The sequence below is a fragment of the Betta splendens genome, chromosome 1 (genome assembly GCF_900634795.4).
Source record: "Betta splendens chromosome 1, fBetSpl5.4, whole genome shotgun sequence".
Taxonomy (NCBI): domain Eukaryota; kingdom Metazoa; phylum Chordata; class Actinopteri; order Anabantiformes; family Osphronemidae; genus Betta; species Betta splendens.
Genome location: NC_040881.3, coordinates 375,109 through 442,672, shown reverse-complemented (window position 1 = coordinate 442,672; position 67,564 = coordinate 375,109). Strand labels below are relative to the sequence as shown.

Here is a 67,564-nt window from a genome sequence, read left to right as displayed (position 1 = left end):
GAGGACGGATCTACTTAACGTTTAAGCTGCTTGATTCAGAGGCTTTGCTTTTTTACCAACTCAGCCTCCGTCACCTTGCAAGGCTCAAAAACATTTTTAGTCACAGAAGCAAGTTTTTGGGAAACTGTAAAATTTGTTGCTGTGAAACATGAAAAGTGTGTGACTTTGCTGCTGTGTTGCTCTGATCTGCTTGTGATTTAACAGCATCAGGGAGCTCGACCACAAAGAGCTAAAGGATACGTCCATCAGGTGGACCATTGTCATGCACGTGTCTAAACTGAAGCCGTTGGTTTTGATGTCGGTTCCTGTAGAAAAATTCACAGAATGTAAAACCTGCAGGGGATCCTGTTCAGGTCAAAAGAGCTGCATCCTCAGACAAACTCACGCTTAGCGATGATTCGGTTCATGATGGTCTTCAGCTCCGTGGCAGAGATCTCCATGTCCTAAAACACAGCGAGAGCGATCCAATCAGAGCCACGGATTCACTGTCTATTCACCTGGACCCGCTGGTCTGGGTCCATATGGACCTGAACATCATCGGGCTGAAAAAGAAAATGACAAACTTACATCTCCGGCGAGTTTCATGAAGAGGCTTCTGAATCCTGAGTCCACCTCTGAGTCGGACACGTCCTCCTGAACAGTCAAGAGATTGAAGTCTGAGTTCAAACCACAGGACACAAGTTCAACCGGCTTGAAAAACACGCAATGTCTGTAGTAAACTTTACTGTGAAATGTGCAGCAAACACTGCAGGAGGAAATCTGCAACCGGATCAAACCATGAGCGTCAGTGACTACGGCAGAGCCTCAGTAAAGGCATTAGTGCTGATCCGTTTGGTGCCGACGCCCTCAGTCAGACACGCCCTAACTGCTGCAGCTCATAAACCCCCGTGACCTGTCTGTACAGAACAACAGGTGTGCTGTCCCAGTAATAAACAACACAGCAGGAACCAACCGGTTCACTCTTCCTCAAACGCAAACCTGACTAAAACACAGGCAATGTGGCCTCGGTAGAGGTTCGGACCGAGCATCCTGCTTAGCCTCTGTTGACCCGGTTCGTCCTTAATAACACACCTCACAGCTGCAGTACTTACGTCAGCGAGTTCAGCGTGAACTGGGTCCTCACAGTGTCTGACAGGGAACAGAATCAAACACACTGATTAGTCACATACACAGAACCACAGCAAACCTGGACCGGGCCGTCACGTACTGGGTCTCCTGCTGCTTCTCAGAGAACACCCGGATGCAGAAGTCTCCGTTGATGTCGGGTTCGAAGGTGGAGGGGACGATCATGTACTCCCCGGGGGACAGTTTGAAGCGGTTGCTGACCTCACGCAAGTTGATGAAGGTTTCGGACCGGGCCTTCTGAGCGTGTGTCAAGAAGAAGTCCCTCGGAAGATGCACGTCCCTCTGCCCGTGGAACTGAGGGGTGGGAGCAGGAGCAATTATGACCTCATTGCCTCCTCCTCACGCATGTGTTTGACCTTTGACCTGCTGCCACAGGTCGAGTGCTCACCTGCGACGGAAGCTGTAACAAAGAGAGAAGACAAATGTTACTGTGAGAAGTGAATTAGAGGATGAAACCATGTGAGACGCTCCGTTTGAGCTCCTCACCTCATAGATGGCGAACCCGATTGTGTTCATGTCCTCGCCCTGCTTGCGCAGCTTCCTGCGATTCTTCTGGATCAGGCCAACCACGAAGCTGCAGCCGGTCTGGCCGTCATGGTGCTCATCGTCCTCCTCGTCCAGCTTGATCACGAACTGAGGATTCATGTGGAAGGTGTCTGCACAGAAACACAGCTCTGCTCTCAAGGTTCCCGGAGAGACCGGAGCTAGACACACACACACACACACACACACACACGCATGCACACACTCACACACACACACACACACACACACACACACACACACACACACACACACACACACACACACACACACACACACACACACACACACACACACACACACATGCACACACTCACACACACACACACACACACACACACACTCACACACGCATGCACACACTCACACTCACACACACACACACGCACACACACACACACACACACACGCATGCACACACTCACACACACACACACACACACACACACACACACACACACACACACACACGCATGCACACACTCACACACACACACACACACACACACACACACACACACACACACACACACGCATGCACACACACTCACACACACACACACACACACACACACACACACACTCACACACGCATGCACACACTCACACTCACACACACACACACGCACACATACACGCATGCACACACACACACGTGCGCACACACACACGCATACACACACATGTACACACACGCACACACACACAAACACACACATGCACGCATACATGCACGCACGTACGCACACACAATTGCACACACACGCATGCACACACACACACGCACACACACACACGCGCGCACACACACACGCATACACACACATGTACACACACGCACACACACACAAACACACACATGCACGCATACATGCACGCACGTACGCACACACAATTGCACACACACGCATGCATGCACGCACACACACACACACACACGCGCTTGCACACACACACACGCGCGCACCTGCACACACACGTACGCACACACGCACAAACAGCCTTGCGGTGCTATATAAGTGGGGCCCCACCATTGACATAATGCCTCCTTAGCCCCTCACTCTAACCATCACAAAAAACGCAGACGTCTTACCTTTGCCCTAATCACAACCAAACCTCAATTCTAACCTGAGCCCTAAAATCACATCTCGACCCTCAAAAAGGCCTTTAGAGTTGTGGGGCCCAGCCAAAGGGCCCCACAAGTGACCAGTACTAACAGGCGTTGTTCCTGCAGCCTCCTGCTGTGGACCCTTTCCTCCAGGTGCCGTCAAACTTGGTGACGCACCAGGGATGGCACGTCTCGTCCTCGATGGCGTCAGGGGTCAGAGTGCACACCTCCACACGGGAGTAGTTACGGCAGAAGTCAGTGAAGGACATCCTGCAACGTAGGACAGAGAAGCGTGAGCCTCATCTAGCAGCACCATGCTAAGGATCCAGCCAGCGGAGGTACCAGAACTCTCCGTCATCCGCGCTCTGATGGGGGCTCTCTCCCTGGACGTAGTTCCACTCGGACGACCTGATGGAGAAAGTTCAGATCAAACCTAAGAACCCTGGACCAAACCGGGACCGGCGTCTGCTGCCAGCTCACCCATCGCTCCAGGCCCCCGTCCACTCCACCTGACCCCAGGGGTTCCTCATCCTCACCAGCTTCTCGGGTCGGCCCCGGTAGTTCACCTACAACAAAACGCAGGCGTTGGCGTTGGCGTTGGCTTGGCCCGTCTGTGACATGGGCCTTCATTCACGTCTCGTGTTGCCGGTACCTCTGTGGCGCCCGTCAGCGAGTAGGCGTGGCCTTTGACCAGCTTCTGATGCGTGATGGCCTCCGAGTCGGCGGCGCTGGTGATCTGCACACAGACGGATTGGCGCTGTTTAGAAACACTGCATGGACTCAAAGCAGACCTGGCGCCGCTGCGGACTCACGTCGATGGAGCAGCCCAGCAGCGCTCCGGCGTCTAGCGCCTTCTTGATGATGTAGTAGAGGTTGGACGGCGGCCGCTGAAGGTCGTAGCTCTCTGTGATGCCGCCGGTGAAATCTTCGAAGCCTTCACTGGTGGAGCCGCCGGACAGCGCCTCATAGGAGCCGTTCAGCCTGCGGTGCACAGACAACACAGCATGAGCCCACGGCGCCCCGATCCGATCCGATCCGATCCGCGTGACAGGCCCGTCTTACTTGGCGTAGGCCTTCTCCATCAGCGAGCTCCAGAACTCCCTCCCCTCGGCCGAGTGGACGAACAGCAGCTTCCCGTCCTTCACCGGCAGCCGGTCGTCGATCACCACGTCCACCCACTCCCCGAACTGCCAGAACTGCAGGGAAGAGGTGAGGTGGAGCGTGGACCGGATGATCATGATCAACTCATCACGTTCAACCGTGAACTTATCAGAACCGATGTCTGGAACCAGTAGCGGGCTGTCAGCTCCGTACGTATCTCTGTTACCAGGTCACCCGATCGTTCTGGAGTCAGAGCTGATACTGTGTGGAGAACCCCCCTCCCCCGTCCTACCTGGAAGTGGAAGAGGCCGCAGTAGTTGCTACTGAAGCTCTGGTTGGTGGGAACCACTCTGGCCATCACATATTCGTTCAGGGTCAAGGAGGCGATGGCCGCCAGCAGCCAGCAGTCACCTGGAGACACAGAACCAGCAGCAGGATGAAGCATCCCAGTAAACACACAGATTCCGTTGGTTCTGACACTGAGCAGAAGCCGCACAAAGTTCATCTGAACCGGGCCTTTGACACCAGCTGACTCTGAAGCAGGTGGGCTTTCCCTGCTGATCACCTTGGTCCAGCTGCTGACTGACTGAACACACCTGAGCAGCCGGACTGTGGCCCGAGGTCCAGAACGGCTCCATGTCCAATTTAATATGGACATCACATATACATTGGACAACCAGATGTTTTGCTTAAGTGTATTAGCACATGTCCAAAATCTCAACACCAGTCCATAGTTTGAAAAGAACACAAAACGATTAATGATTAATTAACTATACATTAAGAACAGTGTAAACAGTATGAAACATTTTATACATTAAGAGGATTGTGTCAACAAATCTGTCCTGACTCCAACACCCTGTTCTAATCCTTTCTTAAAGATTTGAGGTCAGGGGGGAGAAGGTTCCACAGTCTAGGTCCTTTAGGAGCAACTGGATGGCAGATCAGCCTCTCCCTGCTTATTTAATGCGACACAGATGGGTCCAGGTAAGCAGGAGGTCTCACTCTGGACTGAAGAAGCTCCAACCAACAAACTGTTGGAACATGCAACAGAAACTTGTTTGTTACACAACAACAGGCCGCTGTGGTTGGAAGCAGGCACGACACGCCGTGACTCACCCACCACAGCACCGGCGGGTGTGTCCTGATTGGCTGAGGGCTCAGACTGCGACTACACCCCCTCTGATGATCCGGTCCCAGACTCACCCTCTAACAATAGCTGGCAGGCCTGCTACTACAGCTTCAGCATGGGACCAGAACCCACCATCTGATCTAATCCTTACTGGACTTTTGCACATGTTAAAGCAGCAGCGGTTCTGCAGAACACGTGCGATTCTCTGGATTTGTCCCATAAGCCTGAGATCAAAACCCAGACTTCACAGCCTGAGACAGAGCCTGTGTTTCCTCCACACGGCAAACCTCACGATGTGTTCAGGGACCCATCTACTGGTGTGTGCACAGGCAGCAGTCCTGTGATGCATTCAAGGCCCATCAGGAAACACTCACCCAGAGCTCCCTGGCAGATGTCGGTTCTGGTAGCCCCCCCAATAATAAACTCAGGGTTGGAAACCAGCTCCTGTGGACGACAAAGAGCAAAGAGCAGACATTGCTTTCACTGACTACCACACAACCTGCCCCTTGTCTGGAGCCGCGGTTCAGTGCAGTACTATACATACAGTATGCTACTACAAAGCTGTGCACACAGCATTCATTACCACCTGTACTACATGAACCAGAGTTCCAGCTGCAGTACTGAGCGTGGAGTGAGTCACCTGTGTGCTAGAGTAAAAGTACACACCAGTACCACTATAGTGCCAGTACTTTACTGTGGCTGAGCTGCACATAACAGCTGCTGTTTCTTGCATTAGGTTCGCAGTACTTCGTGTACTCGTACTCGCTTTACCCAGTCTGGTTTGTGTCAGGGAGGGGCCGCTCAGGTATGAGTCCCCTCAGGTGATCTGCCACCACAAGCACAGACACCCCTCCCTCCCCTCCGGCCCAGTCCAGAACCGGGACCGGCCCAGGTCCTTACCGTGGGCCTCTTCCACACGACTCCCCGGGTCTTGGGGGAGTTCCGACCAAGCTCCTTGAAGCCCAGAGACTCGGGCTCGGCGGGGAAGGTCGGGTCGCAGAAGAGCCGTCCGGCGGAGCAGCACTGAGCCCGCAGAGAGTCGAAGTCCTGGTTCAGGTACGGAAGCGCGTTGGCGTTGGAGCCGAAACCCGCAGCCAGGGCCCGCTTCTTGGCCAGAGTGGACGCAACCCCAGACATTGTTCGGCGCACGACGAAGATCCGCAGAGACGAGAAAAGAAGTGACGAGTCAGACGCTCCTGAACTGGTTTCTTTCTAGACCTCCGCCCTGCAGAGGAGGAGCCAGGTCCGTTCATCTGGGCCTGGAACCAGGAAACGGGAGCGAAGTCCCGGTTCATAGAGTCCCTGGTTTGGGCTAAACTGGGGCTCGGCATGTGGACCAACAGACTTAGATCATTTTGTCACATTTGCGCTTCGGTTCGGCGTAACTATCACGAAAAACTTTTCCTGTGACGTCATAGCGCGTTTGCGCGTCTATGAGGTGTGAGTCCTTGGAACTGGTTCTACTGGATTGGGAACCAGAGGAGGAGAGCAAAGCTGTCAGTCATCCGCCCGCAGGTGCTGGATCAAAACAAAGCTTCTCCGAGTCTTTGAAAAAAGACCAACAACGGGTCGGACCGGCTCCAAAGTACTTAAAGTGCACATCTATGATCCTGCTGAACCCGAATGTCACCTGGTCTGAACCAGCAGGGGGCGACAGAGGAGGCGCTTCACCTGTACACGCACATCTGTGGAACATTTGTGCAAACCGGTACAAGATTTATTTTTATTACTGTGCAATAACCCCTCCAAGACCTCATACTCACTCTACCTGTGCTGTACTGCGTTGCACTTTACCAACACGAAGTGTCACAAGGTGTTCTTTTAACTGTTTTCGCTTCATGCTTTTGCCCTGTACTTGCTGGTGCCGCTGTAGGACTATAAAAAGCTTATCTTATCTTATCTTATCTTATCTTATCTTATCTTATCTTATCTTATCTTATCTTATCTTATCTTATCTTATCTTATCTTATCCAAACTAAGGTCAGTCAGTGAACAGCTGGAAAAGACAACTGACACCTGATCAAGCTAATCCGCAGAGAGCGAGTTAGAAAACCAGCAGGGACACCAGTATGGGATGCCGGATGTAAAAGAAACATGTATAACTAGTTTTTTCACATTTAGCTAAATGTGACAAAGTCTAAACGTAAATGTTAAATAGAAATAGAAATATTAAATGTAAAAATAAATGTTCAATGTTAAATATAAATTTAAATGTTAAATGTAAACATAAATATTATATCTAAATGTAAATGTAAAATGTATAGTATATAGTAAGTATAAATGTTAAAGCTAAATATAAATATTAGATTAGATTAGAATGAATTTATTAGTCCCACAATGGGGAAATTCCGCCAGCAGCCAGCTTGACCAGCGCTAGTCCAACAGTGTACAAAACAAGTTGCAGTACAAGCAGAGGTTGGACTTCCTGAGACAGCTCAGGAAGTTCAACCTGCCCCAGGAGCTGCTGACCACCTTCTACACGGCCATCGTCCAGTCTGTCCTCTGCACCTCCATCACTGTGTGGTCTGGTTCAGCCACCAGGCAGGACAGACACAGACTGCAGAGGGAGGTCCGGTCAGCAGAGAAGATCATCAGGACTGAGCTTCCTTCTATTGAGCATCTGTACCGGTCCAGACTCAGGAAACGGGCTCTCAGCATCACCGCTGACCCCACACACAAACTGTTTAAGCTCCTCCCCTCTGGCAGGCGTCACAGAGCCATGGCCACCAGAACCAGCAGAACCAGCAGAACCAGCAGACACAGAGTCAGAGACAGAGTCAGACCAGATGCATTTCCTTGTTTGTCTTGTGCAAACCTGGCAAATAAAAAACAATTCTGATTCTGATTCTGATATTCAGTTTTACACTTGGTGAACATTTAACATTTATATTTAACATTTAACAGGCTATATTATTTATATATAATATTTAGATTTATATTTAACATTTAGATTTACATTTAACATTTAAATTATATTTATAGTATGGTATGCCAGCAGAACCACTGGACTCTTACTACCTGAGTGTGCATCTGAACGATAAACTGGACTGGACTCATAACACAGATGCACTGCACACGAAGCATGAGAGCAGATTCTACCTGGTGAAGAGACTGAGTCTTTTCAGATTCAATTCAATTCAGATTCAAAAAACTTCCCAGAGGGAAATTATTCTGCTCACTTTGATCGCTGTCACAGATGGAGGTACACACAGGAAGGTAGGGAGATTAAAAATAAAAATGCTACCACATCTACACACACTCACATCTAGTCTAATTGCTATTGTCTAATTACATCTAAATACTAGCTTTAGTTTTATTATATATGTGATTGCATGGATGAAGATCAACCCTCACAGACAGAGCAGGAGTTGTACAGGCTGATGGCATCGGTAGGAAGGTTCTCCGCTGGCGTTCTGTGGAGAACCTAATACTGATCAGCTGTGGCTGAAGGTGCTCCTCTGTCCAGACACACACTGTGTGGGGGTGGAGGTGTTGTCTATAGTGAGGAGTTGGACCAGCATCCTCCTCTCAGCTACAGCATGTAGGGGGTCCAGCTCCACCCCAGAACAGAACCAGCACTCCTGATCACTTAGTCCAGTCTGTTACTGTCTGCTACATTCATGCTGCTGCCCCACAGACCACAGCCTAAAACACTGGACCCACAGACTCATAGAACATCCTCAGCATGGAGCTGCAGACGTTAAAGGACCTGAGCCTCCTCAGGAAGTACATCCTGCTCTGAGCCTTTTGTTCACAGCTGAGGACTTCTTTTTCCAGTCCAGTTTATGGTCCAAGTACCCTCCCATGTACTCGGTCACCACCTCCACCTCTTCATTTTTTATAGTGAGAGCGGTGACAGCGCTCACAGATTTCCTAAAGTCAATCACCAGCTCCTTAGTTTGACTGATGTTCAGTTGGAGGTGGTTCTGTCCACACCAGTCCAAAGCTGTCCACCACTTCCTGGTACTCTGTGACATCACCCTGGATACGTCCTACAGTAGCAGAGTCATCAGAGAAGTTCTGTAGAACAGGACTCTGAGTTGTACCTGAAGTCTGAGGTGTAGAGGGTGAAGAGGAAGGAGACAGGACCGTCCCCTGTGGAGCTCCTGTGCTGCAGCCACTGTGTCAGACACACAGTTCTGCAGGCAGACGTACTGGGGGCGGTTGGTGAGCTGGTCCAGGATCCATGAGATCAGGGGGGGGTCCACCTGCATGTTCTTCAGTTTCTCTCCCAGCAGCGCAGGCTGGATAGTGTTAAATGCACTGGAGAAATCAAAGAACATGATCCTCACTAAGGCTTGTCCAGGTGGTTGCACGTGCGATGGAGCAGATGTATGATGGCGTCATCCACTCCTAGATGGGGTTGATGTGCAAGGAGGGGGTCGACTGAGGGTTTGACTAGAGAACGTCCAGGATCAGCCTCTCAAAAGCCTCCATGATGTGAGAGGTCAGAGCCACGGGTCTGTAGTCGTTGAGGACTCTGGGACGTGGCGTCTTATTCACTGGCACAATGCATGACTTCTTCCACCCAAGAGGAACTCTCTCCAGCTGCAGGCTCAGGTTGAAGATGTGTTGGAGGACACCACAACGCTGGGCAGCACAGACTGTCAGCACCCTTGGGCTGATTCCATCAGGTCCTGTTGCCTTTGTTGGATGAGGCTTGTTCTGCTCCTTTTTCACCTGATCAGCTGTGATTGTGTGTGAGGTGGAAGTGGATGAGCCCTTTGGGTGGGGGGCCTATCGTGGGCTGTTTAAGAAGTTATTAAGTTCGTTGGCCCTGTCCTTGGACCCCTCAGTCACTGGCTGCTGGACTTGTAGCTGGTGATGGTCCTCATGCCCCTCCACACTTCCCTGGTTTTGTTTTTCTGAAGTCTGTGTTCCAGTTTCCTCCTGTGAACCTCTTTCCTCTTCATGATTTTGACTGACAGCACATCCTCACATCCATCCTGGACCAGGACTCTCACCCACTGGAGGACTCACTGTTCGCTCTGGAGAGCAGCTTCAGTGACAGACTGATTCATCCTTGCTGTGTAAAGGAGAGATATCACAGATCTTACCTACCTGCTGCTATAGGACTATACAATCAGAACTCACCCAGTGCATTAGTGTTTATGTAGAAAACCTTCCTATGTGCAATATTTTAGTGTTTTCCTTTTTGTTCTCTGCATCATGCTTTCCCCACTGCTGTGGGACTATTAAAGGTTTTCTTGTTCTTATTCAGCTGAACACCTATAATGTAAAAACCAACCAACAGTACGTTTCCAAGCTAAGTTTTCTAAGCTGCGTTGCCTGGTGACATGCAATTATTACAATAGGTAGCTGATCCCAGACCAGATGCTGCTTCACTTGGCCATGAGGTGGAGAAACTGATCCCAGGCATGAGGATGGGCCACCACAGCCTGGCAGTTTGAGTAAGGATGAGCAGCAGCTGGTCCAGATGCTACGGGGGTGACTGCAGCAGGTAGGTGGGTAAGCAGGGCAGTATTTCCCTGAACCTTACACAGAACACTGGTGGACCGGGGTCAACGGCAACTCAGGCTCACTTATGGGGAGTGATGGCTGAACCAGTGTTCTGATCCAACACACATCTGCTGCTTCATCCACCCGTAGATTATCATTGGTGTATTTAGTCTCCAGGATTCGTCTTAGTCCTTTGCCAGTTTGTAGCGTCTTGTACCTCGTCCCAGCACTTGCCCTGTCTGCCTTAGTAACCGTTTCAAAGTCTCTTGGCTCATCCCTGTCTGTACCTTAGGCTGTTATCGACCTGCCTGTTTTTGGCATTGACGTTTTTGCTGTGCTGTGCTTTTGGGTTTCTGACAGTCTTAGTATTTAAGCACCCTTTCTGATGATGTTGTGTACTTTCCTTTATCCGTAAAGCTGGTGCGCAAGAGCAGACCCGGTGCCACGCAAACTTTGATTACACCTGGGATCAGCTGATAAGATAAGATAAGAAAATCTTTAATAGTCCCACAGTGGGAAAAGTACAGAGCAGAGAATACAGCAACAGAATAAAAGACAGTTAAAGGCAGTTCATGTTGACACAGTACACTGCAGTACAGTACAGGTAGAGTATGAGGTCATTGGGAGGGTTGTTGCACAGTGTTTAAATGTAAATCTTGTACCAGTTTGCACAAATGTTACACGAAAAAGTTGGTGCACATTGTGTAAATATAGAATATATATATATATATAATAATGCAGAGTTCGCACAAATATTGTACAGAGGAGATTACTATGTAACCACTGATGCACTGGAAGAGTTTATGGACCGGGGGATAGTTACAGTTAGATAAATAGTAACAGTTTTGATCGTACAGTCTGATAGCAGCAGGTAGGAAAGATTTGTGAAATCTCTGTCAGAATTTTCTGCTTCTTTTACCCTGGACCACACCTTCCCCCTCACCAGGCCACGCCTCTGCTTTTCTCTGCTTCAGAGTCCTGGTCCAGGATGGATGTCAGTTCAGCCAGGACCCTTCTGTCACCACCTCCTGCACCGTGTCCAGAGTGCAGCCCAGGACAGAGCTGGACTTGTTGATGACCCTGTCCAGTCTCTTCCTGTCATCACTGTGATGCTGCTCCATCAGACCACACGTACAGGATGGCTGATGCCACACAGAGTCATAGAAGGTCTTCATGAGTGGCCCCTCACTCCTCCTCATCAGGTAGAGTCTGTCTGACCCTTCCTGTACAGTGCATCCATGTTATGAGTCCAGTCCAGTTTATTGGTCAGATGCACACCCAGGTACTTGTAAGAGTCCACTCCCCCAATGTCCCTCCTCTGGATGAGCATTGGTGGGATGACAGCAGACTGCTGTCTGCAAAAATCCACCACCATCTTCATTGTTTTCTCTGTGTTGATCAGGAGGTGGTACTGCTACACAAAGATCTGGGAAAGTCCTCTGTTCTCTGCATAGTCGTCATCGGTGATCAGTCCAACCATTGCAGAGTTATCAGAGATGATCTGCAGATAGTCCATAATCCACTCCATCAGATGGAGGTCCACACCAGCCTCCTCCGATTTGTGTTTCAGAAGCCCCAGTTGGATGGTGTTGAAGGCACTGGAGAAATCACAGAACATGATCCTCACAGAGCTGTCGGGCTTCTTGGGTGAAAAAGAGCTCGATGTAGGAGGAAGATGACGGCATCCTCTACTCCTGTGCCGTGTCGGTAGGTGAACTGCAGCGGGTCCAGGGAGGTTCCCACCGCGGAGCGGAGGTGACCCAGGACCAGTCTCTCCAGTGTCTTCATCAGATGGGACGTTAGGGGCAACTGGTCTGAAGCTGCTGAGGTCTTTGGCATACAGTGTCTTGGTACTGGTACCACGCAGGAGGTCTTTCAGAGCCGTGGTACCAACCTCAGCTTGAGGCTCAGATTGAAGACGTAATCCATGACTTACAGTTCACAGTTCACTTGAACAGGACTTTAGGAGTCTGGAACTGATGCCATCTGGTCCGGCTGCTTTCCTGGCCTTGATCTTCCTGCTCTTTTCTCACCTGGGTGCTGGAAAAGGAGGGGTTGAAGGAGTGTCACAGGGTGGTGTGAAGTCCAAAGGGAAAAACGCTGAAGCGGAACTCCTCCATCTTCCTCCTGTAGCTGTCCTTCCCCTCACAGATTTTCCTCCTCAGCTACTTCTGCACCCTCCTTAGTTCCTTACTGTCCCCTGATTTAATCGCTCTCTAAGAGGGAAGAGGACAGGAGCTGTCGGCAGCAAAATGCCCGACTCCGTCAGAAACGTCAAGCTTCCCCGAAGAAATAAGGAGGAAAACAAGATATGCAGAGGAGGCAAAAAAGTTTGTATAGGGAATAAAGACCGAAGAGAAGGTGAGAAGATTCAAGCCATGTCTCCCTTCGCTGATTATGGACAACATGTGTTCACGTGTTGTCACCACTTTCCAGTGTCTCGTGTTTTCCTGCAAGTGCTAGACTGAGTACCCGTTCACCCGTTCTTGTGTTTTGACTCATTTTTTTCACAATACACACCTCAGGTTCACAGGCAGCCGCCACCATTAAAACTGTTAAAAGGTGGACAGATGAGGAGCGCGTTGCTCTGCAGAGCTGCTTTGAAGACACTTATTGGTAGGCTCTCTGTGAACCTCATGGGGAGGACATTGATGGACTGACAGACTGCATCACAGATTATGTTAATTTGTGTGTGGACAGCCATGTACCTGATAAAATGTCTCACTGCTTTCCTAACAACAAACCATGGGTCACTTGTGACATCAAAGCCACCCTGAATGAAAAGAAGAAAGCATTCAGGTCCGGGGACAGGGAGGCAGCTAGGAGAGTTTAGAGAGCTGTCAGTCAAAATCAGGGAGGGGAAGGAGGCCTACAGGAGTAAACTGGACCACAGACTTCAGAACAAGTGAATAAGACGCCACGTCCCAGAGTCCTCAACGACTACAGACCCGTGGCTCTGACCTCTCACATCATGGAGGCTTTTGAGAGGCTGATCCTGGACGGTCTCTGGTCAAACCCTCAGTCACCCTCATATCAACCCCATCTAGGAGTGGATGACGCTCCATCGCACCCACAACCACCTGCAGCCTGGCGCCTCAGTGAGGATCATGTTCTTTGATTTCTCCAGTGCATTTAACAGCATCCAGCCTGCGCTGCTGGGAGAGAAACTGAAGGACATGCAGCTGGAGCCGCCCTGATCTCATGGATCATGGACTACTAGTAGTGTCACTAGCTGGTGATTGACTTTAGGAAATCTGTGCGTCCTGTCACCCCTGAATCCTGAATATTTCCAGCTGTTTATGAGCGTTCCTTCTTCATACCGACAGATGGCGCTAACTACCAATTAATACCGAATCAAGTCTGACCCAGTTTTCTCTGTCTGCTATTAGAGGGTTCCATCTGATCACACAACTCCCAGTTGGTAACATTTATTCTATATTTGGACCAAACAGAACCTGCGGACATAAACCAAGAGAAATGTTGCGGTCCAAAGCCTCCCACTCCTAATCTCACTGATCTGTTTTCAGAACCAGGTTGAACTCTGCTCTTCCAGAACCCGTCTTTTACAGGCAGAACAAAGTAGTGTGGTCTGCTTCATTAAAAGAAGAAACAATCTGAACTGGGACCAGTTTCACACATTTCCACAGGCTAAAACTGATGGTTCTGCTGTGCTCTGAACTCGTCTGGGTCCTCCAGCAGGAAGAAGTGGATAGTGCATAGTTAAACACAAAAACAGTTTGTTTGCTCTGCAGAGGCATGTGAGGGAAAACCATGGAAGTGGGTTTAGGGTGGTTCCAGATTTAGGTTTAGGGCGGGTCCAGACAAGTTCTGATTCGTTCTGACTCACTAAAGTAAAACAAAAAGCAGAAGTGGGCGCCGGCGGTGGATCCAGGCCGAGGGTGGAGCCGTGACTGATGCTAGAAGAATTCGAAGTTTGTCAGGATCCAGGGTCCCGGCCAGAGCGCAGCCACCGGACCAGAAGTGAGGACCCGCGCCTTCACAATAAGAGCCTCCGTGTGTCAGCAGCTGCCAGGCGTGTACTCACATACTTCACAGGGGTGCCGATACTAGCGGCACCGATACCTTAATATCTTAGTATTAGCAGTAAATTGTACTACGGATTGCAAATGACAGCTGAGTCTTTAAACGTTGACTTTAACGACGGGCTGCAGTGGTTTTATTTTCGAGGAGCCCACCGGAACTCCCACCCGTGCAGCCGTTCAGCCCATGTGGAGTCCCTGCGGAGTGAACGCTCCCTTCCTCTCAGCCTCCAACTTCACGCTGCAACTTTCTGCATACTTTCCCAAAGTTCCCAGGACCCCCTGCTCCAGGACCCAGAACCATGTCAGGCATAGCGACCACCCTGCAACATCACCGGGAAAGGAACCAGGGCGTCGGCTGCAACAGCCAAGCGGTGAAGTATCTGAACCAGGACTACGCGGTTCTGAGGCAGCGCTGCTTCGACAGCGGCCAGCTGTTCCAGGATGACATGTTCCCCGCACTGCCCTCTTCCCTGGGCTTCAACGAGCTGGGTCCGACGTCCTACAAGACCCGGGGGGTGACCTGGAAGAGACCCACGGTCAGTAGAAGTTCTGTTCAGTCTGTGTGGAACCATCACATGACCATTACTCAACTTTTTCTAACACCACGACCCGTTACAAAAATCCTTTAAAGGCTTTAAACAAACTTTACACTCACACACTTACTTGTTCTGATTCAGAGTGGACCCGAATCTGGATCGGTTCCAGACCGCAGTGACTCACTCGTGGAAACTTGCTGTGACGCATGATCCTGATCCTACTCCCCGAGAGCTTCAATGTCACGGTTTATGCCGGGTTTGGTGCGAAGATGTTGTGGTTCTGGTGACGGGAGCTTGTTATTAATGCTTCATAATATCATATGAGAGTGTAGATGATGGTTTGATGGATCAAAGACCGTTTGCCAGACAGAAGTCGGAACTGGACTCGGGAGCGTTGTGTGCGAGAACATTTGGACCCACCTGTAGGAATGGTGTGTGTGTGTGTGTGTGTGTGTGTGTGTGTGTGTGTGTGTGTGTGTGTGTGGTTGGGGGGGTCAGTCCTTCAGAAACTTGACAGTTCCTGGACTCATCACCTGATCCATGTAAACAGTGTGTGTGTGTGTGTGTGTGTGTGTAAGTCACTGAGAATCAGTGGTTCAGAGAAAAACAGGAAGTGACTCATTCTGTTTGCTGAGTAGCCGGAAGCTGCTGCACTTCCAGGGTGTTTGAGTTGTGTTCTGATTTGTTAGACCAGTGAAGGCATGTGGGCCCGGGGTGGTTCTGGTTCTGGCTCTGGTTCTCACCAGCTGGGTGTGGTGTTGTACCTGTAGAGCCTCCCTCTGATTGGCTGCAGGCGTATGTGATGTCACTGTGTTTCACTGCAGGAGCTGACGACTGACCCCGAGTTCATCGTCTCTGGAGCCACGAGGACTGACATCTGTCAAGGAGCTCTGGGTGAGAAACTGAAGGGAGCAGTAAATGGTTCTGATAGAACCAGAACTCATTTCATCTGGGTCCAGGATTCATCTGCCTCTTCATCAGTAAACACAAGACCCAAAACACTGCCAGCCCTGTCCTCATCACTGTTCATCATTTGGATGGACGGTTTCAGCTTTTGTGCCTGTGCCTCCTCTTACTTGTCCTCAACCCTCCAGGTGACTGCTGGCTGCTCGCTGCCATTGCCTCCCTGACCCTGAACCAAGACGTTCTGACCCGGGTCGTCCCACATGGACAGAGCTTCAAGAGAGGGGAGTACGCCGGCATCTTCCACTTCCAGGTACTAATACATGCTATATGGCTACATGGCTAAAAAGTGAATCTGAACCAGAACACAACCTACCAGTGTTCTGCCCCTCTCTGCAGTTCTGGCAGTTCGGGGAGTGGGTGGACGTGGTGATTGACGACCGGCTGCCCGCAAAGGATGGAGAACTGCTTTTCGTCCACTCGGCTCAGGGGAGGGAGTTCTGGAGCGCGCTGCTGGAGAAGGCCTACGCCAAGTAAGGCCTCGTAGAAACTGGACACTGAAGCAGTCGGTACCACACAGACTGTGTTCTTCAGAACCTTCTGGGTGTGTGGTGTTCTGGCAGGCTGAACGGCAGTTACGAGGCTCTGTCTGGAGGAACCACCACCGAGGGCTTTGAGGATTTCACCGGAGGGATCGCTGAGGTCCACGAGCTGAGGAATCCTGGTCCACATCTGTTTCACATCATTGAGAAAGCTCTGAGCCGAGGATCCCTCATGGGCTGCTCCATAGATGTAAGTCCAGTGCATGGTGCCGAGTGGGGAGATCCTGACAGTTCTAATGTTCTGGTCATGAAGCCCAAGGCCGGCACTGGGTTTGATATCAGTGTAACTGTGTATTAAACTAGTGTCAGTGATCGGAATGTTCTGACCCGGTAAGGCACCTCATGCTGACGGATCACAGTAAACAGAAGCAAAGCAAAAGCAGAACCGGACACATTACCTATGGGTCGGTCCCGTTTTTAGCACTTCAGCTGATGAACCGGTTTGATGAACAGCTGCTCCTAGTAAAGGAACATGTGCTGAGTCGGATTCTAGAAATCACAGCTTCATGTGATGTCTTTGTAGCTCTGAGATGACCTTTGGCTTTGGTTTCAGATCACCAGCTCAGCGGAGTCGGAGGCTGTCACCTCTCAGAAGCTGGTGAAAGGCCATGCCTACTCTGTGACGGGTGTAGCTGAGGTGAGCAGCATCAGGACCAATCCCCCCGGCCCCGCCCACTTGAGGTGGCTGCTGAGCAGTGGTGTAATGTTGTGGTCTGCAGGTGGATTACCGTGGTAACAAGGAGAAGCTGATCCGGATCAGGAACCCCTGGGGTCAGGTGGAGTGGACTGGAGCCTGGAGCGACAAGTAGGTAAACCCGACAGCTCGTCCTCAGCAGGTGTGTAGGTGCATAAATGGAGCAGACACGGTATCGACGAATCTACCTGGAGCCGGATCCTCCCTGTCGGCCGCGGCCGGGAGGAGACGGATGAGCCTCTGACACTCGTCCTCCAAACACCCTGAAGGGTAACACACCCTGATGCTGTTTATATAGCTTCCCTTCAGTGTCACGGCTGGTCTGGAATCTGATTTCTAAGCGCAAACTGAAATGATTGTTGCTGGACCCTGACTAAGTACCAGTGCCTAATGTGGACTGTTTGCTCTGCAGCTCGATGCAGTGGCACCAAGTCAGAGACGAAGACCGAGAACGTCTGAGCCATCGCTCAGAGGACGGGGAGTTCTGGTAAAACCTTCCCTCTTTTCCTCAAACCATTCACCGTCCGTTTCTCCGGGTGACGTTAACCCTCGGCTCTGTCTTTCAGGATGTCTTTTTCAGATTTCTTGCACCAGTACTCGCGGCTGGAGATCTGCAACCTGACACCTGACGCTCTGACAGATGAGTCTCTGTCTAAGTGGGCTCTGTCCAAGTTTGAAGGCAGCTGGAGGAGAGGCTCCACCGCAGGAGGCTGCAGGAATTATCCCAGTGAGTCATCTTGTCAGACGAGGCGCGGGTCCAGAGACCTATGCTAGATGTGCATTGACCGTGTGTTTGTGACTCAGACACATTCTGGGTAAATCCCCAGTTTGTGATTAAGCTGGATCAGGAGGACGACGACCCGAATGATGGCGAGAACGGTTGCAGCTTTGTGGTGGGTCTGATCCAGAAGAACCGCAGGCGCCTGAGGAAAATGGGAGAGGACATGCACACAATTGGCTTTGCCATCTACGAGGTGAGGATGTGGTTGCTGGTTTGGATAACTGACCGTTCAGTGAATCGGACCCTTGTGACGCTTCTTTTGTGCTCGGTTGCAGGTTCCCGACGAGGTATAAACAGCACTTATCATCAACCTGAACATCAGCTGCAGGATGTGGAGCTGCTCCGTGTCTTCTCACATGTCTGGTCTCATAATCATCTGTCTCTCTGACAGTTCCGTGGTCAGAGGAACGTCCACCTCAACAAGAACTTCTTCCTACGTAGTGCCTCCACCGCTCGCTCAGAAACATTCATCAACCTGAGAGAAGTCTGCAGCCGCTTCTGTCTCCCACCCGGAGAGTACCTGATTGTCCCGTCCACCTTTGAACCGCACAAGGATGGGGACTTCTGTGTGCGAGTCTTCTCTGAGAAACAGGCCGACTTCCAGTAGGTCCCATTCAAACCACTAGATTCCAGACCATCTAAGTCCTCTGTTAGAGACAGTCGGAATTCTTAAACACATGGCTGCGTCTGCCCGATGAGCTGTGGCCCCGCCCACACCCCCTGTTAAATAAAGTCTGCTTGTTCCTGCAGAGAACTGGACAGTCCCATTGAGAACCGAGTAAAGAAGGTGATGTTCATGTTTCACGGCGACTGTACTGGTGACACTGACTTTACTCTCTGCATCGGTTGCTGAGGCTGCGTGTCCTCTGTCCTCAGATCGTCATTACTGAGGAGGACGTGGACGATCGCTTCAGGAGTCTGTTCGGACAGCTGGCAGGAACGGTGAGCTGCTGGTGTGAAGCCACATGTCCCATGTTAGAGTATGTCTTCTTCTTATTATTATTAGCAGCTGCCAACGTCTAACTAAAGTGAACCCTCTGTCTCTGCAGGACAGTGAGATCTGTGCCTTTGAGCTACAGAGGATCCTTAACAAAGTGGTGACAAAACGTAAGAAAAGAAGATTAAAGCTGAGACCAGGATGTGAGGTCCAGCTGTGGATTCACCTGTTTAAACTGTGTGTGACAGGATCCGACATCAAGACCAGCGGCTTCAGCATCGCCACCTGCCGCAACATGGTCAACATGCTGGATGTATCCTTCCACGCAGACGGTTCTGGTTCTGTCTGTCTGTTAGTAAAGGGAGTTCAGGTTTAGTCAGCCCAGTAGATGGCAGGTTAATGAGACGATTCTCTTCCTGAACTGGTGCTGCAGAAAGATGGCACTGGGAAACTGGGTCTGGTGGAGTTTAAAGTGCTTTGGACAAAGATTGATACCTACCTGGTGAGTTTTTACCGGACTCTACTGACTGTAGCTGACCAATCTGGGTCAGACAGCAGGAGACAGAAGGACAGAATAAAACAGAACTCACCAGTTATGAAAACTGACTTTAGATACTCATTCGTTGACAGCAGGATGTGAAAACAGCAGACAACACCAGGACGACTGTGAAGCAAAACACCGTTTACGTTAATCTCATTTAACTAAAAGTGAATGTTTTAGCTGCAGTACCCAGTTCAGTTGACATGACTGAACTTATCCATATATATGGACCTGCCCGGATTTGGTTCTGCTGAGCTTTAGCCTAATCTTGCCATTGTTAGATAACAACTTCACCAATTTGTGTAAAACTAACCAATGTCACATAGGTATTAAAAGTTTAGGCTAAGTCTAAACTCTAGACTCGTAGTGTTTAGAAGCAGGTTCTGCGTGTGAGCAGCCTGAAGGTGTGATTGGACCTGTGTTCTGTGACAGAGCGTCTACCGGCAGAAGGACGTGGATAACTCTGGGACCATGAGCTCCACGGAGATGAGGGCGGCTGTGGAGGAAGCTGGTAACACAACAAACGCAAGCAAAGTCTCTGGCCTGTGGCATGCTGCTGCTGCTGCTGGTTCTGACCCGGTCCAGGTTTCTGTGTATTCTAGGTTTCAGTCTGAACAACCCACTCCATCAAATCCTGGTCGCTCGTTACAGCGAAGCAGATCTCACCATCGACTTTGACAACTTTGTGAGTTGTCTGGTTCGTCTGGAGACCATGTTTGGTGAGTCGTGACCAAAACTACAGAACCTGTCCAGAGACACACAACATACATTCTGACAGTGTTCTCTCCACAGACATTTTCAAGGTTCTGGATAAAGACAACTCAGGAACCATAGAGCTGAACATGGCAGAGGTGAGAAAACCAACACCTAAACATTGGCTGCTCAGTCAGAACCTTATCAGTAAATTAACTGACACCAGCAGTAAAGTGATCAAACATCAATCTGAAGATGAGTAACTGTGTGACATTTCAATTCTCCAGTGGCTCAATGTGTCTATGCTTTGAAGAAGAAAGAAGAAGAAAGAAGAAACCCTTTATTGGTCATTATCACATACAATGTAACAACGAAATTTGTCTACTGCATTTAACCCATGTCAGGGGGGAGCAGTGGGTTGCCATGCATGGCGCCGAGGAGCTAGTGTGAGGTGTCTTACTCAAGGACACACTTGGTGCAAGCCACTTGCTGGCATTGGAGCATTGGTTTGGGTGGCAGAAGGTCCCAGGTTCAAACCCCCACCAGAGCACAAAGTGTGAGTCTGAGTAAGACACTTTGCACTTGCTCCTTGAGTAGCCTTGAATATCAGCCTACTGCTCCCCCAGGTGATTGGTTAAATGCAGAAGACAAATTTTGTTGTTACATTGTATGTGATAATGACAAAGAAAAGAACCAGAACCAGAAAGCGACAGAAGCTGCTGGAGAGCTCAGTTTATTCATCATCATTCAGATTAAGTTTCATAATCTTGAATCAGGCTTCAGTAAAGAAAAGCATGTGGAACACATGTTGTACAGGGTCTGGGTTAGGAAGCGCCTTAGTCAGAACTGAGGCTTCCCTCAAAAGAGATTTTATTTTAACTCCTAATCTTTTCATCTCATACTTCAGACACACTTAGAACCAGGTATTATATCTTTACTGGTCCTGTTACACTCTTCATTCTGTAAAGTGCCTTAAAATGATTTTGTCTGCTGCGTTGTAAGGTCTTAAACCTAACCTTGTAAAGTGCCTTGAGATAACCTTGTTGTGATTTGGCGCTATATAAATAAAATTAAATTTAAAGGATTTGAATTGAATTGCTTTATGGCACGCATTAGACGAGGTTGAACCATAAAGATGATGACCTGTTTCCTCTGGTGTCAGTGTAGAACCTAGAGGATTCTGTGTGTTCCAGCTGTGACCTGTCATTACCACAGTACCAGCACCACACAGGCTGGGAGCAAGTAGCTCCAGTAGCATCCAACCCAGGCCAGAAATACTAGAACAACCTAATGGGTGCTGGTTGTTTAAGCTGCAGCTGTGGAAACATTCTCTATTGACAGAAGACAGGAAACATCTGTGCTGACCCACATTTTATTTCTTTTAAAACAAAGAAATGTGCAGTGTTATAAAATCAACTTAAATGAGAAGCCTTTAGCCTGAGCCTGTCATCCAATCAGATGGGGTGGTGGGCAGAGCTTTGTTGCCTCCACTGTTAGATGCTCCCTCATTAGACGTTGTCACTTTATGATATCAATGCTTCTGTCTCTGGAGGGCAAATTGCTCCGCCCACCTCAGAACCTCCTCCATGTTAATGCTGTTTCCTGTTCCCTTGGCAACCAAAGCCGAGCCCCCAGCAGCCCCCCCGAAGTGATGACACAAAGCCACTGCCCAGTCAGAGGCTGGAAAACACGGCGAGTCCTGAAGAGGGAGAACACAGCCGATCAGACGCAGACAGACCCCGTTAATGTGGCCCACAAACACTGTGACAAGGGATACACACTTGTAACCATGGTAATGCTACAGTGACATCACCAATAAGCGGAGCCTGTTACCTTGGGGACCTGGCAGGCACACAGAACCTTTCCAGAATGCCTCTGGTGAGCAAGCAGCATCACGTGACTTTGAGGAGAGGCGGCGCTCAGCTGGTTCACAGTCTTCATCAACACCTGCAAACATCACATACTTCACGGTTCTGTCCTGTGTTGTTCTGATGAGACCCGGTTCTGACGTACCGACAGAGAGTCCGTCTCCACCCAGTCCACCAGCAGCTCCTTCTTGCCATTCTTACCCAGCAGCACCTGAGCTCTCACTGCAGCCTGAGCAAAGCACCATGGGAAAACACAGTCACAACTTGAGGGGCTCACAGTACAACCCACCCAACGGCATCCTGGGCAGAACCAGCACTTCTCACTCAGGCTCTGTGTTAAAGTATTCTACTGAAACATTTGTACACAATCCTCACCCAGAGTGAAGGGTTTGATTGATTGGTCCAACAGCAGGAGGCATTGTAGACTCGGACCCGGCACCATTACGTGTGAGGTCGGAATAGTTCTCCACAGTTCTATATCAACAACCTTTACATGGATCTGAACCCAGAACCTCTACCCAAAGCCTCAAGTGAAGCAGTGACTTCATATGCTAAAATACAAACACAACTATTGTGTCCACAGCATTTAAACCTGGTCTGCGTGTCTCACCTCCTTGCTCTCCAGTTTCCTGACGACGGTGTTGCTGGACCTCTGCAGGGCCTTGAGGCGACTCTGCAGGTCTCTGCGCTGCCACTGAGGGATGGATGTGTTGTCCACAGCCTGACAGACACAGCTCAGAATTAAAGGACACACATCAACATAGCATGATTCTTTAGTATATTAGCAAGCTGCAGTGCATCATGGGCAGGTACCTACATCGGAAAGGACCCCCACCTCCTTGGCGAGGGTTTGGGCAGAGTCAAGGCTGGCGGGGGTCGTGGCAGACAGTCTAGTTGACAGCGAGTCCACTTCTTGGGACAGAAACTGACCAGCCTCCCGAGACTGAAGACAACGTCCAAACTCATGAAACAAATCGCTGACAAACTAACTGACTAACTAACTAACTTACTAACTAACCACATTTGCTGCATTCATGAGACTGACCCGTGCAGCGTCTGGACCCGTCACAGCCACAATCCGGCTGATACCTTTCACTAATTGTCTCTCTGAGATGATCACCAGGTCCAGGATGGAGCCGGTCAACAGCAGGTGCCTGAAAGGATACGGACTCATCATTGGCGTTTACAGATAGGACACCACAGAAGAAGATGGAGGTTCTGACACAAGCAGGTTGATGAGAGCCAGACTAATCAAATCCTATACTCAGACTGCATAAAACAATTTTACAAACTGTCAGGTCTTAATCAGGACAAAGGACCGGTCTGTGACTCATGAGCTGGTTTAGAGACCGGTCCCCTCACTGACAGGTGACAGACCGGTCAGTTTTATTCTCACGTTCCACAGCACAGCTCCACAGACGTCTGCCTGTCTGTCTGGTTGTCCAGTAGCTCAGAGACAGTGACGCCGACACACACCACTCGGACAGGGTCAGGATACGCCTGCAGAGACAGACAGGCACTCAGAGCACCTACAGACAGCCTATGAGGAGGAATAAGAGACAAGCCACTCACCTCGTCCACCGTCCTTAGTCCTCTGATGGTCCTGGCCTGGTGCAGAGATAACTCCTGGCTGTGGACAATCTGATTGGCTGAGATGATATCATTAACGCACTGTTCCACCTGTTTCAGCTGAGATGCAGTCAGAGAGACCTGAGGAGGGAAAGACCATGTCAAATCCAGTATGTTCCTATGTCAACAAACCCAATCCCATCTCACCTGTGTTTTCATAATCAGGTAGAAACTTTGTTCTGTCACAGTTCAACAATTAATGGGGTGAAACATCAGCTAAAATGAGTCAAACAGCAACAACACTGATACAAGATCATCAGTCCTGCAGCAGGAAACTAAAGTTACACTACAGTAGGAGTGAGGTACTTAAGGGATGATGTATGACCTTGATGCTGAAGTCAAAGCGGAGGCGATCCGCTGAGACATGAGATCCTCTCTGCTGAACTGAAGGACCGAGAACTTCCCTTAGAGCGAAGTTGAGGATATGAGTGGCTGTGTGATTGGTCATGCAGGACAGTCGGTGGCCCTGGCGACAGAGAACAGGTCTGAGAAATGCCAGGCAGGACATGCTGAACCTGAAGCTGCTTCATGAGTGAGCGTGTACCTGGTCCAGGTGTAGGCAAACCTGGTCCCCAGTTTTCAGGCTGACAGCTGCAGTTACCTGATGGACCACATAACCCCCTGCTTGCACCACTGCCTCCACAGGAAACAGCACATCCTGAAACACGAGGACATGGAGTCACTCCTGGACCCAGCAGGTGCCCACATCTTGTGTCAGCTCACCTGCAGTCCGTTACTGGTGAAGTAGCCCTGGTCATGTGACTGCCCACCCTGCTCCGAGTAGAAACACGTCTGGTCCAGGATGACCCCACACCGCCGGCCCTCTGTGACCTCTGACACCAGGGTCTGGCCGTCATACAGAGCAAGGACGGTGGCGCAGCATGCTGGGAACACTGAAAGAAGGGCAGGCATGTGTCAGTGATATGAACACACAGCCAATTACCTGTAACAGCACAAGTCTGTACCGTATTGGTCCTGGTCCAGCCTGTACTGGTATTTAAGGCGGTCGTCTGTGTGTGGAACCGCAGACTTCTGCAGCTCCGCTAGGCTGACAACATCCAGCATCACCGGACACTGAACACCGGACTGCAGGTCAGATACCACCTGAGGGACACACAATGATAACGTCTCTTGCCTGGGTGTCCTCAGGATTCTTTAATTGTCTGTACATTGCTTTGTATTATATATCGTACCATGACCACGATACAAACCAGCAGCACTGGGTGAGACCAGATCCTGCAGAATCAGACTGCCTCACCTTCTGGTGGTCCGAAATGAGCCGCTCCAGCTCCTGACCATCCACCTGGACTCCTCTCTCCTCCAGCATCAGGTCTACCAGGTCCAGGGGAAAACCCAGGTCCCTGTGCAGAGACCAGGCCACTGAAGCTGACACACACACACACACACAGACACACACACACACAATCATCATCATTACCAAATGAGAAAGATCACATGACTAAAGAATTGATGCAGCATTTACTGCTTAGGTGGACGATGAGAGTAGTAGTGACTGACCGGGGAAGGCTTCCTGTCTGTGGTCCATCCTGCTAAGTGTGCGCTGGATCAACCTGGTTCCCTGCTGCAGAGATGACAGGAACTGAGCCTCGTTCTCATTGATGATGTCTATGATCTGTAGAGGGAACATTTCTGCTTCACCACCAAACCACTGCTTCCCCGTCTTTAGGCAGACAGACTGAAAAGTCTGAAACTAAAATACCAGTAATGGTTTTACTTAGTCAGAACCAGGCTCACCCTGTCCGCCTCCCTGTAAAGCTCTGGATACACATCACCCTGCAGAGAAGGCAGGATGGTGGTTACTATCCTGTGTCCAACTGTGCAACTGGAGACAAGTTAGAGATTAGCCCAGACCAGAGGCATTACGAGCAATTACCAGTATTTGGGTGACTGTAGGGACCAGGCTGCCCAGAGTCCCCTGAGGAGCCTGAAGGACCTCAATACAGAATCGAACAGCCCGCCGCAAAATCCGTCTCAGCACTAGCCTGAAACAGACACACAGACAGAATTATTATTATTACATTTAGAATTAGATTTAACAGCTGACTGACAGTTGGGAGGACTCACTCAGCTCCTGACATTCCTGGATGGACTCCATCAGCGATGCAGACTGATAAGGTGCGGATGTGGTCAGCCACCACCCTGTACGCTGTGTCCACCTTGGCCTGGTCTTCTGCACCTGTCCTGCCTCCATACGGTTCCACCTTTGACCTCTTGAAGTTTGAAGTTGAGTTTGACACACATCAAACTGTGACAACGGTAAGGGGAAGATTGGTTTATTGCTGAATGTGTACTGTGGGAACCTGGTGGATGGCGTGCAGCAGCGGGACGAACAGGTCTGTGTCGTAGTTAGAACGCTTGCCTTGCAGGACGCTCACCAGTCTCTCCAGTCCCATCCCAGTGTCCACATTGAACTGGGGCAGAGGCTGCAGATGCTGGTCCACTTCCCTGAATACAGAGACAGACACTTCAAGGGAGTGGACCAGTACCACTGGGTCAATGTGATGTACACTTGTGTACACACCTGTTGTACTGCATGAAGACCAGGTTCCAGATCTCCACCACATCAGGACTGTCAGCATTCACAAGTTCTGTGGCATCTCGCCCCCCCACATAATCATAGTGGATCTCAGTGCAGGGACCACATGGGCCCGAGTCGCCCATCTCCCAGAAGTTCTCCTTGAGGCCAAACGGCAGGAGGTGACCAGGGGGAACCCTGAGGTTGTTCAAAGCAAAGTTAGGACTTGTGATAGACTGGAGGACTGTGTGTATTAACAGTAGGAGCACAGAAATCAACCACTGACTTTGGATCCAACCGATTTGATTGATTTGAATTAAGTAGCACAAATCACAAGGTAAACAGAGACGCACCCGAGGTCTAACCAGATCTGTCTTGTCTCCTCATCAGCAGTTAGGCCCAACGCAGTGTCCCCAGAGAAATAGGACACATAGAGTCTGTGTGCAGGTATCCCATAATGCTCAGTGAGTAGGCTCCAGGCCATAGAGCACGCCTCCAGCTGAACACACACGAACATCCATCAGTGTCATGGTCACAGCACCCACCAGCACAAAGGAGCACACCAACCTTGAAGTAATCCCCGAACGACCAGTTCCCCAGCATCTCGAAGAAGGTGTGGTGGTACAAGTCGCGGCCCACGTCCTCCAGGTCGTTGTGTTTGCCTCCGGCCCGAACACACTTCTGACTGTTGACCACTCTGCGGTACGAGGCCATCTCGCTGCGGGGGTCCGCCCTTCCCAGGAACAACGGTTTAAACTAGAACACAACGGAGGGTTAAACTATGAACCTGCTCCCCTTGGACTAGCACCTGTGCTGACTTATTAACACTGTTGGCGTAGATTCTTTACATCACCTAATCCCCTTCAGAGTCAGTGAAACACGGTTCGAGTGTTTATGGACCGCTGTCACAGACAGGACCAGGCCGGAACAGTCCGGACCGGCTCTTAACTCACCTGGTTCATACCAGCGTTAACGAAAAGCAGGCTGGGGTCTCCTCTGGGCCGGACGGAGGAGGACGGGACCAGCATGTGCCTGTGCTTGTCCCTGAAGAAGTCCAGGAAGGTGCCCCGGACTCGGGCTGCAGACAGCTCCGGAGCATCGCCGCTAAATGAGCGAGCTGAGCGCGTAGAGTGAAGGTGCGGAAGTGCGCGGAGCGGCCGGAACCTCCGGATCATCGGTCTGAGCATCGAAAGAGACCAACAGCACCGGTGAAAACCTAAATCATGTTGACATAACCCAAAGTCGTAGGTTGCGCATGCGCAATGTGGTCGTTTTGTCTTCCTCGATCTCCGGCTAGTGTTGGCTGAACTTCAACTCCCCCTTCTGGTCACAGCGCACATTACCTTGTTTTATTGATTACGCCGATTTCAATTACGTCATGAATAGCTTTACTTCGTCAGTAGCACCCACCATCAGAAGCCCATCCCCTAATGTGATAGGTGCTCTGAGACATAATATGCAACGAGACCAAAACGTTGGTGGTAGAGTCTTCTTCTGTTTAGATTTTATGGCGGTTGGCAAGCTTCCATTGTGCATTAGCGCCTCCTATTGTAGTTAAAAAACTAACATAGCGCTAGTGATGGGTAGATGAGGCGTCAGGAAGCGTTTCGACAAATTGCAAAACAGTATTGATACTGTGCCGATACTGTGTCACTGAATACTGACACCTGCTGGACCTTGAAAATTCCTACAGGCAACTTGGTGGAAAGACTCATCTGACACTGATTTGATGACTTAATATAGACAATAATATAATTTAGGTCATTGTATTTTATATAGTATTATTTCATATCTTACACATACATAGCGCCTACACCCACATTTCTAGAATTAAAATGATCTTATAGAACCAGAACCGGTTCTATACCTCGTCTTCTGCTTCCATACTCAAAACTATCTTCAAGTCCAGCTTGTTTTCTTTTCTCTTTTAGACGTTCTATCGTTCTTTACCTTTGTATTATTAACAATAGACCACTTTTCTGACGACCTTCTACACGCTGCAGTTTCAGACTGCGCTCAAGTGAGCCGTCATTCGTTTAGCCGCGCTTCAAAAACGTCTTGCGCCTGTGTTACGCACTTTACAGCAGAAATGCAGCACAAAACACGCTCGTTGCTACTTCCTCTTGTCATAACGAGACTGTCTGGTCTGTTCAAAATATGGAAAACTACGAAAGACAATATTGCATACATAGAAAAACTGTCGCATTATAGAGATCTGTGTACCTTTACCGTGTATTTTAGTATTTATTAGCTTAAACTGACATCCAATGTTAAAGAGTATTAGTTTGGCTTAGATTACAATGATTTTGGTCCATAATGCCAGACTCACACCAGTACGTACTTGCACTAGAGGTAGTACACTATAACTTTACGAAGATGTGTGTACTTTTACTCTACAATTTAACATTCATTTTTTTTTAAAAGTACCATGTCATACTGTAAAATTTGATGATTATTACCTGTAACTTCATTTTGATGTATAATGCCAGGCCCAGACCACTTTCTCCTTGTTCTACTAGAAGTGTACTATAACCCCACAAAGACCCATGTAGTTTTATTATTTTAGTATTTAAAAGTACCATGTCATACTGTAATACTGTATGGTCCTTACAGTCAACTTTGATGGTGAACAACTTGATTTTGGTGCACAATGCCAGACCCAGACTATATGTCATCTTTTGATATAAAGAACTGTGAGTAAGGCTAGGCAGGAATACAGACATTAAACCCTTTTATTAACAACTGTTAGGACTCGAAAGTGTGACTTTTAATATTTTTCTAGCAACAAAAAAAAATTTGAGCTATGTCCAATGTTTTATATAAAGTCACGGAACACAGTCAAAAACTGAACACCATTGTGTGAAACATATAAATAAAATTTAATACAAAAATGAACAAAATTGTAAGACAAATAGGATACATCCTGTAACTTTCTTTATGGTTTATGAATCATTTACAAATATAGCAATTCCAGTCTTTAGTTGTTGCTTTCTTGAGTGTGCCTTTATCTATTTGTAAGCACTCTGCATGAAACCACGTGCAACAGTCTGTACACACTGTATCTGTAAAAGGGCATCTGAATGAAACTGTTAAGTTCGATAAGCCAGGACGCAAAAACAGCTATTGAGGTACATTGGGACAGTATTTACTGCTCAATATATGCCCATGAAACTTAGACTTGATTAAATTTTTCTGTTGTTATTGTTATGTTAGTTTTTTTTCTTGATTCTGTCATTTCTGCACACTTTTCTTCAGAAATTTTGTCTTACAGCAGCAAAGAGACACAGAAACCCACAGGCAAAGCAGGATAGAATAAAATAGACAGCAGTTTTGACTGTACAAGAAAAATAAAGTGGGAACTTTGAGTTTGGAAAACAATTGGGCATATCTACAGCATGGCACACTGCATATTAATGGATGGGAGATGGATGATACATTTTAAATAAACGTTTGTTACTGAATATAATTATATTTGACAAAATATATATTATAAATATTATATATTTAATTATTATTATTAAAATATTTACATCTTTCCATTTCTATTTAAAAAATAAATCACATTTTCTGGTGATACTGTTTAAAGAAAGATCCGGGACAGGTGGACAAAATGTGCCCTAACTTCTGTCAGGAATCAATGAAGATCCTGATCGTAAGCATGAGACTATGACCAGACTATCAACTGAAACACCTGCGACAGATTCACCTGAAAATACGATTCAGGGAAAAACTGACCATTTTACAAACTATCATGTTTAGCATGAACAAACTAATGACATAAGCAGTAAAATCTATTTCTGACAGTTTCACTGAAATTCTGTAGAAACACTCAACAGTTTATCTGTGTCCATTTAAATTTGAGTTAAATTTGAGACCAGACGGTCAGCAGTTTGCTACTGACAATGCAACCCGAGATTTCCGAGCCCGGTGGGTCCCTGAACGCCCCGGCAGCGTGGCGGCTCATCAGACGTGATTAAACTCACCTGGCTGCGGCGGCTCGCGCTGTCGAACCGAACCGTGTCAGGTTTCCGTTGGATGCTGTCGTCAGTTTACCGGAGGTGGGATGCAGAAAGGCCTCAAAAAGTACTTTATCAACATGGACGAGTACCTGTCCAGTCTGGGCCTGTACCGGAAGATGGTGGCTCGGGACGCGTCCAGTCTGTTCCGAGCCGTTTCAGAGCAGGTGAGGTCAGCGGTGATGGGAACAGAACCGGGTCTGGAGACACCCGCAGCTTCTGCTCGGTTCTACCGGTAGAGACTGAGTACAGGGTAATACCTGGCTGTGTTGCAGTAAAAGTACCGGTCAAAGTCATTTGTAGTTTACATACGTACTGGAAATATGAGTTCAAGTTCAAATGTTTAAAACAAAGTTAACTACTGAGAGTACTGAGGAAGCGACGCGGTCCGGACAGTTCTGTTTGTTACAGGAACCAGACAGAAACATTACAGCTTTGACTCATTCACTGAAAAATACTACTGCTACTACTACTATTACTGTAAGCACTGAAAGTACTACTGCAAATACTACTGCTACCACTGTACAGCATTTCAGGTTGTTTTTACACAATAACACATTTTTTTCATAAAAATTAAAAACCTACTGATGAAACGCCTCTTTAGCTAGTGTCTACTGTTGGTCAATAATGGATGTTCTGGTTGTGATCGCCCCAGTCTGTAAACTGATGTGTATTTTTTTAGTTGTATTACTCTCAGAACTACCATCAGAAGATCCGCCAGGACTGTGCCAACTTCATGAGAGCAAACCGGTGCAACTTCGAACCGGTGAGTTCACAACATAAGGGGTTTAATGTAACCTGAAATGTCACGGCTTACGTTACTGACAGGGAAGGGTTCACTGCATTCAACGGCATAGAGTCAAAGATGATCAGTACCAAAGGTCTTCAGTAAATGCACATGGACCGTTTGATAGTCCTTGTCCCTGGAACATACTGCTTTAACACTGACGCCGACCTGAGCCCACCAAGATTTAAAGACATAATACATGGTCTGCCTCAGACTCGCTATGCATTTTTTTTTCCAAACTATAGTTCCTAAATATTTGTGATTCCAAACATTCTTTGGTGGAAATCCACAAAAATAGCGATAACTATTCTGTTTTCTCTCTCAGTTTGTAGAAGGCTCTTTCGAAAAATACCTGGAACGTCTGGAGGATCCAAAGGTGAGCCAGTCTGACCGGTCACTCCCAATCAACTGACCTGTTTTACCTGAGAACAGGTGGAGTCACTAATGGTCTTGTCTTCAGACAATGGTCTGGTCTCTGTCCTTGTCCTGTTAGATGTTAGTGCTGCATTTGATACAGTTGATCACAGAATTCTTTTACAGAGATTAGAACATAGCATCGGAATTAAAGGAACAGCACTGGGATGGTTTAAATCCTATTTGTTGAACAGATTCCAGTGTGTTCATGTTAACGACAAATATGCACAAGGGTTAGCTTTGGAGTACCGCAGGGTTTTGTGCTTGGTCCAATACTATTCAGTCTATACAGGTTTCCTCTAGGTGATTAGGTTAGTATTCGATCTATAAATTTTCATTGCCATGCATTTGACAGTCAGTTATAGTTGTCTTTGGAACCAAATTAAACCGATCAATTAGTTAACTCTGTTTAAAAGATGTCAAGTCCTGGATGTCCTGTAAATTCCTTGAACTACATTCAGATAAAACAAAGGTTTTTTTAGTTGGACCTAAAAATCGTAGACGGGCACTATTGAATCAGATGGTTCCTTTTGGATGACATAATGTAGGTTCTACTGAGGAACCTTTGAGTCAGCTTTGACAAACAGCTCTCCTTCACATTATGTATTAAGTCTCCACAACCTCCTCCTTCTATCTAAAGGAAAGTCACTAAAATAAGGAGCCTCCTTTTGTCACAGTGATGCTGCGACATGACTCCATCTGGCTTAGGGTACAATATAAAACAATATCACTTAATTTATCCCACAAAGGGAAATTCTTTTGTTCTCAGCGGCAACAGTTATGAAAAAGAACAGACAAGACAGGGAAAAAAGAACAATAATAACAGTTTTGACTGTGCAAAGATCAACTTGAAGTAGTGAAGTGAAGAATACTGTTTGCTTGTTGTGCATGTTTGCAGTGTTAAAAAACACAGTTGAATGGTGGGAAATAGATAGACATTGCAGATCTTCCGTACACACAGTGAAAGTGTGAGATGTGAATAACCCTGGACCACTGTAACTCCCCACTCAGTTTGTCCAATGGCTTTTTAAAAAGCTGCATCCAGAGTCTGTAAGGTCTTGAACCTACTTTTTACATTTTTATTATATCTTTTTTTCTTCCAGTATTTGGCAACTTGGTGCTATGTAAGTCATGTGAATTGAAATTGTGTAGTTGTGACCTTTGACCTCTCAGTTAGTCTGTATTTTCAGGAGACTGTGGGTCAAGTGGAGATCAAGGCTCTGTCTCAGTTCTACAGGTGAGACAAGCTTCTACTTTGCAAGTTATCATTTTATATATTCTTGTCATGAGGAGTAGTATGTGATGTGATGGTGGAAGTATGTGTGTTTAGACGTTGCTTTGTGATCTATCGTTACCCGGGAAAACCAGCCACTGTGATCTCTGAGGATGACTTCATGGACAAGGTGATGAGACAGACATGACATCACATAACTTTAAACTGTTGTTTGATTAAGCTCACTGTCCTTCTCTTGTTGCTTAGGTGACACTGTGTTGTTCCATTAATGGCCACTATGACATAGTTTATCAGAGAAGTTACCCAGCCTCCGCGGCCCTCTGTCAGTGTGAGTACTCGTTAATGTGATGACTGTCTGTACGGTGCCTAAGCTCAGTCACATTCAGTGTGTGTCTGTCTGTAGCGGTGTTGTACGAGCTGCTCTACACCCAAGTGTTTGGGGTGGAGGATCCAGAGGTCAGTCAGGCTATGGAGGCCTTCAGGATTGGAGGTCGTCGCTATAGAAACAGTCCATCAGTGTGTAGCGATGTGGACGTTGGCTACGATACGCCCGAAGATCGAGGACAAAGGTAAATGCATGCTGGTCATCATTTATCTACAGTATTGGTGCTGATCCGGACCGTCATCCCACAGAACTGTCCTAGTGCTGCTGTGACAGCAGCTGAGGGGCCATTTAGTCTCTGCATGTTATTCTGATGGGGAATCAGCAGGTTCCTCCTCCTCAGTTTGTTGTGTGGTGGACTTAACCGTGGGTGTGTTTGATTCGACTGCAGGGAGGAGGTGGAGCCAGGTGGCTCTGCAGAGGACAAACCCAGACCCATGATGGAGGACACAAAGGTGGGAGGAGAAGCATTCAAACTATATCATGCCTGTTATGCAAACTTGTTCAACGAACAATGGAATTGAACCAATTAGGTGTTGGGGGCAATTTTCGCACTTAGCAGCAGCACCTGCCAACAAGCTTCTATCTGTTTCATGATCATCCAGGCCCCTTCAGATGCCCCCCCACCCTCCAGGCTCACACTACCCTACAAAGTGATGAAGTCTTTGGATGGAGAGGTTTACAGAAACTTGGAGTTTGATGTGTGGCAGGACACATGTAAAGGTAACTATCTCAGGCTCAAAGTTGTTGTGTGGCTGCCCTCAGATCCATAATGTCGAACACAAGCATGTAATGCAGTGGCTCACAGCCTGAACCATCACCTCCAGCTGAGTAATGTGATTACTGTGTGACAGAGATGCAGAAGGCCGATTACATGGTGTTTGCAGGGAGACAGTATTTCCTTGGTGACAAGTGTCAGGTAACCAAAGCACACACATCACCATGTGCCAGGTTGAACAACGCATGAGAATATGCTGCATAAAGTGCCCTTCGGAGTGTACACAAGCACTAAGCAGCTTCTGAGACAGATGAAACTACTGTAACGTAGCACATGTTACTTAACAGCTATAATCTGGATCTACAACATGCTGACTAGGTCAGAGTTTGCCCAGGGTCGCCATGACGAGCATCAAACGGCTCTGACGCAAAGGTCAGGGGTCATTTTCATCACTTGAGTAGAAAGTAGCGGCGCTGCTTTCCTGGTCGTGTTCCTGGGTTCTGCAGGAGACCACATCCAGCCAACCCCCCCCCCTGTTTCAGGTGCGTCTGGAGCCAAAGGGAAAGTTCTTCAACGCTTTCATCCAGGAAGTGGGGACACACTCTGCAGCGGTCACCGTCTTCATTGAGGAGCTGGGAGAGAAGTGAAACACGCACCACATCACTTTGCAGATCCTGCTCTCATACATCTGTGAGCTTCAGATTAACGGTTCCTCTGTCCCCTGCCAGACATCTGGTTCCCCTTACTGATGTGAAACCAGTGAACCCAGTTCCTGCATGGAACATTGCTGCTCCCACCAGAAAAGGAGAACTGGGTATGTTCATGGGCAGCAGCTCTGACTCAGAAACTGCCCCTGTCCAATCTCTGAATCAAGAAACCGTTTGTCTGTTTTTGTGGCTATGTCAGACCCGGACTCTCGTGGTCAGCGGCACCACCGCCATCGTTACTTTAGGAAGTCTCGGGGCGGCAGTGGAGTGAAGGGGGCGGAGCTGCTATTGCCTCCACCCTCTTCATACGGAGGCCCCGCACCAGTCACGCTGCCCCCTCGCTTCCAGCCAGCGGGCCACCCTCGCCCACCGCCCCCCCCATCACCAGGAGCCCTGACCTACGACCCTTATGCACCCCCACACCACCACCACCCTACCACAGCCAGGCCCCCTCGCTACGGCGTGTCCAGGTGGGTGTGGCCTTGAGCCCCAGACACCATCTAGTGATTAGTGGTTTGTTTTGTGGCTCCCACAACGTGTGTGTGTGTGTGTGTGTGTGTGTGTGTGTGTGTGTCTGTCTGTCTGTGTGTGTGTGTGTGTTTGTTGGATTCTGGTCAGAAGCTCTACTCGTTTCCTGAACCGTCACCTAATTGGCCCACAGCTGACTTACTACCACCCCGGGAGGCGGTATTACCATGACTATGACAACTACACCTTCAGATCGCGGTCAGAAATGGAAAATCTGTTTATTAACTAAAACTGCTTCACACTGAGCTCAAAGTTGCACATTCAACACCAGATGTTGAATGTGCAACTTTGGTGACACTAAATGTGTTTGTTGCTCCAGTCGAAGTCGGCGTCACCTGGCAGCTGCTCTCAACAAAGAGTGTCAGTTCAGTTTCTCTGAGGCGGTGGACGAGTCGGCTGACCTGGATACAGCCATTGCGTACTACCAGCTGGATGATGGCAGCGATGCCATCTTTCCTCCACTGCCGGTAGGACAATGTAGACAGGCATGACTTTAAATACATGAATAAATAAATAACTCAGTGGTTCTTAACCTTGTTGGAGGTAGTGAACCCCACCAGTTTCATATGCCCGTTCACCAAACCCTTCTTTGTTGAAAAATAACTAGGACAGATATGTTTACAATAACAATTGTGTATTAATAGCACTGTGATCAAAGAACAAAACTGAAAGAATTTTTCAAAAGAGCCATGCCCTTTTGTGGTACTACCACACTGAAATGGTTTTCATTTTTTACCTTATTTATTCCAAGTGGCAAAAGGATTCGGCCTCATTTCAACAGGTCGAATCTGTCCCTGATACGTAGCGTCCAACTCGTCATTCTGCAAACAAACATTAGCAGATCATCGAACCAATCAGCAGCGCTGCTGATGTGATTGTGTGTGTGAGAGGAGGAGCCAACCAGCTAAACGTAAAAACACGTCACCAACGTTTCTGGTGATATGGGCGTCAATCAAAACGACATCAAAACATGACAAAACTATCTCAAATATCATAATTATCATGTGTCTGGCAATACTACCACTAAATTCCCTGCTGTATAGATTGTCAGGGGTGTGATCAGTAACACTGATACGTTGGGAACATAGGTGACACGGACGTCACCGTTTGGTCTCTTTGGACTCTTTCCACAGGGTTCAGCAGTGGCTTCACCACCACACTCCGGACCCACCTACAGAGTTCAGAGAAGCTCGGGACCTGTTCCTCCTGCCGCGCCGCCTGGAAATACCCCAGTGTGTTCATCGGAGGAGGACCAGGAGGAGAGCAGTACCGTGGAGGACCAGAGTGAGGACTAAATCTGTAGAGCTCTGATGTTAAACTATTGTCTAATAATGCAGGGCGTGAGGTTCACCTTTGTTTCTGTTTTCAGCAGAGTACACAGAGGACTACATTTACAGCCCTCAGGGTGAGTACCGTCAGCCGGCCCGATTTGATTGGGCCCGATCATCAGCTCTCCAGGCTTCTGATTTGGACTTAACTATTTCAGATCAGAGCTACCAGACGTCAGGCGTTTATGCAGCGGCTGAGCTGACTACCGCCCAGGTAACCAACACAGATGAGCTCTGACCTATTGATGACCTAAGGGTTGTAGATGATACGTTAAACGGTGAACTTCCAGATAATTCGTGTGTCCACAGTGCTACGTAGTGGAAACATGCTGGTGACTTACATGATCTGCTCACTTACTACTTTTGTTCTGAAAGGACGAGCAGGAAGGAGGTACCGCTGACTCCCCCCCAAGACCAGACATCAACTACAACTACACACAGCAGGTACCACACCTTCCGTTCGTCCATCCGTATTCTCAACTCTTCCATCACCCAGCTCAGTCCAGTAGTTTTCCACCTTCACTGTAAACTGTGTTGGTGGAGGACTGCTTCCCCTGGGACCCTCATCAGCGTAGCTCCTGAGGTTCATGAACAGTATTGTGTCCGTACCAGGAGGAGGGTTTAAATCATGTTCTCCTGACCTGATTCTTCTTCCTCTGCTCCTTCCTCAGGGATCCAGAGGTCCCTGGTAACTGTGACTGTGTGTTTCAGGTAGTGAAGCCGCTCGCAGTGATCTGCTCCTCACCGTCTTCCTCCTCCTCTTCCCCCTCATCTCCCTCGTCACGTGTTCCTGCAGCGGCTCACCTGCCGTCTCCTGCGCACACACAGACACGCTCAGGTGTGTGTACACAGAAGCTGTGGGAACAGCTTGATGTATCTGCACTTAGAAGCTTTTGTTCCTCTACTCTGTCTTTAGTTGCCATGGCAATACCAGCAACCTCTCCCTGGCTGGTTAATGAGTTGGGCGAGCCTCTCTGCTCTGTGGTGGGACCGCCTCCCTACTCCTACGACCCTAATGGCAGTGATTTGCCTCGAGGTCAGAGGTCGATGACCTTTGAGCAGTTTGACTTGGTACAATCCTCAGATTTGTTATTTGTGTGTCTATTCTGTGTATGCAGACTGCAGAGTTCTTCAGTATTACTTCAACCTTGGAGTCCAGGTAATTGTGTTACTGCTATATTCACGTTGTGGCATCTGTTTTAGTTTCAGAGATGTGCTACAGTCAAACAGAAGCTTTGTTCTTCCTCACAGTCACAGATCCTCTGATTCTATTTATTAGCCATATTCTCAGCTGTTTGTGCTGTCAGGCCTACCTCTTTTATTTATTATGATGGTTCCTTATGACCCAGATACTACACTGTCCCACAGGGGTGAGCCGTGTTCGTTGACCTGCTCTGTCTGGACAGTTTGCTTGTGTCACAAGCTTCGAGTTGCATCATCATTTTATGTCTTTCTCAAACAAGGGTTGTGTTCTTGCTGCATGTGGTGTGTCCTAGCAGGGATCATTAAATGGGAGTTGACTTATGGCCTTTTTGTTTCAGTGGTACCATCAGAACTACTGGCAGCAGCAGCAGCAGCAGCAGGCCTACCCCTCTACCTCGCCTGAGGGTCCCTACACCTACCAGCACTACCCCCCGTATGTGGGCCAGGACCCCCCTCTGCATGGTGAGACCCACACTGGCTCTGATAGCTGCAGGTCCATTACCATCCACTGGTCACATATGAGCTCCACTGGCAACAGTTTAAAAAAGGTCTTTTTATTTTTACAATAAGTGTCAGACTTTTAAGGAAGGGTTTGTGCTTTGTTTAACTTGATTCACAACCTTGAATTATTTCACTTAATCTGTCGTGTTCAGTGTTATATCATCTCACAACAGGTGGGTTAGTTTACAGAACATCTGCATAGAGTTCTAAGAAATCCCCACTGAGCAGCACCAAGAGACACCTCCAGCAGAACCAGGCTGAGGGTGGGCGCCACCGGTTGGTGCCTTGGTGGATTTTACCTGTAGTCCAGACCCCATTCAAAGGAAACTATCCTGGAGCTACAGATTCATGGAGTCAGTGGTTCTTCATACAGACTATACTATCCCTCAGCCCGGGTCTAAAGCCGCCAGTAACAAGAATCAGCACATTTCTGATCTTTTAACGGTCGCTAAACAGGATCAGAGCTTTGTCTTGGTCTGCTTCCAGATATCATCGTTCACAATACATTCCCCAAAGTGGGCTTATTAACCCGGTTCTCTGTCCACAGCTGCCCCCCAGTCTTACCCCGAGCCGCTTCGGAGCGCTCATCAGTCCCCATCCTCCTACCCAGAACCTACCAGAGCAGGGGATGGGCAGACAGAGGGTCACAGCAGCGGTCAGTACTGATGTACCTTTAAGGTTCTGAGGCTCCTTCCTTAGGATTATAATGCAGACTTCTTTTCCTTAGGCCCCGCCCCTCCAGACAGCTCATCCTCCATTGGTGCTACTCCCTCAGGCCTCACCCTTTCCTCCACGCTTTTGTATCAGGACCAGGCTCCAGTGCCCCCTCCTACACTGTTGCACCTGCCTTATGAAGCCTCGCCTCCAACTGCCTATCTGGCCTCCATGCCACCTAACTCCCCTCTTCCACACCCTCACCCTGCGCACCTCCACCACTCCACCTACCACTGCCTGCCGCCTTCTACCCACTGGGGAGCCCTCCAGGCTGGAGGCCATGCCCCACGAGTCTACTGTCCGACCCCAAACCCCGCCCATATTGTTAGTTATATGACAGCGCCACCTCCACACCACACTGCTACGCACTACATTCCCCCCACCATCTAACTGTTGGTTGGTTTTTAGTGGGTAGTGCTAACTATCTCCAGAATGGTTCTTGCTCTGTGGAAAAACCTATGACCAAAAGGAGAAAAACATCTTTAAACTGTCAAATAATTATTTCAGATGTTTTGCCTTTTTGGTGAGCAGCTGTCATAGGGTTACCATGATGACAAAAAAAGCAATGGTTGTGTTGACTCCAGTGATTGTGGGAGCCGGCTGAAGAAAAGAGATTTTTGTTTGAAAGTGTTGGCCCCGCAGTGCTTTGGGCTCAGTCCCTCTTCACACGCAGGGATATATTTATGTTGACACCTTTTGTGTGGTGGTGTTTTTTGTTCTTTGGTGAATAAAGTTTGTTCTTCACCAGCAGATGAATGGCTTCTGTATCTTAAAATAGAAAACCTTTTATTTGTCCTGCAATAGGGAAATTGCAATTGCATAGCTAACTCTCACTTGCAGTGTCATTCTGTTGTGAGTTTACCAGTCTGTCACTAATATTGAGCTACAAGTGACCTGGTGTGGTTGGATGACTGGCCGTCACCTTTGTGACTGATTTGGTTGTTGAGACAGTGACCACAGTAAATGAAGCAATGACAGATGAGCCGCTGATGGCTCAATTTGACCAAAACGTTCCTTTTTAATTAAGTGTCTTACTGCAATATCTGCACTGTGACCAGATGGGAAATGAATATGGTACAGTCACTGTATTTTGACCCAAACTATCATATGAACTAGAAACAACTTTAAAAATCAGTGCACTTAAAAGCAAACCTAGTCTATGGGCACATTACCTAAAGAAATACCACACAGGTTTAGTTATTTGAATTAAATAATTCCTTTATTCATTTTCAGTTATTCATTTTTGGAGCAGGTTGAATATGTCCTTGGAATGTAGCGTCCAATTCAGACAGGCTGATAAAGCTGCTTGGTTTGCTCACTGCACCACAGAAATATTTTCTTTTACTAGTTTAATTAGGTCCTGAACCTATATTTACTTATTTTAGCTGTGCAAACAAACACGAGCAGATCATCGAACCAATCAGCAGCGCTGCTGATGTGATAGGAGTGTGTTCATCGGAGGAGGACCAGGGGGAGACAGAGGATAGAATAGAGGTTGATTCGGCCCTGGATAAAGCGGTTGAAGATGGATGGAAGGGTTTAAAGTCAGTATCAAACACGAGACAAAATATGCTGCAAAAAAACACTCAGTTCTTAATTGACAGCCTTCCTTACGTTTCGTGTTCTAACAACCCTGAAACATGTCAGCTCCTCTAGACTGCTGCTCCACAAATGCAGAACCGTTGTCATGGTAACATATATGCAGGAATTTCCACAGTCCAAAGATCACGGCCTCCGCAGGTGTTCAGTGGCTGCCTCAGCCAGCGCGGGTTGGACAGGTGAGTCAGGTGCTTCTCCTGTGGACCAATCAGAACAGCTGACCGCTCCAGGTGCCGTAGCTCCTCCTCTTCCAAGGATGCAGGGCACAGCCAGGTCTGGCCCACATCCACCAATCCTGAGAGAGGAATTCACAAAGATGAGTTCATGTGTCTCTGGAAGTCATAAGGGACATTAGATTAGAGATGTGAAGTTTGATTCTTTTAACTGACTCAGATCTTTAACTGTCGAACAGTAAAGTGAACAAATCATTGAGTCAATTTACAAACTCAAATACACACACACACACACACACACACCTAGACCACTAATTAATTTTATATATATATATATATTATAATATATATATCTATATATATATATATATCTATAATTATAGAAGTATATATATATATATATATTAGACATATATATATATATATATACATATATATATATATATATATATATATACATATATATATATATATATATATATACATATATACGTCATGTGACAAATAAATAAACTTCAGATATCAGACATCATTCAGTTCCTTGTTTTATCAGTCCACACAGCCCCGTAGCTGTAAAAAACGTAAAGAACGAACATGAAAGAATCGCGAACGAACTGTAATGCTTGCTGCTCGCCACAGAGCCTGAGGGGCCTGGTTTTGACGTGACAAAAGAACGAATCCATGAGGACGGACGCTCAGTTAAGTGAGTCGTTAAAGAATCATTTCTGTTTCCTGACTGAGCTTATGCAGCTGCTGTCATGTTGCGAGAGAAGGTACTGCACGGAAATGAACGAATCCTTTGCCGAAAGGACTCGTTCCTCTCGGGTCAAATCACTGACACTTCACTGAAATAGATCGGTTCTTACCTGCCACTACGCCACGGCCGAACCGCTCACCAGACTCCAAAAGCGCTTGTATCTTAGCGGGGCTCATTCCTAGCGGGCCACTCAGAACCGCCCGCCACTCATCTCCTTCCCAGGCCCGGTAGGCAATGTGCACAGCCAGGGTCTGGTTTTCCAGGGGGGTCAGCAGCGGCCGCCAGCGGGTCTCCACCGTCTTCACCCCGTCCAGAACCAGACCAGCGTATGGCTGCCGGAACGATAGGCACGACACGTGGACCGACATGTCTGCAGAAAACACGTCTGCTTCCTAGGAGTGATCACACAGAGTGTAACCGGTCCACTCTGCAGTGGCTCCACTTGGTGAAACCCGTCTGAACCATGGAATGCGTTTCTCGGATGAACACGGAACCACAGTAACACGAATTCACTCTTGTGTTGCTGTATTAACCTGTAGACAAACACGAACCCATTTACCTGAAGCATCTAAAGCAGACGGGTTCGGTTGTACTTCAACTCTTTGTTACGTTTCATCGGCATATCATGTGTTCACTTCTCGGTTAAACATGATGCCTGTGTCTGATCCAGTGTCCGGATCGGTCCAGGTCGGGCTCTGCTGCCCCTGCAGGACGGAGGGTGAACTAATCAGTGAGCCATCGCTTTGAACAACGACACTATACTATCAATTCATTAAAAACAAATTCTTAGAGGTTTTATATTTGGTACCTGGGTTGTTTCTCGGTACACAGTAATACTTTCTTATTGGCAGTAAATTTCATTAAATGTTTTTGTTCCACCATCATGCAGCTAATCACACAAAAGCACAGCACAGATCCACAAAATGAAAAAGCCTCTACAACCAACCTGCACCTGAAGGCAGCGCAGGGAACATTATGTCACCTGTGAAGACTATACCACAACATAGCATTGTGGGAAACCGGCGGCAAATATCAAAAGGTTCTCGTCAAAATAAAACCTCAGTAACTGAATGCTGTGGGTCAGATACATCACAGTTAATGTGTCCAATACAACCAATACAAATCTATGATGCAATATTAATGCATCACCATAGTACCATAAGATGAACTCAAATCAAATATATTTCCTACATATTAATTTTTTTTTATCACTAAACGCTTCCAAAAATGCTGCGTTTTTTAACATCTCAAAAGGAAATAAAAAAAGCTTTCGCTTTTTTCCTCTGACGCAGATTTTGAAGCTGAATCAGCCTTTTGCGCATGTCTGTGGTTGTGTAGATGAGTGACACACGTGGATTCAGGATTTTTATACAGGTCAAACTGAAAAACACCTCCAGCGGGTGTCAATCAAACCTGTGATGTCATCTAGGTCACGCCCACCACACCTTCCTTTTAACGCCACCCTCTTCGGTTGATGCTGACTGACAGCATAGAACTTTTGGTCATAACACTGAAGCTGCAATGGACGCATGTCGTTCACCTTCACATGTTTGTGAACAAACATCACTTCAGGCATTTTCTCCATGTCAAGCTGAAACTTGGGTCAGTTCTGTCGGGGAGAGACAACCTTCATCTGTTGCTTGGTAACCTCATAATGATAAACAACATACATGTTCACATGAATATAGACAGAAACTGAATGTCGCCTCCAGACTAATTGTGGATCTGGGTTGTAACTCAATGGCTGAACTCAGCATCCATGTGAACGTTCTGTAAATTAATGAAAGGAGGCTGGTGCAAGTTCACAGACGAAGGCTTCATGCAGTCGCCCGCCACTCTGTCTCACAGGTCGTGACTTGCAACATGGCTCACAGCGATTGTTGATGACCTCAGTTTAACCCTGTTTCACAGCAAAGGAAGCAGACATCTTGATGCGATCATGGTGTTTGTTATCGTCTCAATAAGGCTCCTACCAATCGTAATAGCGCTGCCACTCGATGGCGAACACCTGTGTCCTTCCAGTGCGTGTGATGGGGTCTCAGACTTCGACCGGTGTCAGGCTGGACACATCTTTACACTCCTAAACTATGTCATGTAATCAGGTCATATCATTAAATTCCACCTAACACCATGATTCATTGTTCACAGAATCACCTACAGTTATTAAGGCTCTCTTTTACACCGTGTGCAAACCAAATCCAAACTCTCACTGAACACTGATGAAATCTGATGGTGCATTTAAATCTGGAGTCTGTATCTAGAGGCCCTGGTTTAAGCTCATGAAGTTTCGGATAGAATATAGTGAGAATGTGGCTGTTGCACTGTCAGAATGCTCTAAAGTGAAAACAGATCACTCAAACACTGAGTGGAACATCTTCCCTCATGGTGACCAGTGGACCGACAGCAGAGGCTCAGTGCCGTCTCAGTCAGACCACTCCTGGTCCTCTGGCTCGGACTCCTCCTCTGATTCACTGTATTCGACTGCGATGCGTCGTGACAGGATGGTGGCAACATCGTTGCCTGCAGGCTCTCGTTTCTTGGCCTCTTCCTGTTCACGCTGCTCCTGAACCTTCCTCAGCTGGATACCTGTAGACCAAGAGAAACCCAAACCAGAAGGAGTGTGTCACACTGGTTCAATGTCTAACACTACATACTTATAAGCTATATCTCTACAAACCAATAATTTGTTTACTGAAATAACTCCCACAACAAGCAGCAGACCTCTGACCTGGTGTAAGCTGCTAATACCCAGTTAGGTTTGTGCCCTGTGCTCTTCATGCTAACTGTCAACAGCCATTTGCAGCTAACACAAGCGTTAGCGTTAGCAGACCTCTGCGTATGGCAGCCAGCAGGTCGCTGCGGGCATCGTTCATAGGCATGTTCAGTCCGCCTGGAGGCTTCCTGCCATCTGATGCTGGTGGCAACGGGGGCACGGCTACCGTCGAGGGTGCGGCCTGGCCCACAGGCCGCAAGGGTGAGGGGACGTAGTTGGATGGAGGAGGAGGTGGAGGAGTGGGGCTGTAAGGGTGGGAGAGGGCGACAACACCACCTAGACATAAAGAAAGATGTTTAATGTGTTGAACGTCTAAGGTGAACAAAGCACAAGAGAAGTCTAAACAGTGTAGTTACCTTGGTTACCAGGAGCAGATGCAGGATGCAGCGGTGTTGATTTGGCAGTGGTGTGGCTGGAGCTGTTGGGATATGCCCTCTGCCCTGATGATGGCATCATAGGGGGTGGTGGTGGCGGCGGTGGGGCCGGAGGAATCTGATGGTCCCTGCAGACAGATGGGTTAAAGGTCAAACTCTTGATTGAGTCTTTTTCTCAGTCTAAAGAACTAGGTCCTTGCTATGAAACGTCCCTGCTCTAAATGCTATGAAATCCCCTATCAGCAACCTCACTCACTGATCCACTATCAGATAAATTATGGGATCGTGCTGAAGCAGGTAACACCTGGAAAGGTTACAGTCCACTATCACTCACTTTAGAGCTGTGGGAGGAAGCTGGAGAACCTGAAACCTCTCAGTCGAAACATCAACCCGGGTTCGAGTGTTCCAGTGCTGACCATTACAAACCTGTCATAAGCAGCATCTAGTAACGACAACATTCTGTCCATGACTTATTCAAGGTTCTGTTCTGCTGTCAACGGCACATAAACTGTCAAAGGTGTGTAGTTAGAGATAAGACTGCCACTTGGAGAATGATCTCAAACCCAAACACAAACAGGTTCATACTTGGTCTCCTTGGCACTGCTGTTTCGTGCTCCGTTCTGATTGGTTGAGCCAGGAGCAGGAGGATGGTGGTGATGATGCAGTTGGTTGCGACCAAGCGAGTTTTGCCTGGGTGTTGCTACGGCAACAGCAGAACATGCTCCAGTGGGTCGGAGGCTGCGATCCAATGACTGGGTCTGACCCGTTCCACTGGTTGCTGTGGCAATAGGATCCTTGCCATCATGGCAATGGGCATCACGGTTACGGGGGCTGGTGGAAAAGGAGAGGTCATCTAACCTGAAACATCACAAATGAGACTTGTCCAGTCTCAGACATGACTAAATGCTTGAAATGGTTTCACCTGTGTTCTCCTGTGGCTAAATTTACCTGTCAGGGGACATGGAGCCATCAGATGTGTGGTACGGTGAAGGTGTCACTCGAGCATCTGGCCGAAGCTCCTTGTCATAGGCCATGAGGTTCCACTCCTGTCGCCTGTTACGAGCTTTCCGGACCTTCAGGAAGGGAAGATGTGTAAAACGCAGAGTGACTCACTCCAGAGAAGAAGAAACCATGGAACAGAGAGTATAAGAGATATTTCACCTTCTTCACCTCCCGCCCTGAAGACTCCTCCCCATGCTTCTGCTCCTGGAAGGAAACAGTGAAGCTTTCATACTTTTATAACAATGGAACTCTGTAGTGAGGCTACAAAAAATCAGATGACGGAAATGAGCTCACTCTGATGTAATGTCATTTTTAATACCTGGAACGTTTGACCTCATCGTTATCATCATTATCATCACAAACAAACCTTCTGGCGTCGTTTCTCTTTGCGCTTGTTCTCTGTGGCTTGTAGCATCTTTTCCTTCCACAAGTTGAAGAAGTAAGATGGGTCAGTGTAGAACTTTAAACCATCCTTCTTATCATCTCTACAAACAGAACACACAAGAAAAAACATATCCTGTCAGCAGGGCTCTGAGCTGGTCTTAAATACCTATGCTTTATCTTTTCAAGGTTACCCACTAGTTATGCTCAGGTTCAACCCTCTGCATCCTGCTCATGGTTAAAGTAAAGTAAACACACTGACATACAATTATTTATCAGGAAGTTTAGAGGTGGGTTATCTGACATGTAGGAGGTCAGGACAATATAGAGGGGATTATCTGACCTGTAGGCATTGGGATGTTTAAAGGTGGGGTTATCTGACCTGTAGGAGGTTATGATCATCAGACGTGGGGGTATCTGACCTGTAAGCATCAGGATGTTTAGAGGTGGGGTTATCTGACCTGTAGGGGTCAGGATGTTTAAAGGTGGGGTTATCTGACCTGTAGGGTTCAGGATGTTTAAAGGTGGGGTTATCTGACCTGTAGGAGGTCAGTATGATCAGAGGCGGGGTTATCTGACCTGTAGGCATCAGGATGTTTAAAGGTGGGGGTATCTGACCTGTAGGAGGTCAGGAAAATTAGAGGTGTGGTTATCTGACATGTAGGGGGTCAGGATGTCTAAAGGTTCAAGTAGCTGACCTGTAGGCATTAGGATGTTTAAAGTTGGGGTTATATGACCTGTAGGAGGTTGGGATGATCAGAGGTGGGGGTATCTGACATGTAGGGGGTTGGGATGTCTAAAGGTGGGGTTAGCTGACCTGTAGGCATCAGGATGTTTAAAGGTGGGGTTATTTGACCTGTAGGAGGTTAGGAAAATTAGAGGTGTGGTTATCTGACCTGTAGGAGTCAGGGTGTTTAGAGGTGGGGTTATCTGACCTGTAGGGGTCAGGATGTTTAAAGGTGAGGTTATCTGACCTGTAGGGGGTCAGGATGTTTAGAGGTGGGGGTTTGTCACAGCGTTGGTACATCTCCAGCACTGGGTTAAGGATGGAGCTCCTTGACACCACCTGCTGGTCCTGGATGGTACTGCTCCTGAAAGCCTTCCTCATGTTGATGTCCTGCAGAGACACTACAGCACAAACATACTGTTACTACTAAGTAGGAGTTCTAGTCTTGCAATACATCTTTAAGAAGCTAATGATTTTGTTTTTATCTATCATGGGTGGTAACTGCAAACTGCAGATCAGGTCTGGACTGGATTTAAACTCAGCAGTATCCTGTAGTCTGAAGCAAATTATACATCTTGCTTGACAAAAACCTATGAGGACCGAACTCGACTCAGAGACAGGGGTCTCTATAAAACAACACCAACATTCCTGTCAATGGACTCAGCCACCTCCATGTTCTGATTAATGAACAGAATGTGAAGATCCTGCTCCGCTGTGTACTACCCACCTTCCTCCACGGTGGAATCCAGCTGTGTGACTTTCACTGCCAGCAGGTCCACTCTCTCCTGCAGGCTATTCATTCTCAGGTAGAAGCTGTTGGCCTCTGTGAACAGCTCCCCAAAGATGTCCTCAGCGTGGCGACCTACATGTCCCCAGCACCAGACATAACAACAACAACCATCAGCTTCACATTAGGGCTAATGTGAACCAGGCTTCTGTGAAAACCTTCGACACTCACTGAGTCCTCCGAGCTGTTTGATGACAGCAGCCAAGGTGCTGTTGGTGACACACTCCAGCTCGCTGGCGACCCCATCAGGCAGAGTGCCACGACACAAATATCTGGGTTCAATTATTCGCTTCACCAATGGCATGTTTGACCTGAACATAGAAACAGATTCAAAACATTTTAGCCAGTGCCAGAGTTCCAGCAGTGCAGAAACTGTGAATAAACTGTGCAAGTAACAGGTAAGTTCTGGTCCCAGTAGAAAACGTCTGTGAATGTGGCCCATGAACACAGTCACACAGTCTGTCTGGACCATCACGGACTGAACAGTTTGGTTCTACCCCTTCTGTCACAGAGCCAGGCTGGAAACCAGTGGAGTAGTTCTAAGCCACTAATAACATCTTAAAACATTGGTCCTGTCTTCCTTTTGTGACGATGTTGGCTCCACGTACACCTTCTGTCTGTAACAGGCACAAACTGTAAACCCAAAGTCAGCTTTCAGCACATTCACTGACCTTCTTTTTCTGATGTTACATGTCAAAAGATTCATCTGCAGCCTGTTGTCCTCACTGCTATAGAGATACTAATATGTGTAAAGACTTCACCATGGTAACAGTCATCTTTTTGCATCGTGCCATGTTGCCCACAGAAAAGACCATGGTTACTGTTGCTAGGAGACAGAGTTGAGGATGGGTACGGTCGGTGTAATGTCATTAGATTACTGTAATAGTGTAGACATTGCTGTCGTGAAGCTGTGGGTAAACCAAAGAAGTCTGAAGTTGGTGTAAAAATGTTAGAGGTCATCATTCCTGTCAGAAAGTTAGAAAATCATTGTACGCTGACAGCCAGCCTGTAATGTCTGTTTTGGTCAACAGTGAATAAGAAGTACTGGTAAATAATCAATTCAAACCCTGTATGTCAGGATAAGACAGAAAAGCAACAGAGTTCAGCAGGGAATTATATGCAGTGTTAACACAACACACACATTATTGTTAATGTCATCAATGTTAAAGTCACTGCTGTTCACATGTGCCTTATTCCACAGTCCTTTCTGTGGACTTTGGGTTCCCACAGCCTTGTGCAACGACAACTATACTTTCTAGTTCCTTAGAACATCCCAGAATGTGATTTGACATTAGACAAGTTGGTCCCGTACAACAGTTAAAGAGGCTCCTGCTCATATGGAAACATGGCGCCTTCCCTTTGCAGCATTTTTCAAAACTCGTGTCTCACAGAACCAGACAAGGGCTGAGGTTAGTATCCAGATTTACAGAGAGAACCTCTGTGAATGTATCCCAGTTCTGGTCTCTGGTCTTCACCAAAGACCAGGTCCGAACAGCACATAGGACACGAGGTCCCCCCGAACAAGACACCCCCCCCCCTCGCTCGCTGTCCGTGCATTACGTCATGCAGCCTGCTCCGCACTGTGTGAATGGACGCGGGTGCGCGAGGGATGAGTGTGCGTGCGTGTCTTTAGGGTCTGTCATTTACAAGCTTATAACCTGTCGATCAGCTGACCCATTGACTGTTAGGTCCGTAACCACCGAACCGCTGACAGACAGACGGTCAGATCTTTTGATAACATGACAGTTCCACGCCGAAAAGAACCGACACCAGATCAATGAGACTCACCTGGGGAAGGCTGGGAAAGGATGCAATTCAAACTCCGGTTTGTTCTGCTTAAGCTCCTTCGTCACGCAGCGGACTCATGCTCCGGTTACCTCACCGGGAATGGATGCTGACTGAGGAGAGGTGATGCGGCTGCTCGGTCATCGTCGGCTTCTGTCGGCTGCTCGTTTATCCTCGGCCTCTGTCGGCTGCTCGTTTATCCCCGGTTTGTGTCGGCTGTTCAGTAATCTTAAACCCCTAATTGTCCATTACGTGAATGAATATAAGTGTGTGAAGAACCACTACCGTGTAGTTGTACTACAGATGTCATCAATTAAACTCCCCGGCAGGGGGCGCCGCTGGCTGTAGGTTCAGTTCATATTGTTCAGTAGTGTCAGTCAAAGGTAGCAGAATAAATACACATCCTGGCTGGACTGAACGAAGCAGCAGCTAAGTCAACCTGGGGTGTGTTCCAGAAAGCAGGGTTGATTAACCTTCTGCTACACCCTGAAATCTGGGTTGATTAACCCAGAACCTGCTTACCCTGAGTATGTGGGTGCCAAAATACCTGATAAGAGTTAGGTTAATCTACCTCCTGTCGGTAACCCAGAGTTAACGCACGTGCACGACGTGTACAGTATATAGAAAGACATTGTCAATGGATCGCCGAATTCACGAGTCACCATGGAAATCCGAAGCGACACTATAATGGCAGCGTATTTCAACGGCGGAGTTGGAGATTTTAATGCAGAAAATGAAGAATTTAGAAAAAGAAACACAGCTGCATCGGCGAAAGAAAAAAATAAAAATAAAGTAAATTGAGTTTATTTAATTACCGTTATGTTGCCCCTCCTCTTTTATTGTAAAGGAAAATTGAACATAACTTCCACATAATTTTGTACTATTAAGTCTTGCAGTCACTGATGGACGGATTGTATTATTGGACCCTCCAGAAAGCACACAGTCTGGGACATTGTGCGAAGCAATGTAAATAATATTCCATTTTTATTTTTCAGGACATAAAGAAATGATGAGTGCTTTGGTGCAAAAACCTTAATTAAAGTGATTCTGACAAATCATGTGTCTTAAGAGTCTACCATATCTGTGGTTTACTTGGTTGGTGGAAAAAAATTTTTTTTTAAGTTTTTTCCACCGTGAGAGGATCATAAAGCCACGTATCGATGTTTTTTTTCCACATGATTTTCATATGAGAATTATTTGAAGGAGGGAGCGTTATTGTTTTTCTAAAGAATCGTTAGTGTATTTAAATGAACCATTTGAAACATTTCATCTCAAACTTAACAAACGCGGGTCTGCACTTACCACAGAAAGCATTCTGTGCGTAGCTCTTCGTTTGTTGCATCAGGACATTTTTGAGTGGCAGGTTTGTCCTTTCTATGATAATCTATGGCACATATTTTAATACGTACACCTAGGACGTACTGCACACACACCACACTTTCCGTATTACTTTATTACTTTCCATTTCAGAGTTTCCAAACGTGATTGGGTGCATCGATAGCACCCACATTCCTATTAAAGCTCTTTCAGTCAATGAGGGAGACTATGTATTTAAATTTGTATTTAATAGTCATTTCACAGTAACAATGTGCAGGTAACTATTACTTCCTGTTCAGAATCTTTTGGTTTAAAGACCATTAAACTCATTACTGTTTCCATTAACTAGGTAATATTTGATGCAACCCATCTGATCACTAATGTTGAAGCCAAATGATCAGGGTCAGTGCATGATTCTTTAGGGAGTCATCAGTATGTCACATGTTTCAACAGGGTATGTTGTAATTTACACAAGTTCATGTTTTTACTGTATTCTTTTATTGTTTTGCACATTGTAATCATTGGACACTACAATGGCTACTTGCTGGGGGACAGAGCCCTATTGTCAAGGACCGATGGAACATGATCGTGATGCAGGACCCAAATGCACAGCCGGAGAACCAACTCAGTCTGGTAATTCGTTGAACAGATCTGTAAACGTTCAAACCAAAAGCAAGAATAATCATCCGGTCAGGTACCAGGAATCAAGAACTCTGACAGCGCGACATGACTGGACCGGAACCTGAGCGCGACATGACTGACCTGAACCCTGAACATGACATGACATGACAGACGCAGGGACTGATGTGGTTGCTGGTTGCAGTTCTGTGTCTAGAGCGTGGGCATGAGGCGTAAAAACCGTACCGGTGCAGGGATTGCTCTCAGTGGGTTAGGATTTGAGCTGGGCAGGCTGGTTCAGCAGCAACGGTCAGACGAGGCTGGGAAAAGGGAACAGAAACTGGGATGGCGTCCTCGCTGGAACCAACAGAAACCGGGACGGGTTGATCTGGTGTGGAAGGAGGAACAGAAGAGTCGACTGAATCCGGGGACACCGGGAACGCTACCAGGGCTGACGTAATCCGAGAAGGCGGCGTGGGGGCAGATGTGGTGCGGAGCGCGTGCTCTATCTCCTGGATTCGCGCGCGCATCCGCTCAGAGGCGGCGGACACCGGGGCGTACAAGCACGCTGTCCTCATCCTCCAAGGTGTACACCGCTATCTTCACAGGGCTCCGCTGAGCTTCCGGACCGGGCGCCCTCCGGTAATCCTCCGCAAGGATCTCAAAATACTTGCGGAAGTCGCTGGGCAAGTCGGCGCACGTAAACTAACACAAAACGAAACCGCACCTGGGATCTGTCTGGAAGCTGGCTGGGTCCAAGTCCGGTCAGATCGTACTGTCAAGTGTAACTAACTCAATTGAACTTTGCGTCCAACCGGTTAGTTTAGCAACCCTCCTTTAGTGACTCTGCGTTGTGTTTTATATATTAAATGACGGTCGGGAGGACGTCGTCTGTTCACGTTGTAACGTTTATTTATGGAACTAGCACAAGGTACTCATCTCCATGCAGTTAGCATCCTTGAAGCCAAAACCTTTCCCAAAAAGAGAGAACAATACGCATGTGCAAAACACTCAAACAAACTTCCTGGACTGAACAACAGTCTGGCCGTTCACGCTGCCATCGCTACTTTTTTCAGTGGGGTCATCAGGCGTCGTTCTTGACTTCTTCCCCGCCACAACTCTTCAGTCTTCTTCTTCTCCCTTGTCTTCTTGGTGACACCCCACCCCGGAGGGGGGAAGACAGCGCCCTCAGCTGACCACAAGTGGAATTAATATTAACTCCGTTACATTCCCCCCTGCTGAATTCCACTTGTATTACAAGCAATAGAGAAAAAAATGACGAGAAGAAAATTGAATGACCAAGATGACATACCAGGCAGAGAACAACACAACTATGCACAAGGCAGACAAGGACAACAATAAACGAAAATAATAAAAAAACAAATCGCATTAATGAGGTTACATATACCAAATTACAGTTATAAGTGCAATCACAATCAAAAGACCATCCATCAAGGAATCAGTATGAGACAAGGTTGGCCAGACCCCATCACCACACACAGTGAAAAACATGCCCGTTACACATTTCACACAAATCACAACTGTAAAATACCTCATTCCCAAGGGGAGAGAAAGAAAATGACATCAGAGATTCAATAAACCCATCTCCTGAAAGATCCGGACCAAACCAAAAACAACCACATCTTAAAATCATGCAGCGTGAGATGTAAAAAGGAAAATAAATACATGAATAGAATTTGCCCCACTGCTCATACAGTATTACACTGCAATACCTGTCTTCTGTTGCATTATCTCAATGAGTCTAGAAACAGGTTTCAAAAATCTACCCGCTCTGGTCGTAACTCGGTCTCTTCCTGTCACAACAGCCCTCTCTAGAACACCATCGATTACTACACCATGACTGTCGGCGCAAGTGCTTGGAACAGGTGAAACATCAGCAACAACTAACCTGTCTGCACCATTAGAACATCCCTCACTTGTCATCACGATCATGTCACCAGTAGGGTCAGTCTGCATAGTGTTCCGGAGTGATCGCTCACTGACAATAGAAGCCTGCCCACGATCATCCTGTTCGCTAGGTGAAGAGCCGGTGGCAGCCTCTGTGTTACAGCTTTGATCAACTATGCTAGAGGCCTCAGATAGTATGGTAGACACCCATTCTCTAGTGCGATAGGCTACTGAGTCGGCAGACACTTCAGCAACTGTCTCCTCCTCCGTATCAAGTTCTCCAGAACCTGATAAAGAGAAAGTGTCCACCTCTTCTTCAGAGTCAGGATCCTGGAGAGGAAGGAAGTTCACTGGCATTATTAGGTTACGATGCACAACCTTTTCCCGATCCGTGGTAGCATCCTGAATCCTGAAAGTATGGCTCTCTTCATTTTTGTCCATCACAATATAGACAGTCTTTGACCACCGGTCAGCAAGCTTCCTCTTTCCACGCTCCCCTTTATTGGCCAACAACACACGATCTCCCACTTCCACTGGGGCTCCACGCACCTTCTTGTTATAGAGATCTGTGTGCCGCTTTAACTGCTTAGACGCCGTGGCTTGCGCTATGTCCATAGCCTCCTTCAACTCTTTTCTCAATGACTGGACATATCTGTCATAGTCTGTGACCTCAGGGTTGTCAATGACAGAGCCAAAGAGTACATCAACTGGGAGTCTTGGGACTCTGCCAAACATGAGCAAAAACGGTGCATAACCTGTCGTTTCATGGGCAGTACAGTTGTATGCAAATGTCAGAGATTTCAGAGTTTCTGGCCACCTACGTTTCACTCTAGGGGGCAGAGCACGAATCATATTTCCCAGTGTCCTGTTCATTCTTTCACATGATCCGTTACCCATTGGGTGATAAGGTGTGGTGTGAGACTTTTGGACACCTGCCACACTCAACAGTTCAGCTATTAGAGCACTCTCAAAATTGGCTCCCTGGTCAGAATGCAGTCGCTGGGGAAAACCATAGATGCAGAAATAGTTGTGCCACAACTGATGCGCCACTGCTTTTGCAGATTGGTTAGGGCATAAGAAGGCGTGTGCCATCTTTGTGAAGTGGTCAGTGACGACAAGCACATCCAGTGACCTGTTAGAAGCATCTTCAGCTGTCCAGAAGTCGATGCATACTAACTCAAGAGGCTCTGATGTCCTGATGTTCTCCAGGGGTGCCCTGGCTTCAGGTTCTGGTGACTTACTCACTACACACCTCCTGCAACGCCTGACATACTCTGCTACATCTTTGCTCAAACCCTGCCAATAAAACCTCTGTCTTGCTAGGTACAGTGTCCGTTGCTGCCCCTGGTGGCCGGCTTCATCATGAACACCCTTCAGCACTGTGATACGCAGTGACAGTGGGACAACATATGAATACAGCTTCCTCTTTGAAACAGTGTTCTGTGTCACACGATACAACACTCCATTCCTAAGTGTCAGTTTCTCCCAACCTTTCAGCAGCTTGATGACTTCAGCTGTTTCTTTGTCACGCTCTCTCCTTGATGGTCTCCGTCCTCTTTCTACAAAGGAGATCACTCTGCTCAGAACAGTGTCACACCTCTGCTTCTCCAAGAGCACATCATGTGATAGCACTTTCGCTTGAGCACACTCCGATGTCTTAACAGTCTGTGGGAACTGTGGCAGTAAAAGTGCATATTGACACACGTCGGGATCCTGCTGATCATGGACTTGGAGAACCGCTGCCACCTCTTGTGATGACACGGTTCCCGGTCGAGCCACAGCTGCATACTGATTGGAGATAAGCTGGCTGTCCTCAAGGGGCATATCAGGTGGATTAGCTGACCAGCGGAACGCTTCCTGTACACCTTGATCGCACACTGCGGCAGCTTCGGCCAGTAGTTTTGCATAGGGCACCCTTGTTAGCCGATGAGATGTACTTGGCTGCACAAAGGGTTCCCTGCTCAGAGCATCCGCAACCACATTTTTAGGACCAGGTATGTATTTGATGTCAAACTGGAATGGAGCTAATTTAGCGATCCATCTCTGCTCACAGGCATCTATCCTTGCTTTGGACAGTATGTACGTCAGAGGGTTGTTATCAGTCCATACGGTGAACGTGTGTCCCCTCAGCCAGTGGTGGAATTTGTCACACACCGCCCACTTCAAAGCGAAAAACTCTAACCTATGAGCAGGATACCTAGACTGTGCATAGCTGAGTGACTTACTTGCAAAAGCAATGGGCCTGGCTGTTGACTCGCCAGTTGGGACTTGTGACAGTACAGCTCCAAGGCCATTACAAGATGCATCCACTGAGAGCAAAAATGGTTCACTGAAGTTCGGGTGGGCTAAAAGAACATGGTCTAACAGGGCCTTTTTCAGCTGGTGAAATGCCTCCCTACACTCCTCTGTCCAATCAGCAGCAGTGAGTTTCCTGTGAACCTGCTGGCGCTTTCTTCCCTTTCCACGAGGGCTTTTGGTCCCAGTTGTGAGGCTGAACAGTGGTCTGGCTATTGATGAACAGGCTTCAATGAACTGCTGGTAGAATACCACCATTCCAAGGAAGGATCTGACCTTCCTTGGTGAAGGGATGTTAGTTCCCGGCTCCATGAGATCTGCCTCAGTCAGTGAGGTGATGGCTGCTACCTTTTCTGGGTCAGTGGCTATGCCATCAGCACTCACAATGTGTCCCAGAAACCTCACTGACCTCCTCAGAAAATGGCATTTCTTAGGTGCGAGCTTGAGATTGTGAATCTTGAGCCGTTGAAATACCATCTCCAGACGCTTCAGTGCCAGGTCTTCCGTGGGAGCAAACACCAAGACATCATCCAGGTAACACAGCAGGCTAAGGAAGTTTTGATCCCCAAAGATAGTCAACATCATCCTCATGAATGTTGCAGGACTATTACACAGCCCCTGTGGCATGCGGTTATATTCATATAACCCAAATGGTGATGTGAAAGCTGTGTATTTTCTGTCTTCCTCGTGGACCTCCACATTATAGTATCCCGAGGTAAGGTCCATGGTGGAGAAAAAGGCATTACCACCCAAGGCAGCAAGAGCATTGGCTGGATGAGGAAGTGGGTGCGCATCTTTGATGGTTCGAGCATTGAGCCAACGGAAATCATTGCAGATCCTAACATCACCTGACTTCTTCCAAACTAACACCAAGGGTGAAGCAAAGTCACTGCTTGATTTTCTTATGATTTCTTTCTCTTCCATCTCATTCAATGCTAGCCTTAGTTTCTCATACTGAGTGGGAGGTACACGTCTGCATGGCAACCGAAATGGCTTCTCATCAACAACACGGATTCTGTGGAGATGGCCTGTGGCTTTCCCACAATCCAGCCTGTCTCTGGAGAAGATGGATTCAAACTCTGTTACGAGTCTTACTAGTTTCTCTTTGCCCTCACACGACACATCACAGGAGTCAACATCTATGTCGGACAAACCTATGTTGTGCAATCCTGGATGGGGTGAGTCAGCATGGCTACTGTGTTCCTCCAGCGGAGGATGATCAGGTAAGCTGGACGCCTCTGTAGCTAAGCTTTGCACATCGTAGCACTCCATAGGCCTGGTGGATGACCATTGTGCATTTTGCTGCAAGTTACTTTGCTGCTGAGCGGCCATTCTGGGACTGTTAAATGTTTCCACTGCTGCACAAGGATACACATCAGCCAATTTAGCATTTCGCTTCAGGGTAACGGCTTTGTCAAAGGGGTTTATCACTTTCAGGGGCAGCCACGCATCGCTTCTCATCACTGCCACGGTTCTTCCTACTATAACTGACCTTGGTCTTGTCCTAGCACCAGTGGGCTCCATCACAACTGTGCAGCCAGGTGACACATCACCTGTATGCTCAAGTTTACCCCATACTAAGTGCTCAGTCATAGGCTCCAGAGTGACAGCTCTCTTTAACTTAACTGTCCCAACTTTGCCAGGGAGGCCATCCAGAGACCTATCTACTTCGGCCATTAAACTTATCAACTTTGTCTGGCTGTCGCTACCACTACGTGACACTCTTGGGGTGCAGTCCACTGAACCTCTCTCCTGTTTTAGCCATTGAACCAAATATCTCAGGAGGTTACTGCCAATAATCAGGTCTTCACTCTGTCCATCAACCACTAACATTGGCACAAGCGCTCTGCAACCACAGACCTCAACTTCCAAGTCAAATGTTCCTGACGGTATCGTCTTTGATCCACCACAACCAATCAACACAACATCAGTGGGTTCCAGAGTGGGGGTCTTTATAACAGCCTGTTGTAACAGCCTTTGGATTACATTAGAACTCAATGTGCAAGCCATAGACCCACTGTCAAGCATAGCCTTGACTGACACTTTACCACCCAAAGTTACGTTCTCATAAAACAAATTGTCATGGGGTTTCAGTCTTTGTATGTTTTGAAGAATGGGACATCGCCCGAGTTCTCTCTCCTCGCACAAGCTCTGATGGACAGACTCAGAGTCTTCACTACCAATCACCAGGGGATCCTCGTCAGGCCTAGCACTTCCCCCCACCCCATGCAGGCCAACTAGTTTTCCTCCTGCTGAAGTGTGGGATTAGAAGCTCTGGTCTTTGAGGTCATAGCGTTGGGACAGCTACTGCGTGTGTGATCAGGTGCATAGCAGATGAAACACAGGTGGTTAGCTCGGCAGTGCTGGTGAGTGGTGTGTTCAACATCCCCACAGACGTTACAAGACACTGTATGTCTGACCCTGGCTTTATGGCTTGGCTGATTTCTCACATCCTTCCTACTAACTGGTCCAGGCTGAAGTGGCCCGTGTTGTAGCACCCGCTCCAGCATTGTGATTAGGTGGTCAAGGCGGTCAGCTGCTCCATCTCTCCCCTGAGTCGGCGGTGAGGCTAAAACATGTTCAGTGACAGGTTTCACACTGCATGTGTGGGCCTCCGCTTCCTGCTGCTGGGCAGTTATCGCCGTAGCCCCTCTCAGCTGGGACACCTGCCTCCGGTCCCTACTATGCTCAACAAGCTTTTCATGTACATCAGTGACCGTCCATTGCTGTAGTGGCTTGCACTTGAATAAGAGAGATAATTCAGGGTCGGGGCAATGGCGGATGAACATGGCAGTAAGGTCAAGGCACAGGTTGTCAAATGTCTTATTTTGTCTCTTTAGGCAGTCTTCTGTCACCTCCATAGCTCTATTAAGTCTCAACCAGTAGTCAAAAGGGCGTTCATTTGGGGTCGGCAATGTGGCATAGAAATCTGCTAGAGGCATCCCAGATGAAACTGTGTCACTAAAGTGCTGCTTTAGTATTTCAAAGATGGGACCTGGGCCTGTGGTCAGTGTCAGGCTTGGATTACTCCGTATGCCTACTTTAACCACCTCACGTGCCCTTCCACAGATCTTACTCAACACTTCATCAGCTTGTTCAGCCACGGGAACACCCTTCTTCTTCAAGTAAGCCAACATCACCGCCTCCCACTCTTGAACAGTATGGGTGTCATGGCTGTCCCCTTTAAAACTTACTGGCTCTGTGATGTCTGACCTAACTATTACATTCAGCAGAGATGGATCTATAGAAGCGTTTCTCAAAACCCCAGTTGTCCCACAGCCTAAACGTGACTCAATGCAAGATGCTATGCTTTCTCCTATGGAGAGGCCAATTTGGGATGCTATGCCTGCCAGAAATTCCTCTGTTTTGCCCTCACTGTTTAATCCTTGAGTGGGGGAAAAACTTTGTGGGGTCTCTGTAATGTTTTCATTAGCAGCTAGATCATCGAAAACTGGTTTAGGAGTGGATGAATCAGAAGAAAATAGAAATTTTGCTCTGCCACGGCCAACAGGCGATACTGGGCTGAACGTCACCTGTCCTCTCCCCCTACCATGTGTTCCATTACCCGCCATATTGAGTCTCAGATTAATGTTACTGTGCAATTATCAAAAAAAAGAAACTTAATACTCTACACTGTGACAGTCAATGTGTAGACAATCAGGAAGTAAACAGCAATTGCACCTAAAAGGGAAAAAAAGTTAAACATTCATATCCAACCTTACTGTCCAGACGAAACGGGCAGGATACCGTAGCTAGTGTCTTTTCACAATTCTCTCAAAAGTGGCATAACACCACCCCCTCGTGACCGAAGCCGGTACTGCACCCAAAGTCCGTCGTCGATTCCGTTGCTGCGCGGACACGATGAAAACTCGATATGCGCCGATGAGTTCGGTCGACGAATCCCTCCGCCGAAAAAAAAATGATCTTGACGTCGGGTCACGGCACCAATGTAACTAACTCAATTGAACTTTGCGTCCAACCGGTTAGTTTAGCAACCCTCCTTTAGTGACTCTGCGTTGTGTTTTATATATTAAATGACGGTCGGGAGGACGTCGTCTGTTCACGTTGTAACGTTTATTTATGGAACTAGCACAAGGTACTCATCTCCATGCAGTTAGCATCCTTGAAGCCAAAACCTTTACCAAAAAGAGAGAACAATACGCATGTGCAAAACACTCAAACAAACTTCCTGGACTGAACAACAGTCTGGCCGTTCACGCTGCCATCGCTACTTTTTTCAGTGGGGTCATCAGGCGTCGTTCTTGACTTCTTCCCCGCCACAACTCTTCAGTCTTCTTCTTCTCCCTTGTCTTCTTGGTGACACCCCACCCCGGAGGGGGGAAGACAGCGCCCTCAGCTGACCACAAGTGGAATTAATATTAACTCCGTTACACAAGGACCAACGGAACGTGATCGTGATGCAGGACCCAAATGCACAGCCGGAGAACCAACTCAGTCTGGTAATTCGTTTAATAACAGATCGGTAAACGTCCAAACCAAAAGCAAGAATAATCGTCCGGTCAGGTACCAGGAATCAAGAACTCTGACAGCGGTCACGACAAAGAGCGGGTAACACAGGTGAGTAAAAAGCAAAACAGAAGCTTACTAGGCTAGTGATGAAACGTGACGCGACGGGGCTCTCACAAGACGATCTGCCAACAACTGATGTGACTGGTGGCGGTTAAATGCTGGCGGTGATTACTAATAACAGGCAGGTGTGTGTAATGAGACCGGGACGTGAAACGGGACCTAACCAGATGAAAACAGAAACCGGAAGTACTACAAAATAAAATAGGAAACCAAAACATGACAAGTGAAAACAGATTCCTTCAGAATGATACCAGAAAGAAGAAATAAAATGAGAAACAAAAACCCAGATCGTGACACTGTGGTGGAAATTTTCCATAAAGAAGCAGATGAGAGAGTTGTCCTTTTGTGCCATTTATTGAAATAATAAAGAAAATAAAAATAATGGGGAAAGCAAATAAAAAGCATGGATGTTGATCGTGCACATCAACAAACCAAAAACCAGCTGGGGAGATCAGTGCACACACCACGAAGGTGTGATGCAAAGAGCCCACGATCCTAAAGTTGCTTCTGCCTTTTAGCTTCTCTGTCCGACTAGGGTGGAATGTCTTTCTAACCCAATCAAATTACATGCACCATCTCCTCCCTGTCGCAGTGTGTGTGAAGATGTTTACATTCTCACACCTGCATCGCTGACGTCCAACTATCTGTGAGAAAGGAGCACCAAGTCTCAACAGACAGAGACACAACTCCCCGACCTTGGGTTTGGGAGCTAGAGTTGAGAGTCCATCAGGCAGAGACAAGCATTGAACAATGTAGGTCAAATGTCAAATGCATACAGTAAGACAAAACATAAGATATTAATTGCAGAACATAAGTCATAAATCGTATAATAACTGCATAGAAATAAGGAAGACACAATTTTTCCCATAACAGACACCTATTTAATGACACCCCACCCTGAACCTGAACCTGGACCACAGACACAGTTCAACCGGACCCACAGCAGAACACGGCCAAGGTGGAGATGACCACAGGCATCCTGAAGGCGAGGTTCCAGTGTCTGCGTGACCTCAGCGTCAGTCCAGAGAGGGCATGTGACAATATAGTGGGTTGTGTTGTCCTTCACAACATTGCCACAATACGAGGAGAGCCACCCTCCTCCAAGAGGATCCAGTAGTGAACCAAGTAAACCACAGAGATGGTAGACTCTTAAGACACATGATTTGTCAGAATCACTTTTATTAAGGTTTTTGCACCAAAGCACTCATCATTTCTTCATGTCCTGAAAAATAAAATGGAATATTATTTACATTGCTTCACACAATGTCCCAGACTGTGTGCTTTCTGGAGGGTCCAATAATACAATCTGTCCATCATAAGATCAAAGTGAAATAAAGTCAGAGTACTACAACATTGTAGAAGCCTATGCAAGATATAGATCCTGTAATTGTGTAATCAAATCTTACCTTTTATGTAGGATTTTGTGTTTCATTTTGACTTGGGACAGCGTTCCTCTGCTCCAGAAGGATTACACCTTTGAAACAAGAATATTACTAATATCTAATATTATTCGAATCTCATGGTATTAATAGTACAAAACAATGTGGAAGTTATGTTCAATTTTCCTTTACTGTAATTAAATAAACTCAATTTACTTTATTTTTAATTTTTTTCCAGCTGTGTTGCTTTTTCTATTAATAATCGGCTTAAATTCTTCATTCTCGGCATTAAAACCTCCAACTCCGCTGTTGAAATACGCTGCCATTATAGTGTCGCTTCGGATTTCCATGGTGACTCGTGAATTCGGCGATCCATTGACAATGTCTTTATATATACGCCGTGCACGTGCGTTAACTCTGGGTTACCGACAGGAGGTAGATTAACCTAACTCTTATCAGGTAACATAACATATATTAATAATCTAATCCACCCATTCATCAGACACGTCACCCCGTACTTTTACATCCCAGCACATTCTTTGTGTTGCGTTACGTTTTTTTCCTAACGGTAGTTTTCTTGCAGATGCTGAGCACATTAGTGAAGCCACTGTTTGTAGAAAAGTTCGGCCTCAAGCGCTTTCATGACACAAACTCCTCAGAGCCGTTAAAGAGGAGTTTCACAGGATTGTAGGTTTGTGGCATTTAATTATTTAATTCGTTTCAGTAATTCTAATCTGAAAAATGATGATCAGGTAATAACATCTTGCTGTGACCTGAAATAAACTAATAAATGTGCAGGTGCACTGACTATTCTTTCTAATGGTCACTGTAACTGATGTATCATTGTTTACATCACCAAGATCATATGTGATGCTGCACATATTATTACAAACGTGGAGGCCAAGTGGCCCAGCTCTGGTCATGACTCATCAATATATCGTGAGTCAACCCTAAATAACAGGCTGCACTGTGGTAGGTACATGTATGTCCTATACACTTATTTCAATGCATACACTCGTATTTACAGGAGCACTTCTATGTAGCAATAAAGTAATGAGAACTTTCTTCTAGGAGAGATTGACGGCTTTCTGCTGGAGATAGGGGTTAATGGCAGCCCACACTACTGACCCCTCACCCAGAACCTGAAGCAGAACCCCAGCAGCGCTTTAATGTGGCCCTGCAGAACAAGAGCCCGGGTGGAAATGACCATAGGCCTGTTGAAAGCACGCCTTCAGTGCCTACGTCACCTCAGGGAAACACCTGAGAGGTCTTATTATTATTATTATTATTATTATTATTACCTCAGGGAAACACCTGAGAGGCCTGTGACATTATTGGGACATGTGTTGTTCTCCACAATATTGCAATTATTAGAGGGGAGCAACACCCTGCCCTACAACTATACAAGACCCTGAGGAGACTCCTTCCATTACAGTAATCTGCAGAGTGGATGGACAGTCAGAGGTGATTGGCCGTAATGTCTTAATCAACCATCACCACCACCAATAAAAGAAAGTGTCCATCCATCCATTTTCATCCGCTTATCCGGGGCCGGGTTGCGGGGGCAGCAGTCTAAGCAGAGAGTTCCAGACTTCCCTCTCCCTGGACACTTCCTCCAGCTCTTCCGGTGGGACCCCAAGATGTTCCCAGGCCAGCCGAGAGACGTAGTCTCTCCAGCGATTCCTGGGTCTTGCTCGGGGCCTCCTACCGGTGGGACATGCCCGGAACACCTCCCCAGGGAGGCGTCCAGGAGGCATCCGAACTAGATGCCTGAGCCACCTCAACTGGCTCCTCTCGATGTGGAGGAGCAGCGACTCTACTCCGAGCTCCTCCCGGGTGACAGAGCTCCTCACCTTAGCCGCTTCACACTCAGCTGCAAACCGCACCAGCGCACGCTGGAGGTCCTGGCCTGATGAAGCCAACAGGACAACATCATCTGCAAAAAGCAGAGATGCTATCCTGTGGTCCCCAAACCAGACCCCCTCCGGCCCCTGGCTGCACCTAGAAATTCTGTCCATAAAAATAATGAACAGAACCGGTGACAAAGGGCAGCCTTGCCGAAGTCCAACATGCACCGGGAACAGGTCTGACTTATTGCTGGCAATGCGAACCAAGCTCCTGCTCCGGTTATACAGGGACCGAACAGCCCTTAGCAAAGGGCCCTGGACTCCATACTCCCGGAGCACCCCCCACAGGATGTCACGAGGGACGCGGTCGAATGCCTTCTCCAGATCCACAAAGCACATGTAGACTGGTTGGGAAACTGAATAAATGCAAATCATAATTTATTTGGTTTTCTTAATTTCCTACAGATACAAAGGCAACTGTTAAATTTTATGATTCTTCCAATAATTCATACAATTCACCTTTAACTATACACTCACCTCCAGCTTTTGTTTGAGAATTTCAATTTCTAGATCTGTCTTTTCAATCTGGCGGTCCAAGTATAACATTTACTTGAGATTTAGTTTATACAAATCCTTAACCGGTGACTGAAAATACAGAAAATTTAGAGTTACATGACATACAGTAGTTCCTCATTACTATGTTGAACTCTGGAATTTACTGAACATCACTGACTGTGTGCATCTGTGCAGCAGAATGTGACGGACCCTCCTCCTGCTGTTCTTACACACTCTGGGGCAGAGGGGAGATAATAATGTTACAGTAGTCTACTTGGAGATCAAGTTGCATCATTTAGGCTACGCAACACAAACATCAGAAATCATGTGATGTGTATAAACTGTATTAATATTACACTTTATAATACTGCTTATCATAATTTAAGCTTTATTTAATAGTATACTTACAACATCCTGGGCTTCTGTTGTGACAGGAGGATTCACATATTGTCAGGGACTCGAAGCAGGCAGACGGCGAACCCACATGCACAGCACGGAGGCGATATTATAATCAACAAAAGGGTTTATTCTCAAAGGCACGGTCAGACGGTCCAGGTCATACACAGAAAAGGCTCGGCGAAAGTACAGACAGGGAACAGGCAAAAACTCACGGTAAGTAGGTAATCCAAGGTCGGGCAGGATACATGATACAGGCAGGAACAGGACACGGGAAACACGAACACTCAGGGAACTCAACTCATCAAACACGAACACTCAGGGAACTCGAATACGACAATCTGGCAGGGAACTAAGGACACAGGTGGTGGTTAAATACACAGTGACTTGATGACTAACAGAGTGCAGGTGTGGGTAATGAGCAGGGACAGCTGTGACAAGACAAGAAACCGGAAGTAAAGCTAAAACAGGAACAGAAACCAGGAGACTACCAAAATAAAACAGGAAACAACTAGAAACACAAAGCCAGATCATGACAGTACCCCCCCCCCCATGGCGCCTTCCACGGCGCCTACGGAAGCCCCCCCCCCAAACCAGGGCGGGCGGAGGGTGGTCCCAGGCGGAGGGACCGAATCCCTACCCCTCAAGGTACATGAGCAGGGTGGGTGGAGGGAGGACCGGGGGAGGGCCAAAACAATAGTCCACAACAAAGTCCACGAACAGGGAAGACACGAAGTTCAGGGATTCCCTCACGGAGGGTGATGGCGTGGCGAGACCCAGCCCAGCAGCCGCTGAGCCAGGATGGCACTCTTAGTGCCCTTGAGCTGGGACGATGTCCCCGGGGACCACCCCGCATGGCAGCGGCCTCCAGGCGGACGCTGATCCAGGCGGTTGAGGAGTCGAGGCGGACGGCGCCGCAGGAGGCAGCGCCATCCCAGCAGCAGGATGCGCCGAGGGCGAGGCCACCAGTCCGGCAGCAAAGGCAGAGACGAGGCAGGAACCAGCGGCGTCCTCCTTGGACCACCGCGACGAGAGGCAGGAACCGAAGCAGATGCGGCCGGAGCCGGACCGCCAGGGACCGATGCAGATGCGGCCGGAGCCGGACCGCCAGGAACCGATGCAGATGCGGCCGGAGCCGGGCCGCCAGGAACCGATGCAGATGCGGCCGGAGCCGGGCCGCCAGGAACCGATGCAGATGCGGCCGGAGCCGGACCGCCAGGAACCGATGCTGGTGCGGGACAGGAGCGGCCCCCTCCTGGAGGTCGGCAGGAGCTACGACGGGAGCGACCCCCTCCTGGAGGTCGGCAGGAGCTACGACGGGAGCGACCCCCTCCTGGAGGTCGGCAGGAACTACGACGGGAGCGACCCCCTCCTGGAGGTCGGCAGGAACTACGACGGGAGCGACCCCCTCCTGGAGGTCGGCAGGAACTACGACGGGAGCGACCCCCTCCTGGAGGTCGGCAGGAACTACGACGGGAGCGACCCCCTCCTGGAGGTCGGCAGGAACTACGACGGGAGCGACCCCCTCCTGGAGGTCGGCAGGAACTACGACGGGAGCGACCCCCTCCTGGAGGTCGGCAGGAACTACGGCGGGAGCGACCCCCTCCTGGAGGTCGGCAGGAACTACGACGGGAGCGACCCCCTCCTGGAGGTCGGCAAGAACTACGACGGGCGCGACCCCCTCCTGGGGGTCCGCCGGGACTGCAGCGGGCGCGACCTCCTCCTGGAGGTGCGCAGGAACTGCGGCTGGCGCGACCTCCTCCTGGAGGTGCGCAGGAACTGCGGCTGGCGCAACCTCCTCCTGGAGGTGCGCAGGAACTGCGGCTGGCGCAACCTCCTCCTGGAGGTGCGCAGGAACTGCGGCTGGCGCAACCTCCTCCTGGAGGTGCGCAGGAACTGCGGCTGGCGCAACCTCCTCCTGGAGGTGCGCAGGAACTGCGGCTGGCGCAACCTCCTCCTGGAGGTGCGCAGGAACTGCGGCTGGCGCAACCTCCTCCTGGAGGTGCGCAGGAACTGCGGCTGGCGCAACCTCCTCCTGGAGGTGCGCAGGAGCTGCGGCTGGCGCAACCTCCTCCTGGAGGTGCGCAGGAACTGCGGCTAGCGCGACCTCCTCCTGGAGGTGCGCAGGAACTGCGACTGGCGCGACCTCCTCCTGGGGGCCGGCGGGCGCTGCGGCTCCACGGGTGACGGGGACTGGAACGACCGCTACAGGGCCGACAGGAACGGGGACTGGAACGACCGCTACAGGGCCGACAGGAACGGGGACTGGAACGACCGCTACAGGGCCGACAGGAACGGGGACTGGAACGACCGCTACAGGGTCGACAGGAACGGGGACTGGAACGACCGCTACAGGGTCGACAGGAACGGGGACTGGAACGACCGCTACAGGGTCGACAGGAACGGGGACTGGAACGACCGCTACAGGGTCGACAGGAACGGGGACTGGAACGACCGCTACAGGGTCGACAGGAACGGGGTCAAAGACAGGGGTGACCTCTGCTTGGCCTACGGGAACGCCCTCTACTTGGCCTACGGGAACGCCCTCAACTTGGCCTACGGGAACGCCCTCAACTTGGCCTACGGGAACGCCCTCAACTTGGCCTACGGGAACGCCCTCAACTTGGCCTACGGGAACGCCCTCAACTTGGTCGACAGGGACAGGAACTGGAACGACCTCAACTTGGTCGACAGGGACAGGAACTGGAACGACCTCAACTTGGTCGACAGGGACAGGAACTGGAACGACCTCAACTTGGTCGACAGGGACAGGAACTGGAACGACCTCAACTTGGTCGACAGGGACAGGAACTGGAACGACCTCAACTTGGTCGACAGGGACGGGGACAGGAACGACCTCAACATGGCCGACAGGAACTGGAACGACCTCAACATGGCCGACAGGAACAGGAACGACCTCAACATGGCCGACAGGAACAGGAACGACCTCAACATGGCCGACAGGAACAGGAACGACCTCAACATGGCCGACAGGAACAGGAACGACCTCAACATGGCCGACAGGAACAGGAACGACCTCAACATGGCCGACAGGAACAGGAACGACCTCAACATGGCCGACAGGAACTGGAACGACCTCAACATGGCCGACAGGAACTGGAACGACCTCAACATGGCCGACAGGAACTGGAACGACCTCAACATGGCCGACAGGAACTGGAACGACCGCAACATGGCCGACAGGAACTAGAACGGCGTCCTCCTCTGAGGAGCCGACAGGAACTGGAACTAGAACGGCCTCAATATGGCCGACGGGAACAGGGACGGCGTCCTCCTCTGAGGAGCCGACAGGAACTAGAACGGCCGCAACATGGCCGACAGGGACTGGAGCGGCGTCCCCTCCGGAGCTGGCATGACAGCTTACAGCTGCCGAGCTCGACGGGGGAGACGTCGGGCCTGATTGGGTGGGGTTAACAGTCGTCAGACGGACAGCGCCCTCTGACGGGGACAAGGACGGAACTGGGGTCAGGGCAACACACGACTGATCTGGGGTCTGGGCAACACACGGCTGATCAGGGG

At 48.3% G+C, this 67,564-nt stretch overlaps 7 protein-coding genes across 14 annotated transcripts in view; 2 read left to right on the top strand and 5 right to left on the bottom strand.

Moving 5' to 3' along the window:
* Positions 1 to 6,220, bottom strand: part of capn2b (calpain 2, (m/II) large subunit b) — a 7,764-nt gene extending 1,544 nt beyond the window's left edge. Inside the window, exons 1-16 of the mRNA XM_029154050.3 lie at positions 5,907 to 6,220; positions 5,381 to 5,450; positions 4,170 to 4,288; positions 3,839 to 3,972; positions 3,589 to 3,757; positions 3,429 to 3,512; positions 3,257 to 3,342; positions 3,119 to 3,184; positions 2,886 to 3,046; positions 1,612 to 1,781; positions 1,514 to 1,525; positions 1,208 to 1,419; positions 1,092 to 1,128; positions 568 to 633; positions 386 to 443; positions 241 to 305 (exon numbers count right to left, since the gene is read on the bottom strand). Of these exons, the coding sequence (XP_029009883.1) occupies positions 241 to 305; positions 386 to 443; positions 568 to 633; positions 1,092 to 1,128; positions 1,208 to 1,419; positions 1,514 to 1,525; positions 1,612 to 1,781; positions 2,886 to 3,046; positions 3,119 to 3,184; positions 3,257 to 3,342; positions 3,429 to 3,512; positions 3,589 to 3,757; positions 3,839 to 3,972; positions 4,170 to 4,288; positions 5,381 to 5,450; positions 5,907 to 6,143 (1,746 nt within the window). The 5' untranslated portion in view covers positions 6,144 to 6,220. The remainder of the gene's footprint in view (positions 1 to 240; positions 306 to 385; positions 444 to 567; positions 634 to 1,091; positions 1,129 to 1,207; positions 1,420 to 1,513; positions 1,526 to 1,611; positions 1,782 to 2,885; positions 3,047 to 3,118; positions 3,185 to 3,256; positions 3,343 to 3,428; positions 3,513 to 3,588; positions 3,758 to 3,838; positions 3,973 to 4,169; positions 4,289 to 5,380; positions 5,451 to 5,906) is intronic.
* An 8,131-nt stretch (positions 6,221 to 14,351) lies between these two features.
* LOC114857498 (calpain-2 catalytic subunit-like) lies at positions 14,352 to 21,280 on the top strand. Of its 3 annotated transcripts, XM_055509852.1 has the most exons (22): positions 14,905 to 15,045; positions 15,187 to 15,306; positions 15,870 to 15,939; positions 16,140 to 16,261; positions 16,348 to 16,481; positions 16,572 to 16,740; positions 17,104 to 17,187; positions 17,270 to 17,355; positions 17,657 to 17,731; positions 17,811 to 17,971; positions 18,049 to 18,218; positions 18,301 to 18,312; positions 18,417 to 18,628; positions 18,776 to 18,812; positions 18,902 to 18,967; positions 19,075 to 19,132; positions 19,211 to 19,275; positions 19,396 to 19,464; positions 19,936 to 20,014; positions 20,106 to 20,222; positions 20,296 to 20,354; positions 20,484 to 21,280. In XM_055509852.1, exons 2-22 carry the CDS (start codon positions 15,283 to 15,285, stop codon positions 20,505 to 20,507), a joined length of 1,893 nt encoding a protein of 630 aa, XP_055365827.1. In that variant the 5' UTR covers positions 14,905 to 15,045; positions 15,187 to 15,282; the 3' UTR covers positions 20,508 to 21,280. The 3 variants fall into 3 exon arrangements, with proteins under 3 accessions (XP_055365826.1, XP_029009861.1, XP_055365827.1); XM_029154028.3 differs by lacking the exon at positions 15,187 to 15,306 and having other exon boundaries at positions 14,362 to 15,045; XM_055509851.1 differs by lacking the exons at positions 15,187 to 15,306; positions 20,296 to 20,354; positions 20,484 to 21,280 and having other exon boundaries at positions 14,352 to 15,045; positions 20,089 to 20,225.
* Positions 21,281 to 21,554: 274 nt separating this feature from the next.
* Positions 21,555 to 27,513, bottom strand: aars2 (alanyl-tRNA synthetase 2, mitochondrial (putative)). Of its 2 annotated transcripts, none has more exons than XM_029153634.3 (22): positions 27,183 to 27,513; positions 26,797 to 26,985; positions 26,583 to 26,728; positions 26,236 to 26,427; positions 26,015 to 26,159; positions 25,779 to 25,924; positions 25,588 to 25,696; positions 25,449 to 25,487; positions 25,212 to 25,326; positions 24,952 to 25,079; positions 24,659 to 24,797; positions 24,417 to 24,586; positions 24,238 to 24,351; positions 24,019 to 24,159; positions 23,637 to 23,774; positions 23,461 to 23,564; positions 23,083 to 23,218; positions 22,882 to 23,007; positions 22,675 to 22,785; positions 22,210 to 22,293; positions 22,030 to 22,143; positions 21,555 to 21,895 (listed from the first exon to the last, which is right to left on the bottom strand). In XM_029153634.3, exons 1-22 carry the CDS (start codon positions 27,414 to 27,416, stop codon positions 21,728 to 21,730), a joined length of 2,988 nt encoding a protein of 995 aa, XP_029009467.1. In that variant the 5' UTR covers positions 27,417 to 27,513; the 3' UTR covers positions 21,555 to 21,727. The 2 variants fall into 2 exon arrangements, with proteins under 2 accessions (XP_029009467.1, XP_029009476.1); XM_029153643.2 differs by having other exon boundaries at positions 23,110 to 23,218; positions 27,183 to 27,511.
* A 2,611-nt stretch (positions 27,514 to 30,124) lies between these two features.
* alg13 (ALG13 UDP-N-acetylglucosaminyltransferase subunit) lies at positions 30,125 to 39,511 on the top strand. Of its 3 annotated transcripts, none has more exons than XM_029153745.3 (25): positions 30,125 to 30,412; positions 30,928 to 31,011; positions 31,358 to 31,408; positions 32,637 to 32,683; positions 32,777 to 32,849; positions 32,927 to 33,008; positions 33,084 to 33,249; positions 33,454 to 33,517; positions 33,668 to 33,785; positions 33,917 to 33,981; positions 34,323 to 34,423; positions 34,509 to 34,594; positions 34,687 to 34,957; positions 35,109 to 35,213; positions 35,335 to 35,482; positions 36,149 to 36,299; positions 36,385 to 36,420; positions 36,502 to 36,557; positions 36,719 to 36,787; positions 37,055 to 37,181; positions 37,260 to 37,379; positions 37,462 to 37,502; positions 37,885 to 38,008; positions 38,595 to 38,702; positions 38,775 to 39,511. In XM_029153745.3, the coding sequence occupies exons 1-25, from the start codon at positions 30,293 to 30,295 to the stop codon at positions 39,149 to 39,151; spliced, it is 2,790 nt and encodes a 929-aa protein (XP_029009578.1). In that variant the 5' UTR covers positions 30,125 to 30,292; the 3' UTR covers positions 39,152 to 39,511. The 3 variants fall into 3 exon arrangements, with proteins under 3 accessions (XP_029009578.1, XP_029009586.1, XP_029009571.1); XM_029153753.3 differs by having other exon boundaries at positions 35,106 to 35,213; positions 36,388 to 36,420; XM_029153738.3 differs by having other exon boundaries at positions 35,106 to 35,213.
* Positions 39,512 to 39,953: 442 nt separating this feature from the next.
* zgc:110222 (uncharacterized protein LOC550336 homolog) lies at positions 39,954 to 43,691 on the bottom strand. The gene is made up of 3 exons (XM_029154852.3): positions 41,850 to 43,691; positions 41,400 to 41,682; positions 39,954 to 40,655 (listed from the first exon to the last, which is right to left on the bottom strand). The coding sequence occupies exons 1-3, from the start codon at positions 41,856 to 41,858 to the stop codon at positions 40,447 to 40,449; spliced, it is 501 nt and encodes a 166-aa protein (XP_029010685.1). The 5' UTR covers positions 41,859 to 43,691; the 3' UTR covers positions 39,954 to 40,446.
* Positions 42,059 to 49,966, bottom strand: LOC114857628 (actin-binding protein WASF3). 2 transcript variants are annotated; one of them, XM_029154286.3, is made up of 11 exons: positions 49,123 to 49,966; positions 47,506 to 47,645; positions 47,275 to 47,409; positions 46,795 to 46,948; positions 45,807 to 45,924; positions 45,599 to 45,643; positions 45,386 to 45,510; positions 45,023 to 45,295; positions 44,420 to 44,565; positions 44,121 to 44,339; positions 42,059 to 43,876 (listed from the first exon to the last, which is right to left on the bottom strand). In XM_029154286.3, the coding sequence occupies exons 2-11, from the start codon at positions 47,636 to 47,638 to the stop codon at positions 43,713 to 43,715; spliced, it is 1,512 nt and encodes a 503-aa protein (XP_029010119.1). In that variant the 5' UTR covers positions 47,639 to 47,645; positions 49,123 to 49,966; the 3' UTR covers positions 42,059 to 43,712. The 2 variants fall into 2 exon arrangements, with proteins under 2 accessions (XP_029010119.1, XP_029010129.1); XM_029154296.3 differs by having other exon boundaries at positions 45,023 to 45,268; positions 49,123 to 49,963.
* A 945-nt stretch (positions 49,967 to 50,911) lies between these two features.
* Positions 50,912 to 61,856, bottom strand: LOC129604370 (uncharacterized). 2 transcript variants are annotated; one of them, XR_008695183.1, is made up of 3 exons: positions 61,254 to 61,856; positions 51,199 to 61,069; positions 50,912 to 51,087 (listed from the first exon to the last, which is right to left on the bottom strand). XR_008695183.1 is itself a non-coding variant. In XM_055510456.1 (2 exons), exon 2 carries the CDS (start codon positions 57,283 to 57,285, stop codon positions 52,774 to 52,776), a length of 4,512 nt encoding a protein of 1,503 aa, XP_055366431.1. In that variant the 5' UTR covers positions 57,286 to 61,069; positions 61,254 to 61,856; the 3' UTR covers positions 50,912 to 52,773. The 2 variants fall into 2 exon arrangements, 1 of the variants encoding a protein (XP_055366431.1); XM_055510456.1 differs by having other exon boundaries at positions 50,912 to 61,069.
* Between the last annotated feature and the right edge of the window lie 5,708 nt (positions 61,857 to 67,564).

Excerpts from the sequence above, each read along its gene's own strand:
- LOC129604370 (XM_055510456.1), bottom strand. The coding sequence starts at position 57,285 with ATGCTTGACAGTGGGTCTATGGCTTGCACATTGAGTTCTAATGTAATC.
- alg13 (XM_029153738.3), top strand. The coding sequence starts at position 30,293 with ATGCAGAAAGGCCTCAAAAAGTACTTTATCAACATGGACGAGTACCTG. Across the intron at positions 33,982-34,322 it reads TCCTTGGTGACAAGTGTCAG|GTGCGTCTGGAGCCAAAGGG; the intron begins GTAACCAAAGCA and ends CCCCTGTTTCAG. Across the intron at positions 38,703-38,774 it reads GACAGAGGGTCACAGCAGCG|GCCCCGCCCCTCCAGACAGC; the intron begins GTCAGTACTGAT and ends TCTTTTCCTTAG.
- aars2 (XM_029153634.3), bottom strand. The coding sequence starts at position 27,416 with ATGCTCAGACCGATGATCCGGAGGTTCCGGCCGCTCCGCGCACTTCCG. Across the intron at positions 26,729-26,796 it reads CGTTCGGGGATTACTTCAAG|CTGGAGGCGTGCTCTATGGC; the intron begins GTTGGTGTGCTC and ends GTGTGTGTTCAG. Across the intron at positions 24,587-24,658 it reads GCTGGACCAGGACCAATACG|TGTTCCCAGCATGCTGCGCC; the intron begins GTACAGACTTGT and ends CCCTTCTTTCAG.
- LOC114857498 (XM_029154028.3), top strand. The coding sequence starts at position 14,809 with ATGTCAGGCATAGCGACCACCCTGCAACATCACCGGGAAAGGAACCAG. Across the intron at positions 18,813-18,901 it reads TTGAGAACCGAGTAAAGAAG|ATCGTCATTACTGAGGAGGA; the intron begins GTGATGTTCATG and ends CTCTGTCCTCAG. Across the intron at positions 18,968-19,074 it reads TCGGACAGCTGGCAGGAACG|GACAGTGAGATCTGTGCCTT; the intron begins GTGAGCTGCTGG and ends CTGTCTCTGCAG.
- LOC114857628 (XM_029154286.3), bottom strand. The coding sequence starts at position 47,638 with ATGCCATTGGTGAAGCGAATAATTGAACCCAGATATTTGTGTCGTGGC. Across the intron at positions 45,644-45,806 it reads AAGAGAAACGACGCCAGAAG|GAGCAGAAGCATGGGGAGGA; the intron begins GTTTGTTTGTGA and ends GTTTCCTTCCAG. Across the intron at positions 44,340-44,419 it reads ATCTGCTCCTGGTAACCAAG|GTGGTGTTGTCGCCCTCTCC; the intron begins GTAACTACACTG and ends CTTTATGTCTAG.
- zgc:110222 (XM_029154852.3), bottom strand. Across the intron at positions 40,656-41,399 it reads CGGCCGTGGCGTAGTGGCAG|GATTGGTGGATGTGGGCCAG; the intron begins GTAAGAACCGAT and ends TTCCTCTCTCAG.